Genomic DNA, 72089 nt, shown 5'->3' with positions numbered 1-72089 from the left:
TACGAATATTGGGAACGTTTTAGAAACCTCTTGGACTCATGTCCCCACCACAAGATTGATGAGATGGTGTTGATCAGTTACTTTACACAAGGTATGAAGCCTCAAGATAAAACTACATTAGATGCTGCAAGTAATGGCTCTCTGAAGAAGTACAAGATGGCGACAGAAGCGTGGCAGCTGATCGCTGATCTGGCTGAATCTACCAAGAACACTAGACACAAGACCAACCATCCTAAGACTATTACGAAGGTGTCCTCTAGTGGTGAGACTGCTGCTTTCACTAAAGCTCTGGTAGAGGTGACCAATCTACTGAAGCAGATAAACTTGAATCAATAACAGTCTCAACCTCCCCCACCCCAACATAGTCAACAACTGGTTCCTCAGAGGGTATGCGGGGTATGCGCTAATTATAGTCATTATACTGATGAGTGTCCACAACTTCAACAAGAGGACAACACCTTGGCAGCCACTCACAATTTCTATGACCGCCCAAATCAAAGCTCCTACCAACAAGGCGGCAACTACAACCAAGGTGGGAACTATAACCAGAGTTGGCAAGACAACTCCAACTATAGCTGGAGAGATAATTCCAACCATGGCTGGAGGGACAACTATAACAGAGGAGGCAGAGGCAACTAGGGAAATCAGAGGTGGAATAATAACAACAACAGACAGCAGAACCAGAACCAGCCTTACAGAGCACCTCACCTGAGGCAAGCCCAAGCACCTCAGAAAAACCAACAGCATGTCCCTTAAATCACTTACCCCTCCTCTTCCAATGACGAGTTGCTTCAGTCTATTGCACAAGGACAAAAGAACATGGAAGGTACACTCAACGGTCTAACATATGCTATACAAGCTCTCGTCTCTCAGATGTGATCATCCAGCACTTCTAACACTCAACCTACAAGCTCTAGTGGAATTCCTTCTCAACCCTTACCCAATCCAAAAGTTGGCATCAATGCCATCACCCTAAGGTCCGGAACCACACTGCAAGAGAGGAATCAGGAGGAGCTAAGCCCACAGGAACACACCCCAGATGCAGACAGGGTTGAAGTGGAGGATGTGGAAGAGGAAGATGAAATACAATACATGGTTGAAGAAGAAGCAGTTCAACCAAGGAATGGAGAACCAAAAGAAGCAGAAGTCGTAAGAGACGCTATTCCTATCCCATTTCCACACCTTGCAAGGAAATCCAGGAAATAGATGGAACTTGACCCTAAAATGGTAGAAATCTTCAAAAAGATTGAGGTAATTGTTCCCCCTTTTTTATGTTATTCAGCAAGTACCTAAATATGCAAAATTTCTAAAGGATCTGTGCATACATAAGGATAAGATTAATGAATTAGAAACTATTCCTTTAGGTAGTTCCATATCTGCTTTAATGGGGGATATACCTGAAAAATGTAGTGACCCTGGACCATGCATAGTTAACTTAACCATTAGGGGTGTAATATTTTCTGACTGCATGTGTGATTTAGGCGTGTGTGTTAGTATAATGTCTTTGTCCATATATGATGCTTTGAGGCTCCCTCCTTTAAAAAGGTCGGCAGCTCATTTTGTGTTAGCAGATAAGAGCATTATTACAGTGGTTGGAATTGCTGAGGATGTGCTGGTGGGCATTAAAGGGCTCACATTTCCCATTGACTTTTATATCTTGTAGATGCCCCAAAATGACTAAGGGAAGCCGTCATCAATCCTGCTTGGAAGACCATTCCTGAACACAATGAGGACACCTTGCCATTTTCACCAGCTCCAGAAGACCCAATGCCCGATCAGGAGCAGAAATTGGAATTAAAGCCTCTACCACCCCACCTCAAGTATCCTTATCTTGAGGATGATCAGAAGCTCCCAGTAATCATTGCAAGGGAACTCACTTCCCAACAAGAGGAGCAGTTACTTATTGTGCTGCGGAGACACAAGAAGACAATTGGGTGGAGCTTGGCAGACATAGTAGGCATCAACCCTCAAGTTTGTGAGCACAGAATATTTTTAGAAGAGGGAGCAAGGTCTGTTCGTCAACCCCAGAGAAGACTGAATCCCACTATATCAGAGGTTGTCAAAAAGGAAGTGACCAGACTACTTGAGGTAGATATCATCTACCCCATCTTAGACAGTGAATAGGTAAGCCCAGTATAAGTGGTGCCCAAGAAGTCTGGAGTCACTACAGTGAAGAATGAGCATGGAGAGCTCATAGCAACCAGAGTACAGAATGCCTAGAGGGTCTGCATTGATTACAGGTGCCTCAACCAGGCCACTCGTAAGGATCACTACCCCCTGCCATTCATTGATCAAATCCTGGATCGCCTATCAGGTAAATCACATTATTGCTTTTTAGATGGTTACACAGGCTATTTCCAGATTCATATAGCTCCTGAAGATCAGGAAAAGACTACTTTTACATGTCCTTTTGGGACTTATGCTTATAAGAGAATGCCCTTTGGCTTGTGCAATGCACCAGCAACTTTCCAAAGGTGTATGATGAGTCTTTTCTTTGATCTTATTAAGAACTGTATGGAGGTTTTTATGGATGATTTTAGCGTATATGGTGATTCCTTTAATCTTTGCTTGGATAGTCTATCTAGAGTGTTAGACAGGTGTGTTAGTTCAAACCTTGTTTTAAATTTTTAAAAGTGCCATTTTATGGCCAAACAAGGTATTGTACTAGGACATGTTGTCTCTAACACTGGTATTTCTATAGATCCAGCAAAGGTAAATGTCATTTCTAGTCAGCCTTACCCCTCCTCCGTGAGGGAAGTTCGTTCGTTCCTTGGCCATGCAGGTTTCTACCGGCAGTTCATCAAGGACTTCAGTAAGGTAGCACTGCCCTTATCCAGACTTCTGCAGAAAGATATTGAGTTCGAGTTCAGTGAGGATTGTATAGAGGCGTTCGACAAGATGAAGATCGCCTTAACTCAAGCTCCAATTGTGAGAGGACCAGAATGGAGCCAGCCCTTTGAGATTATGTGGGATGCTTCCAACCATGCTGTGGGAGCAGTGCTAGCCCAGCACGCAGGTAAGGATCCTTTCATAATTGTTTATGCTTCCAAGACATTAGATGCTGCTCAGTCTAATTATAGTACTACTGAGAACGAGCTTTTGGCTATTGTTTTTGCTCTGGATAAATTCTGAGCCTATTTACTTGGTACTAAGGTGGTAGTGTACTCAGACCATGCAGCTCTAAAGTATTTATTAGCCAAAAAATAGTCCAAACCAAGGCTAATACGATGAATATTGCATCTACAAGAATTTGATTTAGAAATTAAGGATAGGAGTGGTTCTCAGAATTTAGTAGCAGACCACTTGAGTCGCCTTGAGCACATTAAGGATGAATTCACTCCTATCAATGATGCTTTTCCTTTTGACAGCTTGCATGCAATATCTGAAGTAGTTCCTTGGTATGCACCTGTAGCTAATTATCTAGTTAGCCATACTTTCCCTCCAAATTTTACTAAGCACGAGAGGGACAAGTTGAAAAGCGAGTCCAAATATTATATATGGGATGACCCCTATCTGTGGAGGTATGGTGCTGACCAGATAATTAGAAGATGTGTGCCTCAATCAGAATTCCAGTCCGTTTTAGAGGCCTGCCACTCATCTGAGAGTGGTGGACATTTTGGTCCTCAAAGGACAGCTAGAAAAATCCTAGACTGTGGATTCTGGTGGCCCACTCTTTTTAAAGATGCTACTATTTTTTGTAAATCTTGTTCCCCATGCCAAAGGTTTGGTAACATATCCACGAGGGATGAGATGCCCCAACAAATTATGTTGTTCTGTGAGATTTTTGATGTTTGGGGTATTGACTTCATGGGACCGTTTCCAAACTCAAGCGGTTTTACATACATATTGTTAGCTGTGGATTATGTTTCTAAATGGGTGGAAGCAATTCTTACCCGTGCCGATGATGCTAACACTGTTGTCTCTTTTGTTAGAAACCATATTATCTGTCGCTTTGGACCACCACGAGCAATCGTGAGCGATCAAGGTACCCATTTCCGTAACAGGAGACTGAGCACCCTATTGAAGAAGCATGTCGTTATTTACAAAGTAGCCACATCATACCACCCGCTGAATAATGGACAAGCGGAAGTGTCAAATAGAGAAATAAAGCATATCCTAGAGAAAATAGTCAAGCATCATAGGAAGGACTGGAGCGCCAGGCTACAAGACGCGCCTTGGGCATATCGGACTGCATACAAGACACCTATAGGAATGAGTCCCTTTCGCTTGGTTTATGGAAAAGCTTGTCACCTCCCAGTAGAGATAGAACACAAAGCATTCTGGGCGGTGAGAGAGATCAACATGGACTATGAGAAAGCCGGAGCTGAACGGAAGTTGCAACTGCAAGAATTAGAGAACCTTCGCTTAGAAGCTTATGAAAACTCCAGGCTGTATAAAGAGAAGGTGAAAACTGTGCATGATAAGAACATCAAGAGAAGAGAGCTTCAACCTGGGGACTTAGTCCTCCTTTACAACTCCAGATTGCGGCTCATGCCAGGCAAGCTGAGATCCAGATGGGACGGTCCCTATCGAGTAGAGAGGGCGGATCCATACGGAGTCTTTCACTTGAGCCATCCTTCAAGTTCCGAACTTATAAAGGTAAATAGACATCGCTTGAAGTTATTTCATGGCGAAAAGATGGCAAAAAACCAGGAGCTAGAGATCTTCCTCTTGGAAGATCCACCCACAGTAGAAGACTGAGCTAGTGGAGCGTCCAACTTAAGGACGTTAAAGCAAAGTGCTGGGTGGGAGACAACCCACCATGGTATGATCATTCCTCCCCCTCTCCTTAATTTACTTTTTCAATAACTCTTCTCAGTACCAGTGCCTATAGTTTGCATCTGCATTTGCATATTGCATAAAAAAAAGAGGGGCACGCGACGCAACAGTGTCGCCGACGCGTCCGCGTCATATGTGCCTCGAGGAAGAAAAGAGATTTCACAGAGAGTCATGCGAGAGCATGGCTGGAGGCGTGCCTTTGGCACAATTTGATCTACCCGACCGCGTCGCCCGTACATCCGCGCCATGTGGGAAAAAAGCCTCCCACGAGTCCGCGTCACACACACAAACGGGTGCCCTAAAATATCGACGTAAAAAGGGTGTATGGCAGAGAATTGAGCTGGAGTTAGGCTGGACTCATGCTAGAAGCACAAGCCCTACCATGCGAACGCGTGCCCCACGCGTCCACATCGCTTTTCTACGTATGGCCACTCGCGCAATCGCGTCAACCACGCCACCGCGTCACCCTAGAATTTGGCAAAATGAGGTTCATACAGAGAGTTGTGCGAACGCGAGGCTGCCCTCGCGCCACCAGCACAATCCATGTCACGCGTCCACGTGACCGACGCTTCCGCATTACTTCACCTAAGCGCTATTCGCGCGCACGCGTGACCCACGCGTCCGCGTCGCATGCGCCGCACAACTCATCTAAATCTGCCAAATATCTTATCTTTTTTCTTCCCCAAATCCTACTTTTTCTTTTTACTTCTTCTTTCTTCCCCCCTTCTTCCTTCTTCCTTCTTTCTCACTATCTCCCTTTTTCTTTTTCACATCCATTATCAAGGTTTATTTCTTCTTCCTTCTTTACTTTTTCATTATTATTTTTCTTTTTCTTTTATTCATGTTTTCTTTTTACTTTCATTATCTATATTTTCTTTTTCTTTCTTTTTCTTTGTTCGTTTAATTGGTGTTGGAAATTTAATTGAGTATCTGTTTTCTTCTACATTTTGCTTCTGAAATATTAAGAAATTGTTTGACAATTAAATATTACTTCTTAAAGGGTTGCTTGCATGTTCAATTTAATATTTTCTATACCTTATTTACGATGCATGCTAAGTGTTTGTGAAAAAGCCCGTATGGCATTGTGCACTATTTTCAGATTTCTTTTAATCTACTACTCTGAATGCTTGCTTTTCACAAAACCCTTTTTCTATTTTATTAATTATATATAATTGTTAATACAAACAGATCGTTAGTTTGGAAGACTTGGTAATCTCCCTCGGACATTGAATGCTTGATGCTACTTATGCCTTTGCCGGCATGCCAATAAACACCTTGCATTTAACTGTCATCCCATGCACTTGCTATTTTCCATTGATGACTTTTCACATGTAGTCATGACCATGTGTTAACGTCATTCTTCTTTGATGTGCATTGATTACCACCTTTCCCGTTCTCTTCCTTGCTCTAACCCTTGACATTTTAACGTACTTTCTCTTTTTTTTTAGGATGGCCACCAAGAAAAGCAAGGAGAAAGCTACTCCCAAATCAACAGCAAGGAGAGGATCAAAAAGAGCATTAGTGCTAGAGCCATCGTCAACTGCAGTTAAGCCCTCAACAAAATGAATTAAGAGGATTATAAAGGTCGATGAAAAAGAGAAATCCTTCCCAGCAAAGGACACTGCGCGATTTACCAACCGCTACTGTGAGCAGATGTTCCCCATCCTGGCCGAAAGGAGTTACAACAACGAATACCTTCTTATCCTCCCAACCCGTATTGCTGAATTTGTTGAGCCGCGAATTGAGCGACAACAATGGGGGCTCCTACAGAGACAGCCACGGCAGATTAATCTTTCCTGGGTAGTCGAGTTCTACTCTAATTTCTACCTGCCAACCCTGCAGTCTGTCTATGTCCGTCAGAAGCAAGTTCCCATTACAGAAGAGGCCATTCAACGAGCTCTAGATCTTCCCCCTGCCCCAGAAGGCTGGACGCATTTCAAGAGGCCGCACTCAAGCGCCAGATGTACAAATTTGACTGGGACGCTGCTCTCAGAGTTATTGCACAACCAGGTAGCAGATGGATTTTTGGATACCATCGTTCCCGCCCTAAGGGAATATCGGCTTCAGCACTTACCTTGGGGGCTCGAGTATGGGCATAGATCATGTCCCATTACGTCTTTCCGAGCACTCATGAGTCCTCCTTCACTGCAAACATGGCCGTTCTACTATGGTGCATCCTCACAGACTAGCCTCTGACTCTACCAAGACACATCCGGAATGCTATAGGACACGTACAGATTGCGGGCAACTTACCTTTCCCGTGTTGGTTTCAGATCTCATCTCAGCAGCTGGAGTCTCCTACAGAGCTGGGGACACCAAAGCCATGCTTCCACGGGATGATCAGTACGTCCCTAACGGGAAATATCTCAGGCCACCAACAGCCACTACCAGCCAGTCCGCAGAACAAGCTGCAGACATTCCTCCTTCAACACCACAAGCACCTTCAACAAGTCAGCTGTTGCATCAAATACTGGAGAGGTTGGACCGGCAAGACTAGAAAGTGAAGCTACGAGAGCGCCGCAACCAGCGCCGATTCAATTACCTCAAGGAGCTACTCACAGGCAACCACAGACCTGACAAAGACCCTGACATTCCGGACTCCACTTCCTTTACTAGCACAAGGAGCCATGATGGTCCCGATTGTGGAGATACTGCTACCAGCCCCCCTTTGTTCCTGACAGATGGCACTGAGGACGGTGCAAAGCCTTAAGTGTGGGAAGGTCGGTCTGTACCTGACTTCCGGAGGTAATTTCTCTTCCTTAACACCAATAAAATAGGATATTTAGTTAGTTTTTCTTTTGTAAAATAGCATAGATTGCATAGTAATAGGTTAATTGCATGCATGTTCTACTTGATTAAAAAAATAAGTTTCTCCTAAGACCCTAATTTTGAAAATTTTCACTAATTTAAATCAAAATTTTTATGTTAAATTTGTTTGAAGTTGTATTTGGAACATAGTTTAAAAAGCTAAGAACACACAACCCGTGAGATTTTGAGCCTAAGTACATGGTTACATTATTTAACCATAAATATTTTTTCTTGTGTGTTTACTTCTCTATGATTGTAATTTAAAACTTGTTTTATCCTATATGTCCAATGTTAATGTGTTATTTGCATGCATATGATTGAGGCCATTATTTGTTTAGCTCACTTATCCCAAATAAGCCTGATAAACCCCAAATTCGTGGTTTATCTTGTGCTTATTTTAGGCGATTTTATTACCTTTTCTCACATTTATTCAAAGAAATAGCATGGTTTTACAATTCTCCCTTGATTTGTGCTTAAATGTGAAAACATGCTTTTTAAGCCCTAAAATTGGTGATTTTAATCCACTTTAATTCCATTCGATGCCTTGATATGTTTTTTGAGTGATTTCAGGTTCATAAGGCAAGTATTGGATGGAAGAAGTGAGGAGAAAAGCATGCAAAGTGGGAGAACTCATGAAGAAATGAAGGAACCGTAAAGCTATCAAGCCTGACCTCTTCGCACTCAAACGACCATAACTTGAGCTACAGAGATCCAAATGAGGCGGTTCCAGTTGCGTTGAAAAGCTAACATCTGGGGCTTCAAAATGATATAAAATTTGCCACATGTTACTTTGCGTTCAGGGGTGCACACGCACCATGTACGTGTGCACGCCGATGCTGTCCGTGGCCCACTAAAGTGAAATCGCCCCCAGCGATTTCTGAAGCACTTTGGGCCCAACCCAACTCATTTCTAATGCTATTTCATGCAAAATTCAAGCTTGGGCAAGGGGGGAGCAATTTTTTTGTAGTGTAGCATCATGTAGTTTAGTTTCTAGAGAGAGAAGCTCCCTCTTCTCTCTAGAATTAGGTTAGGTTAATTCATTTTAGATCTTGGTTTAATTACATGTTATCATCTTGTTTCTTTTATGAATTCTTGCTTCTACTACTCTATTCTTCTTAGTCTTTATGTTAATTTTACTTTTATGTCTCTTTATGTTTATGAATACTCATGTTGGATCTTGTTTACATTTAATGAAATTTAATGTTGATGTTCTTTTAATTGATGATTTGAATTGTTGATTTACTTTCCTTGCAATTTGTAGTTGATAGATTTTACTATTTCTTGTCATTTACCATGCTTTCCTTTTATACCCACTAAGTGTTTGACAAAATGTGATAAAGATTTATGTTGGGCATTAAGGGTTTAATACATTCAAAGTAGTAAAATCCTAATGGAAGGGGGGGACAGAAAAGAATGGGATTAAAAGAGGAATTTATTAGCATAAAGAGACACAGCGGAAATATAAAGGATAGATAAAGGTTTTTCCTACTAGACCTCTAAGATACCTGTTCTTAGCAACCTAGGTCACCGGAAAGGATTCCCTACTAGACCTTCAAAGAACTTGTCCTTAACAACCTAGATCAGAGGGATGAAAATTGAATCACTCAATTTTCTCCATGCAACAAGCGAAGCAAATCACTCACCTCACTTAATCACACTAAAAAAACGTGCATAAAGCACTAAGGAAAATTTATTCATCAAAGTTATCAAAAATTATCTCACCAGAAGGTGTTTAAATAGATCCCAAACAAACTAGCTAAAAGATAAGATAAGATAACTAATTTAAATCAAATTTGATCTTATTGGATTAGATCATATTTGATTTAAATTTTAAAATCCTAAAGATATGATAACTAATTTAAATCAGATTTGATCTTATTAGATTAGATCAGATTTTATTTAAATTTAAAATCCCTAAAAATACTACTAAGCAAATCAAAAGTAAATCAAATCTTCCAACAAACTCTAACAACGAAACAAATCAAAATAAATGCCTAAAAATTTGAAAATTAATAATAAATTATGCCTCCCATTAAATTTGAAAAGCATTATTGGGCTTCTTGCTGTCCTGACTTAGCCCAATGGGCCTTATGAATTGTTGCCCTTTCAGCACCACTATTTTTGAGACGGACTCTTGGTCTTCTAGATGTCCAAGACTGGCATGGCACAATTCTTCTAGAATTCAGATCCTTGAATATGACAAGATTATCATTCCGTCCCTTAGCTCTGAGATGACGAAAATGTCCTCCTGACCACATATCATTCTCTCCCTCTTCAAAAAGATTCGTCCTCGAATCTTGCATGAGATGCTCTTCGTCCCTCCAAGGAATCCAAACCCAATCTCCAGGTTTAAATACCATGGTTTGATGACTCTTCTCTACCCACTGAATTGTGGCTATGTCCTTCATGTGTGCAAGTTCAATCTTTCCAACCATAGTTTCACCATCTTGTTCAAAGTGTGCAATTTGTCTTCCTTTCTTTTCATCCATATTAATGCCTCTATAGTTGATCAGTGAATCTACAAAGCCTGGGAAAGTTGATATAAAAACACTAGGAATTTCATTGTTAGATTTATGAGAAACTAAGGACTCTGTGGATTTCAATGAGACTAATGCACTCTTGTCTAAGCTAGAACTTTCTAGATCTCTCTCACAAGTGTGTTTAATGAACTCAGTTTCTTTTTCACTTATTGACTCCTCTCGCTCACTATTATCATCTTTTCTCTCAAAACTCTCGCTTTCAATCAAACATGGATTTTTTTTACTCAAACACTCATTCTCTTTCTCAATTTCTTTTCTCTCATATTTTTCAAATTGCTCACATCCCAAGGACCCAGTTAAGAAATTCTGCACGGTTGAATCTTCCAAGGACACATCACCCTCTACAGCATACTCAACAAATTCTTCCATCTCTGGCTTTGAAGAAGAATGAAAGATAGGCGTAGAAGAATTCCTCTTGTTATGGCAATCTATCATTTGTTGCACTTGCTCCCAGTTAATGGCCAATTTGACCAAGTCATCCATGGTCGTGTAACGGTAATGTTGGACTGTATCTGCAAGTTCTTTGCATAATCCAAACAAAAATCGGTCCATAAGAACCTCAGGACTCCTTTTGATATTAGCCTTGTCCATCAAATATAAAAACTCCTTGTGGTACTCCATCACTGATTGTGAACCTTGTTGCAACTTACAAAATCTTCCAAAAAATTCATTGTGGTAAGATGATGGTACAACTCGATTCCTCATGTGGTATGATGATGGCACAAACTGTCTCCGCATGATTTTCTTCATCTTCTCCCAGCTGCAAATTGGGCTCTTTCTGTACCGTCTTCTAGATTTTCCCAATTCAGTCCACCATATACGGGCAGCATCAGAAAAATTGGCTTGTACCAGTTGAACCTTCTTTTCCTCTGAAAGGATGCAATTTGCAAAAAACGACTCTAACTTTCTTTCCCATTCGAAATAAGCTTCAGGATTGTTCCTCCCTTTAAATGCAGGGATTTTCAATCGAAAACCCTTTTTCACATATGAGATTCCGTCATCATCACTATCGTATTCAATCATATTTTTATTTATTTTTTTATATTTTTTTCAGACACTGACTTAAAGATAGAATAAGTGCAAAAATAAAATTAAAAAAAAAAGATTTTTTTTTCATTTTTTTTTGTTTGACTCTAACGTGAATTTACAGAAATTAAAGAAAAAAAAAGGACTAAACAAGACCCATGGAATGTGTAGATAAATAAGAATTTAGCTACGACCTGTAACTGATACCAGATGATAAGGAAATAAAAAAAAGATAGATAAAGGGGGTTTTTCCTACTAGACCTCTAAGAAACCTGTTCTTAGCAACCTAGGTCACCGGAAAGGATTCCCTACTAGACCTTCAAAGAACTTGTCCTTTGACAACCTAGATCAGAGGGATGAAAATTAAATCACTCAATTTTCTCCATGCAACAAGCGAAGCAAATCACTCACCTCACTTAATCACACTAAAAAAAACGTGCATAAAGCACTAAGGAAATTTTATTCATCAAAGTTATTCCAAATGGTCTCACCAGAGGTGTTTAAATAGGCTCCTAACAAACTAACTAAAAGATAAGATAACTAATTTAAATCAGATTTGATCTTATTAGATTAAATCAGATTTGATTTAAATTTTAAAATCCTAAAGATATGATAACTAATTTAAATTAGATTTGATCTTATTATATTAGATCAGATTTGATTTAAATTTAAAATCCCTAAAAATACTACTAAGCAAATCAGGAGTAATTCAAATCTTTCAACAAACTCTAACAACAAAACAAACTAACATAAATGCCTAAAATTTGAAAATTAATAATAAATTATGTCTCTAATTGAATTTTAAAAGCATTATTGGGCTTCTTGCTGTCCTGACTTAGCCCAATGGCCCTTATGAGTTGTTGCCCTTTCAGCACCACTATTTTTGAGACAGACTCTTGGTCTTCTAGATGTCCAAGACTGGCATGGCACAATTCTTCTAGAATTCAGATCCTTGAATATGAAAAGATTATCATTCCGTCCTTTAGCTCTAAGATGACGAAAATGTCCTCCTGACCACATATCAAAATGCTTGGTTGGGCTTTAGAGTAGATTTTGAGCATTCTTGTCTTAGAAAGAGTAATTCGGCAATCTTGAGTCATGAAAGCTCAACTTATGTTGGTGATCTAGAGTTGTTAGCTAATATTGTTTCCATTGACGCTAATCTTTTGCTAATTTAATTAGTAAGTTGATTAGGACTTTTGGATTGATATTAACTAGTCTTATTAGACTTTCTCTCATGGAAGATAATATGATACCTTCTTCCAATGTTGGAGATGACGTAATGAGATAAATTCTTGTTTATAATTGTGACATGATTGATTAGTCTTGTTTGACTTTCTCCCTTTGTGTTGGAGTTGACTAGATAAGATGAATTAATCATTGTATGACTAGGATGGAAGGCCTATGATCTCAATTCTTGCCATGAATGTCTCTCCTTATTAATTGCTTTTCTTTATTAATTGCTTTCTTTATTTACTTGCTTGATTTACTCTTCTTGCCATTTGTTTTGTTGCCCCTCTCATCAACCAAAAACCCCCCTTACCCCTTCATAGCCAATATGCATACACTTTATTGCAATTCCTCGTGAGATGACCCGGAGTCTAAATACTCCGGTTAATTCTTATTTGGGGTTTGTACATGTGACAACCTAAATTTTTGTATGTGAGGACTCTTTGTTGGTCTAGAACTATACTTGCAACGAGAATTCATTAGTGGAATTCTAGACCACACAAAAGTGCCGATCATTAAAATGGCGCCGTTGCCGAGGAGTTGCAATGGTGTTATGTTATTCGCTATTGTATATATGTTAATATGCCTCTTTGCTAGTTTTTGCTTGTTTTAGGAGTTAGTTTTTATTAGTTCTTATTAGTATTTGTTTTATTTTCTCTTGCTATTATGAATTCTCACCACTTTGGCTATGAGCTTGGCTCAAATTATGTTCTAGGAAATGGAAACTATAAAGACAATATGCATCAAGGATGGAACAATCAAGGGTGGGAGGAGCCTCAAGGGATTGATCAACCTTCTTGGCAACAACCCCCTCCGATTTCTTATAGGTATAATTCTAATCCTAATGCATATCAATCTAATAGATGTGGTGACCCTTATTGTGATTGTCAACAACCACTACCACATGCCTATGAACCACCCCCTCAACCTAATTTTGAACCACCTTACTCACAAGCCCCCTACTACCAAACACCTCATTATGACCCTAATCCTTATCCACCATACCAACCACCTTATGAACCATATGAACCATACATGGAACCACCACCATTCCAACACAATTACTTTCAAGAACTACCTCAATATACACCACCTCCATACCCTTACCAAGATGAACCAACTTCCAATTATGAAACCTCCTTCCCAAATAATGAACCTTCTTTTTCCACACCACCTCCAATGGATGATTCTCTCCAAGAATGTGTTAGTTTTTACATTCTAAGGCAAGAAGAAAACCAAAAGGAGTTTAAGGAGCTAGAAGCCAAGATGGCTACCCTAGCGGAAGCCGTTAGCAATATGGTCTCCTCCCGCCTAAGCCTATGTGATCAAGGAACTCCCATTGTTGAATGTGGAGAAGCAATCAAGGAGCATAGTGAGGGAGTGAGTTTAGATCTTCAAGGTGTAGAAGAAGGGGTTAAACAAGGATTGCCACAAGGGGAGGAAGGCGAGATAATTGAGCCGGAAGAAGTGGTTGAAGCCTTTGAAGAGGTTGACCAAGAGATGGATTCAACCATTGAAGAATTCTTATGTACAATTGAATCCTCTCCAATTGGGTTTGACATAGAGGGTAAGAAAGAAGATACCTCACCTTCCATACCCTTGGCAAGCAATGAAGAAGAGATTGAATTGGAAGCGAGCCACCAAGAGGAAGAGGTTGAAGTTGAGGAAAGTTGTAAAGAGGTGGAGGTAATCAAGAAAAAGTACAAAGGAGTGGAGCTTGCAAGATCATTGGGACCACCCCTTTCTAAGTCACCATCCTACACAACATTCAAGTGGGTAAAATTCTTATCTCTAATCTTTACTTTCCTACTTGAATATGGTTTGATTGAAAATGATGGTCAACTTAGAGCTCTTTGTGGATTGAGGAGTAAGAAAGAGTCATGTAGTGGTTGGAAACATCATTCTAGGTTCATTATAGTTGCATGTTCAAAGTTTAATTGCAAGGTTTGGTGTGGAGCTAAATTGCATAGGTCTAGGAAGTTATTTGGAGACTTCTTTGAGAATTCCAAGACTAAACCACCCAATTGGAGCTATGATGATCAACTTGAAGATGGGTGTGAGAACAAGGTTTGGGATCCTAGATCGCAACACGAAGACCAATTTTGGGAGCTCATATCTTGGGAAGAACTTCACCTAAGCTTGGTGAAGATGGTTGGAAATTCTGACAACCGTTTGAGGAGCAAGCATTCTTGGAGGTTCAAGGATGAATACAAGCATAAGCCACCATGACAAGGAGCTTCTCATAAGTCCAACTTAAGGACAATAAACAAAAGTGCTAGGTAGGAGACACCCCACGATGGTAAACTCTTTCCACTCTCTTTTAGATTTTGGTTAATAAGTGATTGGAGTTGCCATTATAGGTAGTTCTTCTTATTTTCTATACTCTTGTGCATTTTGCTTTTATTGATAGGTTGTTTGTTGCATTCATGCTTTGATTAGAATAGTTGTTGTTAGATTGCATTTTGCTTGTAGTATAAGTTTTGTTTTTAGTGTATTTGAAAATCTTTCAAAACTAAAAAGATTTGTTGTAAATTTGATTTTTGATTGTTTTAGAATGCTTATAGATTAGGGGAGTGCCCTGTTTTTGAAAAAAAAAAGGCATCCGCGCACAAGCGCACTGTGCGCGCACGCGCCGGTGGTGCATCTCACACTCCTGGTACAAAAAGCAGAGAGTTGTGCCAAAGTTGTGCATATTCTGTGCCCGCGACCTGACGCGCAAGCGTACATGACACGTCCACGTCAGTCGCCATCCTCACATCCACGCGTATGCATGCTATGCGCATACGCGTCGCTTGTCCCGCCTGCCCACCCACGCGCACGCGTGTGTGACGCGTCTGCGTCGCCCTCCGCGCCCTGTTTTTCCCTTGTTCTGCCCTGTTTTCTTTTTTCCCTTCTTCTCTTCTTTTCCTTCTAGTTTCTTCCTCTTTCTTTCTTCTTCTTTCTTCCTTTCTTACTTTCTTTTCAAAATTTTCACTCTTTATTTTTCTTATTTTCATCTTCTTTTATATGTTGCATTTTCATATTATCATTCATTGCATTTTAATTTTGTTTTTATAGCTTGTTCATGTTTTCTTTTCTAAGTTTCTTATTTTAATAATGGTGTTGAATTTTCTTACTCAATTGTTGAGAATTTCTTGGTTAATCTTGGTGCTTCTTGACTTATTTGGTATTGATGGGCAATGAAATTTCTAATTTAATGCTTAATCTTGTTTGATCCTTATATCCTTTGTGCATTGATATGAGCTTACATGTCTTTCATGACCCACTCTTTTTAGTTGAACTTGATGCTTTTGAGTGCTCTTCATGCTTTAACTTTGTTCTTGCATCAAGTATTAGTTAATATGCCTTTACTTGAATTGCTTTTTCAGTCATATGTTGTAGCTACCATGTAGTGAGGACCTTACTCTTATTTGGCACTAGCCCTCGCCTATGTTCTATTTGCTTTGATATCTTTGTTATAGGCTTAATTTCCTTTTTTTTCTCTCTCCTTTTAGGTTGGCCACCAAGAAGGAAAGGAATGAGAAAGCTTCTAAATAGGGCAACAAACAAGTCCTTTCGTACAACCTTTTGGAGGAGCTCATCAATTGTAGCAACCCGTCCACCTTACTCTTCTTTGCATGCACCGAGGACGGTGCAAATTTTTAAGTGTGGGGAGGTCATCCGACCGATCTCCATGGGTAACAATTTTCTTTCAACACCAGTTTTTCAATTTTTGCCTTTGTTAGATTAGTTGTTGCATTGCATGATAGGTTGCATGTTAGTTAGAATTTGTATATATTTCATCATTTCATTTATGTTAGGACTACTTGGTTAGGGTGATGATTTCTTTTCCAAGAAAAAGAAATTGTTTTTAGGGCACCCTACCAATTTGAAAAAAAAAATTTTTTGTGAACTTGCTTGAAGAATGTATTTTGGAATATGCTTTTTGAGCTAAGAACACAAGCATGTGAGTTTTGATCTTAATTGCGTGGTTACATTTTATAACCACTTATTTTCTATTCTTGTGTGCATTGTTCTCTTTCTATGATTGTAAACTTTGATTTGTTTGATTCTTTATGTCCATTATTCCATGTATATATGCATTTATATGATTGAGGCCATCATTTCATTTAGCTCACTTACCCAAATAGCCTACCTTTCATCAACCATTGTTAGCCAATTTTGAGCCTATTTAATCCCTTTTGTTCTTAATTTTAGCACATCACTACCCTTAAGTGAAAAATAATAAATGTCCTTAATTTGGATCTTTGATTAGCTTAGGCTAGTAAGGGTGTGTATCATTTGGGTATGGGAAACTTGAAACATTGGTTGAGGTAAAAGTGTAATTTTTTTTGTTGAAAATATTGGGAATTGGGTACATATTCACGCACTATATGTAAAACCGTATGCATTGATATGTTTGTATATACTTTAGAAAAAAAATGAATGATAAAGAAAAAGAAAAAGAACATATATATATATATATATATATATATATATATATATATATATATATATATATAAGAAAAAAATAGAAAAAGAAAAAAAAAGAGAAAAAGAAATAAAAAGGGGACAAAAATGCTCCAAAGTAAAGTTCAATAAAAATCAATGCATATGGAATGTGAATTAAAAAGAAAGCATGAGTATGTGAAAAAATGGGAATCATGGGTAGCTAGGTTGTGTATTAGAATTGTATAGGTTGTTATATGTGTTTGGTGAGATCTTAGGTTAATCAAAGATTCAAATTTCAAGCTCACTTGACCATATACATCCCTACCTTGACCCTAGCCCCATTACAACCTATGAACAAGTCCTCATGATGAATGTATGCATGCATTGAATAATTGTTGATTGTTAGAAGAAAAAAAAATCTTGGAAAGCATGAGTAGAAGAGAATTGAGTGATCAACCCTATACACTAGAGCGGATACACTTCCGGTGAGGGTTCGATGCTCAATTCCTTGTTCCCGGCTTTCATGAGCTTTCTTCTTGCAAGTCTATTTGAACTTCATTTTGATATTTGAATTGGTAGGATTCATGAATCATCATATGATCTTAGCCTAACTTGTTCATACATGCTCTTGGAGATTGATTTACTTTTGACTAAATAGGTAGAATCATTTTGCATTTAGTTGCATGCATGTAGATAGGTTTACATAGTTTATTTGCATTGAATAAATGTTCATAACTTTTCTTGTCCTTCTTTATTCTTAGCATGAGGACATGCTTGGTTTAAGTGTGGGAAGATTTGATAAATCCCAATTTCGTGGTTTATCTTGTACTTATTTTAGGGGATTTTATCACCTTTTCTCACATTTATTCAATGAAATAGCATGGTTTTGTAATTCTTCCTTGATTTGTGCTTAAATGTGAAAACATGCTTTTTAAGCCTAAATTTGGTGATTTTAATCCACTTTAATTCCATTCGATGCCTTGATATGTTTGTTGAGTAATTTCAGGTTCATAAGGCAAGTATTGGATGGAAAAAGTGAGGAGAAAAGCATGCAAAGTGGGAGAACTCATGAAGAAATGAAGGAACCGTAAAGCTGTCAAGCCTGACCTCTTCACACTCAAACGACCATAACTTGAGCTACAGAGGTCCAAATGAGGCAGTTCCAGTTGCGCTGGAAAGCTAACATCCGGGGCTTCGAAATGATATAAAATTTTCCATATGTTACTTCGTGTTCAGGGGCGCGCACGCACCATGTACGCGTGTGCTCCGATGTTGTCCGTGGCCCACTAAAGTGAAATCGCCCCCAGCGATTTCTTTTAATTGATGATTTGAATTGTTGATTTACTTTCCTTGCATTTTGTAGTTGATAGATTTTACTATTTCTTGTCATTTACCATGCTTTCCTTTTATACCCACCAAGTGTTTGACAAAATCCTTGGTTGGGCTTTAGAGTAGATTTTGAGTATTCTTGGCTTGGAAAGAGTAATTAGGCAATCTTGAGTCATGAAAACCCAATTTATGTTGGTGATCTAGAGTTGTTAGCTAATATTGTTTCCATTGACGCTAATCTTTTGCTAATTTAATTAGTAAGTTGATTAGGACTTTTGGATTGAGATTAGCTAGTCTTATTAGACTTTCTCTCATGGAAGATAATATGATACCTTCTTCCAATGTTGGAGATGACGTAATGAGATAAATTCTTGTTTATAATTGTGACATGATTGATTAGTCTTGTTTGACTTTCTCCCTTTGTGTTGGAGTTGACTAGATAAGATGAATTAATAATTGCATGACTAGGATGGAAGGCCTATAATCTCAATTCTTGCCATGAATGTCTCTCTTTATTAATTGCTTTCTTTATTTACTTGCTTGATTTAATCTTCTTGCCATTTGTTTTGTTGCCCCTCTCATCAACCAAAAACCCCCTTACCCCTTCATAGCCAATATGCATACACTTCATTGCAATTCCTCGTGAGACGACCCGTAGTCTAAATACTCCGGTTAATTCTTATTTGGGGTTTGTACATGTGACAACCTAAATTTTTGTATGTGAGGACTCTTTGTTGGTCTAGAAATATACTTGCAACGAGAATTCAATTGAGAAATTCTATATCCACAAAAGTTCACACATCAAAGCCTACCCTTTTAATTACCTTTGTTACCCACTTTGAGCCGTTTTAACCCCATTTGTTCTACATTTTACCAAATTACTAGCCTTAAGAAGAAAAACAATTAAATACCCCTATTGAATCTTTGGTTTGCTTAAGATAGAAATTGTGTGTTAATTGAGTTTGAGAAGATTGTGGGAACAAAGATTAATAAGGGAATGTATCATGATAATATAATGGGAATTTGGGTACCTACTCATGTGAAACTATAAAAATTAAAAATCCATGTGCATTGATAAGCTATGTTTATTTTCATGTTAAAAAAAAATCAATGCATATGTGATACAAGTAAGAGGAAAAGTTAATACATGAGTATGGAATGTGAAAAGGAAATTCTGGGTAGCTAAGTATGAAATTTAAAATTATATAGAATACACATATATGATTAGGTGAAAGCTTGGGTTAATTAAAGATTCAATTTATAAGCTCACTTAGCCATATATACCTTCACCCTTACCTTAGCCCCATTACAACCCTGAAAAGACATCATGATGTTTGCATTGGTACATTAAATGTTGTTGATTGGTTAGGAGAAGAACAAAAATTAGAAAGCATGATTAGAGAAGGATAGAATGATTACCCTATACACTAGAGAGATTAGAGTACACACACATCATCAGTAAGGGTTCAATGCTTGATTCTATGTCCCCTGCTTTCACGAGCTGTCTTCTTACAAATTTACTTGCTTTTACTGTATGATTTGAATTAGTGGAATCTGTTCTATGCTCTGTCTTAGAGAACTTATTTATTTTTAATCAGATAGACAAAATCATATAGTTGCATTCATATATATAGGTTGCATTGCATTGCATGAGTCTTACATGTCCCTATTCATTCATATTTATCTCCTTCAACTAAGCATGAGGACATGCTAATGTTTAAGTGTGGGGAGGTTGATAAACCACTATTTTATGATTTATATTGTGTTTAATTGTGTGGTTTTATCAAGTCTTCACCCACTTATTCATATGATTTGCATGTATTTACAAATCCTTCCTAAAAATGTTCTATGATTGAAAACTTGCTTCCTAAAGATCTTTTAATTGTATATTTTTTTTAATTTATCCTCCTTTATACCATTCGATGCCTTGATCCGTTTGTTAAGTGTTTCAGGTTTTATAGGGCAGGAATGGCTTAGAGAATGAAAAGGAAGCTTGCAAAGATGGAAGGAATACAAGAAGTTGAGGAGATGACCAGCGAGAAGTGACGCGGGCGTATGGCTCACGCGACCGCGCGAATTGGAGAAAATCACAGTGACGCGCTCGCAAGCCTGACGCGACCGCGTGGATTGGAAGCTGCACAAGTGATGCGAATGCGTGGACAATGCGCACGCGTGGCACGGAAAAATGCCGGATGACGCGAACGCGTGGACGACGCGGTCGCGTGGCGTGCGCGATCTACAGAATTTACAGAAGTCGCTGGCGTGAATTCTGGGCCGCGTTCTAACCCAGTTTTCGGCCCAGAAACGCAGATTAAAGCCAGGGAACATGCAGAGACAAAGGATGACATTCATTCCACATGATTTTAAGTTTTTAGATCTGATTTTCACTCTCCCCCTAGGTTTTTTTTTATATACTCATAATTGAGGAATTGAAGATTTTGGCTTTGGTTATTGAGAAGAGTTTTCCTCTGGACTTGGTCATTCTAGTTTGTTTACTTACTTTTTACTTACTCTTTCATATCCTTAATCTATCCAGAGTTAACATTGGATTGCTTTTAGAGTTCATTAATGCAAGACTATTTTTATTTTAATTGATCTCTTTGATTATTATTTATCATGTCTCTTTTTATTTCCCCTTTTTATTTTGTAAATTCTACATTTTTGATAATGGAGTAGTTTCCCAACTTGATTGGTAGTTGATTAAAAGGAGAACCTTTAGTTGGAATACTCAAGAGTTCAATTATAATTGGTTCGTTGTTGGTTGTCTTGTTAGTCATTAACTCTAATCCTTCCCAAGGGAGAGGATTAGGACTTGTGAATAGAAGTTGACTTTTAACTTGACTTTCCCTCATTCGTTGAGGGTTAACTAAGTGGAAACAACTACTAATTATTGATTGATCTTGAGAAAATTCCAACAAGGATAGAACTTCCGATTAATCTTCTCCCAGTTAAGATTTTATTTAAATTACATAAATTCTCTAATTTAATTTCCTGTTTATCAAACTAAAAAACCATTTTGGAAAACCTCTGATTAGTAAAATAGCACATCCTCCTGCAACTCGTTGGGAGACAACCTGGGACTCATACTCCCAGTATTTTATTTCTAAAATTTGTGACAACTCTTTTCTAAATTGACAGGTGGATTTTTTGCTGGTTAAGAGCTGTACTTGCAACGCCATTTTTCTTAATAATTCTTAATCTGCAAATTTCTGCCGTGTCATGAAGCTCACGCATTCAAACTCTGGTGATCCTACTCAAAATGCCACAGACAAGGTCGGATCTTCTGGATCAGAGAATGAAGTTCTATGGTTCTAGCCTTAACACCACAGAAACCTCAATTACCCAATTAGCCCAGATACATGTTGGAGTCCGTGATGCACTCTCAAGCTGTAGCTCAATACTATCGTGTTAGGGACTCACAAGAACTCATGTAGAATCAGGGGTCATACGTCAGTTCCACCCCAAATTCATAAGGATGAAGAACAAAAATGCATCATAGAATAGAATCAGACATAAATTAAAGTAGAAAGGTAGTTGTATTGATCCGTAGGAATCAGCAGAGCTCCTAACCTTAACCTAGGAGGTTTAGCCACTCATACTGTACAGAAAAGAAAGTTCTGAGTAGCCAAAGATCCAAAGTTCCTTACAAAGGTAATCTTCCTTCTATATATATTAATACTAGACCTAAAAGGATATTAATAATAATTAGAAATTACAAAAATAAAATAAACTAAGCTAAAGGTGCAAAAATCCACATCTGGGCCCACTTTGATGAGTGTTTTGAGCTGAGCTTGGCGTCCAACTTGGAGAATGGGAATTGAACACCCATTAGGGGGGTGTCCATGCTGCCTTGTGCTCCCTTGTTAGCGTTGAACGCCAGGTTTGGGTGTTCAATGCTGGCTTAGGTCCTCTTAGGGCGTTGAACGCCCATTAGAGGGTAAGTTTGGAGTTCAACGCCCAGTTTGGGTAGTCATTTCCAAAGAAAGGTATAAACTATTATATATTACTGGAAAGTTCTAGAAGTTAGCTTTCCAACGCCATTGAGATCGTGTCAATTGGACTTCTATAGCTCCAAAACTGCTCGTTTGAATGCACGGAGGTCAGGATCTGACAGCATCTGCTACCCTTTCTGTACCTCTGAATCAGACTTTGCCAAAACTTGCCAAATTCAACCATAAATTACCTAAAATCATAGAAAAACCACAAAAACTCAAAGTAGCATCCAAAAAGTGATTTTTGCACTAAAACCTACTAAAACATAAACTTAACAAAGTATACTAAAAATGCTAAGAAAATGGTACCAAAAAGTGTATAAAATATCTGCTCATCAAAACACCAAACTTAAACTGTGTCTTGTCCTCAAGCAACCAAAAACAACATAGGACTAAAGAGTGGAGAAAAATATAATAAGTGTCAGAGTTGTCAATGAAGCTCAGTCCCAAATACTGAGTGGGGCTATTAGCTCTTTACTTCTAAACAGTTTTGGCATCTCATTTTCCTTTGAAGCTCAGAGGCATTGGCATCTCTCAGAACTAGAATCTGGATGATATTACTAATTCTCTTCTTTTAGCTCTTCTTGATTCTTGAACACAGCTTTTTTATTTGGTGCATTGTACCTTTTGAACCTAGCCGTGACATTAAGCATTTCGTTTTCCCGTATTACCACCAGATACATAAACGCCACAAGCACATAACTGGGGGAACCCTTTGGATTCAAATTTAGCTTTGCTTAAATTCCCAGACAGTGGTGCTCAAAGTTCTTAAGCATACTCTTTAGCCTTGGGATCATGACTTTAACTACTCAATCTCAAGCTTTTTACTTGAAACCTTCACACCACAAGCATTTAGTTAGTGATAGTAACTAATTTGAGATTTTTAGGCCAATTTTTGACCCTCCTAACCACTGATGCTCAAAGCCTTGGATCCTTGCTCTTTTCTTTTTCTTTTGAGCTTTTTTTTTTCTTTTTCTTTTATTATTTTTTTCTTTTAGCTGTTTTTTCTTACTTCAAGAATCAATATTTTTTTATTTTTCAGAGAATCAATAATATTTCTCTAAATTCACTATCCTTTCAAGAGCTAACATAATTAACTTCAATATCAATTATGCACTATTAATACATACATTCATAAGATAAATGCAAGGCCACCACATCAAAATAATTGAAATAAATTATGATATAACACAAAACTTATGTATCTCACTATTTCTTTTTCAATTAAAATTTTTTAAGCATGGTGGGGGATACAGAGGATATCTTATAACCAAACAAAACAAAAAAATAAAACTAGAAAAGAACAAAATACTAAACGTGATCATAAATTTGGAAGAGAAAACAGACAATAAATTAAAGTACACTGAAAAACAGAAATAAAACAAATAAAGAGACAACGGGACTCAACAACCTTAGTGATGGCTACTGCTTCCCCTGGAGAATCCACTGGAGCGTTTGAGCTCCTCTATGTCCCGCCCCTGTCTCAGCTGTTCCTCCATCAATCTTCTCTGATCTTCTCTTATCTCATGGAGGGTAGTGGCGTGCTCCTGGTACTCCACTCTCAGCTAATCCACACTTGAGCTTAGCTCCCCTATTGAGACATTCAGTTGATCCCAATAGTCTCAGAAAGGAAAATACCTCCCTTGAGGCATCTCAAAGATTTCTGGTAGAGGTGGATGCACAAGTTCTTACTGTGGTTCATGTGCCAGCACTCTCACATCTCCATCTTCCTCTTTTTGATGGGTTTATCCATCTCAATGAGGGTGTCTCCAGCTATGCCAATTCTAGCTGAACTGCATAGGCAATGTGTGAGGTGTGGGAATGCTAACCTCGCTTGGGTGGAGGTCTTTTCGGCCACCCTGTGCAATTCTTGAGGTATGACGAGCGGGTCGATTTACCATTGATCTAGGTTTTCACAAATTAGAATCCCATCATTGAAAGTATAGCCTAGACCAACGATTAATTCCCAAGTCAAATGTTTAATCCAAAGGATATGTCATAATTTAAAACCAATTCAATTCTGGGAGTTTCAATTCCTGGGTCGTCTCCCAAGGACACTTGATACCAATGAGTGTACAATCTTGGTTGTGAGGATCAAGGGATTTTCAATAAAGAGATAAACATATAAAGCAATAAAGGAACATGCAAAATTGAAATAAATGAACTAATAAAGGAATTAATGAAGCAACTATGAAATATAGACAAGTAAAGTGTAGAAGGAATTAATGTAAATGTATATGAAGGAATTGAAGCATAAAAGGTATCTTGGCTTGGAGTGAGCTAAAGGTCCTGTTCCGAGGGTTACCTGAAACTGGAGGTCGATCTCGGACGAGATCTTCTATACTGGTCGGAGCTGACGTGTCCGGCTGGTGAGTGGCGGCCGGAGCTATTGTGTCCGACTTGTTGGACTGGCTGCATTGCTGATCCTTCGTCACCGGAGGATGGGGGTAACTGCAAGGGACTCTGATGCTTAAGTTAGCAAGGGTATTAAGCAGGTTTTTTAGTAGAATCAGAGTATGAGTTATACCTGGGTGCTCCAGTGTATTTATAATGGTGTAGAGTGACCTTTTTAGATAGGATAAGTTAGTTATCTTATCTTATCTTATCTTCGAGTGAGGTCAGCTTATCTTCAAGGGAACCGCCCTTATCCCTTTAGACTTGGGCTGCCTTTGGATTTGGGTCGTGTTCCCCTATTCGGGGCCTTTAGTGGACTTTTCTGGCAATTTGGCCGAGCTCTTTGAGAAGAGGTCGGATAGCCTGACCTGAAGAGGTCGATCGCTTTGTTGCTGAACACCCCGAGTCGGATAACTCGACCCAGGGTGTGAACAGTGCCCCTGCTTGAGCTCGATCTTTCTTTTTGAGGTCGAGTCCTAGTTCTTTTAAGACTTCGATCTTTCTTTGGTGAAGCTGAATTCGAGCATTTGTCGACCTCTTTCTTTGTAGAATTTTCCTTTTTTGATTGTGGAACGTTTTCTCCCAAAAGCGCACGCTTTTATATTAGCGCTCTGTTCTTGGGAACGTGTGAGGGTTTAATACCTTCATTAATGGTTTTAATTGCCCCGTTTCCCTTGGCTTTTTATTTTGAATTTCACGCACAGAAATGGTTTCTCTTCTCCGTCTTGTAACTTCCCTTTTCTTTCTCCCTTTCTGTTTCCTGAAGTTTGCGGTTTTCATCTTTCTTCTCTGCGACGTCATTTGGTGATTTCTTGGTGTTTCTTTTTGCTCGAGAGGAGGTTCTGTCCCTCCTTCTTTGATCTTCTACGAAGCTTCTTCCTTTGTTTAGGTTGGTTCTTCTTTTCATTGTTTTCATCCTTTTTTTCCGATAAGACTTTGATTTTGACTGAATGTTTGTTGGAAAAGCTTGAGCCTTTTCGTAGCTTGTCATTGTGATGTGTTTTCTCTTATTTCTTTTTTGTCTTTTATGCATACTTCTGGTATTTCTGTTGAGGCTTTCTAGGGCTTTTCATGTTTTTCTGCTGCTTCTGGTTGTTCTTTGATTCTGCACTTATTTGCTTCTGCAAAGATTGCCCCATGCCCTATTGATAGCTTTCCTCGCTGTTGAACTTTGTAGGAGATAACGATACTTGTTTCGATTTTCTTTGTTTGTTTGTGGTTTGTCTTTTTCTTCTTTGATACATTTTGTTGCTTGATAGCTTTGCTTGGATGGTGAGTCTGGGAGGTAACTTATTTTGATTGCTATATTTGGTTTGTGGCTTATAGCCTTCAAGGTGTCATTTTAGTTGCAAAACAAAAAGGGTTTATTGTTTTCTTTTTAGGGCATATCGAGATGTAGGCTTGTGGTTCTTTCCTGGATCTTTGTCCTGCTAATTGCCTCCAAAGGATTCCCCTGGATCTTCCTGGTGTGGGTCCTGGGGTTTCCTTTTGTTGCTTGTACTGCGTTGGATTATGTTGGCCGAGTTGTTTTGATTTCGTCCGATATGTTTCTTTTTTTAGTAATCCAATCTTCTTGTCTTGTTTGTAGGACTAGTTGGCCATGTCTTCTCGCAAAAATATTGTAGAGATGTCTTCTAAAGTTCCTGAGGGGATGTCTGATTAGCTGGACTCCCTTGTCTTAATGTGTGTTTTTGTGGTGGATGCTGAGTTTTGTGTAGAGTTGAGAAAACATCATAAGGTTTGTGGTAGCGGTGCCCAGGAGAGGGATTACGAGCTTGTAGCGCCTGACTCTGATGAGAGGGTTTGTTTTCCGACCTCGGTCGAGGGGGAGCGTCCCTTCTTTTATGCCTATGAATATTTCTTCAGTCAGATGGACATTACCTTTCCCTTTACTGCTTTTGAGACTAACTTGTTGTGGTCGTGTAACGTCACCCCGTCCCAGCTTCATCCGAATTCCTGGGGTTTTGTTAAGATCTTTCAGCTGCTTTGTCAGGAGTTAGGTGTTACACCTTCTCAGGCTCTTTTTCTCTATCTTTTTGTTTCGGCCAAGCCCAGGGCTTCTTCCAAAAAGAAAGCTTCTTGGGTTTCCTTTAGATCTGCCCAGGGACATAAAATTTTTGCCATGTACGATGAGTCCTTTAAGGACTTTAAGAACTATTTCTTTAAATTTCGAGCTGTTGAGGGGGCCCGCCCCTTTTTCCTTGATGATAATAATGATCCTACTTTTCCTCTAGAATGGCAAAAGAACGTGACAGTGTCTCGTTATACTTGGAAGATGCTTGACGAGGTTGAGCGGGCTTTTGTTATTGTTCTAGAAGATGTATGGGGGGAACCTCCCCACCTTGATACCAAAAAGTTTCTGGGGGACCCGTCCCTGGTCCGAACTGCGTTGGGTATTGTCTGACTTATTTTTATCCTTGTTTTTAGCTTTGCTTCCTTTTCCTTGTGATTGTAACCCTTTACTGTAGTTGATTCTATTTTTCAGAGATGTCTAAAAATAATGACTCCATGAAGGCCTTCAAGAAGGCAAGGAAGGCTACTGCCACAAAAAACATGTCGGCCAAGGCGGCAGGAGAGGGATCTTCTCAGGTTCAGGTGAAGCCACCTGTGCCGAGTTCACCTGGGCCGAGCAGGGCGATCCCTACTCGCCGGGTTCGTCTGGCTGACCCTCCACAAACTTCAGCTGCTGGCGCTGGCGCTCCTCCTCCGAAAAAGCAAAAAACATCTGAGCCTTTCAACCTTGATGCCCCTGATTTTGATGCCGTCGAGTTTGTCGACCAGCAAATTGCCCCCTATGGAGGTATTCCAATGGATGATGTGTCCATTCTTCATCACCTGGAGTTCATAACTTGAAGCAATGTGAAAATGGCTCATATGGGTGCGGCTCTTTTTCGAACTGCTCAGGGTATCCCGGTTCATGCTACAAAGTCTTTCATGATGGAGGCTAAGTCGGAGTTTGATAGAATAAAAGGTTTGAAGGAGGAGCTGGAGGTAAAGTTGGCGAAGGTGGAGACAGAATTAGAGGGTGAAAAGGCTAGCTCTGTGGCCTTGGCGGCTTCTGTGAGATTGGCTGAAGACACAGCGCTGAGGCACAAGGATAGCTACGTTTCGACCTACAGAGAGGTGGTGCACCTTAGGGCTGGTTTGGAGACTGCCCGGGATGATTATTCCGAGCTCCAGAGTCACCTTGTGGGTAGCGTGACTGCTGCTTATGAGAATTTAAGGGAGCAGGTTCGGGTTCTGGCGCCCGAGCTCGACCTTACTCTCTTTAGTCTTGACAATGTTGTGAGGGATGGTAAGATTGTCCCTGACGACCTTGATGATGATGATGTTGAACCTCTTCCTGCGCCTATTTCCAAGGCTTCTGTTGTGCCGACTTCTTCAGCTCCTTCAGCTGAAATTGAGTCAGAACCTGACTGTCAGATCTTGAACCGAGAGGATAGGACAGTGGATGTTGTGCCCCTCCAGACTCGGCCTCCCTCGCCCCATGTTGATGTAGCTTCTGGGAAACCTCTGGATCCTCTTTAGTTATTCTTGATATATTTTGCGTATGGCCCTATCTGCAGGCTTTTAAACTGTTTATTTTTTGTAAATGGTATTTTGCTGACTGTTGACACTCTCTTGGTTGCTTATTTAGCAACTTTATTTTGAAAAACAAAGTAGTTTCCAAACTTTTGGGACTAATTTTGGTGGCCTCTTGAAGCTTGCTGTTATTGTAACTAGCAGTTTTTATATTATGTCTGTCTGCACTCGTCTTGGCACCTTTCTAGTTTTTTGGGAGTGTTGGAACTTTTCGTTGTCTGACCTCTTTGGGTTGGCTTGGTTCTTTTGCCTGATGTCATTTCCATCAATTCATTTTGTTCCGGTCTTTGTTAGGAATTTTCTTTGTATAACGCTGAGGTCGCCGATTTCATTATGTCAGTTTTGTCCGAGCTGTTGTTGATAATCCTCTTTTTGGACCCCTTTTTAGGTCTCTTTCAGGGATTATTTTTGTAGCTTTATGTTTTGGACCAACTTCTTTGTGTCGGGTCCTTCTAATTCATTTTGTAATCCTCTTTCTTGGACCTTGTTCAGGTCTCTTTCAGGGATTAATTTTATAACTTTTATGTTTTGGGCCGACTTCGTCATGTCGAGCCCTTCTAAGTTATTTTTGTAATCCTCTTTCTTGGACCTTGTTCAGGTCTCTTTCAGGGATTACTTTTATAACTTTTATGTTTTGGGCCGACTTTGTTATGTCGGGCCCTTCTAAGTTATTTTTGTAATCCTCTTTCTTGGACCTTGTTCAGGTCTCTTTCAGGGATTACTTTTATAACTTTTATGTTTTGGGCCGACTTTGTCATGTCAGGCCTTTCTAAGTTATTTTTGTAATCCTCTTTCTTAGACCTTATTCAGGTCTCTTTCAGGGATTACTTTTATAACTTTTATGTTTTGGGCCGACTTCGTCATGTCGAGCCCTTCTAAGTTAAAGTAATCCTCTTTTATAGGGTTGACCAGACCTCTTTCCAGGGTTTACTTATAACTTGGTTTGACTTGGTCCGACTTCTTAACGTCGGCCAGTCTTTAAGTTATTATTTAGCAATCCATTAAGACCTCGTCAGGTCTTTTCTCTGGATCACTTTCGATAACTTCTTGCATTATTCTGTTTTCATCTTTGCCGATTTGTAGGTGAGTTCAATTCTTGTTTAGTCGACCTTGAGATGAATTTGGTTTTCATCTCTGATGGTCTTTATCGTGATCGTGTAGCGAATTTTATTTTCACTTTCTGCCGATCTGTTGCTTTATAATCGTGCAATGAATGTTTTAGATTTAATGCGTCTTGAAAATTTGTAGAACATCTAACATATTTTATTTAAAAGAAAATGCAAATATGTACATGTGGAGTTTTTATCCTTTTAAGTCGGATAATTTATGGATCTCAACTTGGTGCCTCGTTAAAAAACCTTTTCAGGAAAAAGAGTACACCTTATGCTGAGTACCCTTACCATTCCTAGCTATCGTACCTTCTTAGGTTGCAGGCGTGCCATGACCTGGGAAGCTCTCGCCCCTCGAGTTCGGACAGTCTGTAGTAGCCCTTCCCAAGTACTTCTATGACTCGGTAGGGTCCTTTCCAGTTTGCTGTCAGCTTCCCTTCTCCGGATCAAGTTGTTCTGATATCATTTCGTATTAGGATGAGATCGTTCTCAGCGAAACCTCTTGGCACTACCTTTTGATTATATCTGGAAGCCATTCGACGTTTTAGTGCTTCTTCTATGAACCGAGCTCTTTCTTGGATTTTAGAAAGTAGGTCGAGCTCTTCCCTTTGAAGTTGGGAGTTGGCTTCTTCATTGTAATGGACCACTCTAGGCGATCCTTCTTCGATCTCTATTGGGATCATTGCCTCCGTTTTGTATGCTAATCGGAAGGGTGATTCCTTTGTGGTGGAATGTGGCATTGTTCGATATGCCCATAGGACTTGTGGGAGTTCTTCAGCCCAAGCTCCCTTTGCGTCTTGCAGTCTCCGTTTTAGCCCAGCCAATATGACTTTGTTGGCAGCTTCGGCTTGTCCATTGGCTTGGGGATGTTCGACGGAAGTGAACTGGTGCTTTATGTTCAAGTCGGCTACTAATTTTCTGAAGCCTGCATCTGTGAATTGGGTGCCATTGTTTGTGGTGATGGAGTATGAAACCCCGAACCTTGTGACAATGTTCCTATATAGGAATTTTTGACTTCTTTGAGCAGTGGCGTTAGCTAGGAGTTCTGCCTTGATCCACTTTGTGAAATAGTTTACCCCTACTATGAGGAATTTAACTTGTCCCGATCCCTGAGGAAAGGGTCCGAGAAGGTCGAGTCCCCATTTTGCAAATGGCCAAGGTGAGGTTACGTTGATGAGCTCCTCGGGCGGGGCGATGTGAAAGTTGGCATGTTTTTGACAAGGTGGACATGTCTTTACGAACTCTGTGGCCTCCTTTTGTAGAGTTGGCCAATAAAATCCTGCCCAAAGTACTTTTTTGGTGAGCGCTTGTGCTCCGAGATGATTGCCACAAATGCCACTGTGTATTTCTTCTAGAACTTCCTTCGTGTTGGAAGTCGGTACACATTTTACCAATGGTATTGAAATTCCTCTTTTGTATAGAGTATTATTTATAATAGTGTAGTATTATGCCTCCCGTTTTAACCATTTTGCCTCCTTCTTGTCTGTAGGAAGTGTTTCTGTTTTGAGGTAGTTAATTATAGGAGTCATCCATCCTTGATCTAGACCTGTTATGGCTAGGACTTTTTCCTCTTCCGAGATTGATGGGTTCTGTAATATTTCCTGGATGAGGCTTCTATTGTTGCCTCCTGGTTTGGTGCTAGCTAGTTTTGAGAGTGCGTCGGCTCGGGCATTCTGTTCGTGGGGTATGTAGTAGAGCTCATATTCCCGGAATTGTCCGAGCTGTTCCCTGATTTTATCCAGGTACTTTTTCATAGTGGGGTCCTTGGCTTGGTAGCTCCCTGTTATTTGTGAAGTGATCACCTGTGAGTCGCTGAAGATAATGAGTCTTTGAGCTCTGACCTCTTTAGCCAGCTTTAAACCAGCTAGTAGTGCCTCATATTCCGCCTGGTTGTTTGAGGCAGGGAACCCGAATTTGAGAGAAAGTTCGATTTGGGTTCCTTGATTACTTTCAATTATCACACCTGCGCCGCTTCCAGTTTTATTCGAGGAACCGTCCACGTAGAGATTCCATTCTATGGGAGTTTCCGGGGTGTCTGTAAATTCTGCAATGAAGTCGGCTAGGTATTGTGATTTGATGGCTATCCGAGCTTCGTATTGAAGGTCGAACTCGGACAACTCGACTGCCCATTGTAAGATTCTGCACGCTAGATCTGTTTTCTGCAATATCCCTTTTATGGGCTGGTTGGTTCGAACCTTAATGGTGTGAGCTTGGAAGTACGGGAAAAGTCGTCGAGATGTTAGTATGAGAGTATAGGCAAATTTTTCTATTTTTTGGTAGTTTAGCTCGGATCCTAGTGCAGAGGCTACTGCCCGACTCCCTACGGCGAGGTATAATATGAGTGGTTCTCCTTCTCGTGGCCGAGATAGGATTGGTGGCTATCCTAGGAATCTTTTGAAATCTTGGAAGGCTTGTTCGCACTCTGTTGTCCATTCGAACCTCTTTCCTTTCCTTAGAGTAGCATAGAAGGGAAGAGATCTTATCGCTGATCCCGCTAAGAATCTGGACAGGGCTGCCAATCTCCCGTTGAGTTGTTGTACCTCTTTGACACAAGTTGGGCTCTTCATGTTGAGTATGGCCTGGCATTTATCCAGATTTGCCTCAATTCCTCTTTGTGTGAGCATAAAACCTAAGAACTTTCTGGCTTCTACTGCAAAGGTGCATTTTGCAGGATTGAGTCGCATGTCATGCTTCCTTATAGTGTCGAACACTTGGACCAGGTCGGACAATAATGTCTCTTCACTTTGTGTCTTTATCAACATGTCGTCCACATAGACTTCCATGATTTTTTCGATATGATCTGAGAAGACTTTATTCATTAGCCTTTGATAAGTAGCTCCCGCGTTTTTGAGACCAAAAGGCATCACAATGTAGCAGTAGTTTGCTTTTGGTGTTAAAAACGAGGTTTTTTCTTGATCGGGTGGGTACATTGGTATTTGATTGTATCCAAAATATGCATCCATAAACAAAGAGGTATTTATATCCGGAGGAGGCATCTACCAGAGCGTCGATACTTGGGAGTGGATAAGGGTCTTTTGGGCAGGCTTTGTTGAGATCAGTATAGTCGGTGCACATTCGCCACTTCCCATTTGATTTTTTCACCAAGATGACGTTAGCTAGCCATAGTGGGTATTTGACTTCTCTTATGAATCCTGCCTCCAGTAGAGCTTGTACCTGCTCTTTCACAGCTTGGGATCGTTCGGGTCCGAGTTTTCTACACCTCTGTTGTACTTGCCGAGATCCAGGGTAGACTGCTAGCTTATGACACATTAACTTGGGGTCTATGCCTGGCATGTCTGCAGCCTTCCACGTAAAGAGGTCGGCATTTTCCCGTAAGAACTGTACGAGTGATTCTTTTATGTCTCCTTTTAGAATCGTGCCAATATTGGTTGTTTTGTCCGGGACGTCTCCGATCTGGACTTTCTCTACTTCGCCTTCAGGTTGTGGACGGAGCTCTTCTCGCCTCTGAACTCCACCAAGTTCAATTATGTGGAATTTTTCTCCTCTGCCTCTGAGGTTTAGACTTTCGTTATAACAGCGGCACGCCATCTTCTGATCTGCTTTTATCGTAGCTATCCCTTCTGCAGTTGGGAATTTCATGCATAGATGTAGAGTTGAGACTAGTGCGCCGAGTTAATTTAATGTTGTCCGACCTATTAGGGCATTGTAGGCTGAACTCACGTCGACCACGATGTAGTCTATTTTGAGTGTTCTGGATTGGTTTCCTTTTCCAAAGGTTGTGTGTAGTGGGACGTATCCCAGTGGTTGCACTGGAGTGTCTCCCAGTCCGAACAGGCTGTTTGGATATGCTCTAAGTTCTTTATCTTCCAGGCCGAGCTTTGTCGAAGGCAGTTTTGAATAAGATGACGGCGGAGCTCCCTTGGTCTATCAGTGTGCGGTGGAGATTTGCATTTGCCAGTATAATGGTGATGACCATGGGATCGTCGTGTCCTGAGATGATACTGGATGCGTCTTCTTTGGTAAATGTAATTGCAGGGATGTCGGGTGCTTCCTCCTTTCCTTCGACATGATATACTTCTTTGAGATATTTTTTACGAGATGATTTGGAGATTCCTCCTCCTGCAAACCCTCCGTGTATCATATGAACATGTCTTTCTGGTGTACGAGGTGATCGCTCGGTTCATTCAACCTCCTCATCCCTTCTCCTTTTTCTTTGCTCATCGTCCCAGGTGGCCAGATACCGATCTAGTTTTCCTTCTCTCACTAATTTTTCTATGAAATTTTTTAAGTCAAAGTATTCATTGGTGGAGTGCCCACGGACTCGATGGTATTCACAATATTCATTCCGGTTTCCTCCTCCCCTTTTGCCTTTGAGTGGTCGAGCTGGGGGTATTTTTTCTGTGTGGTAGACTTCTTTGAAAACATCCACAAGGGACACCCGAAGAGGGGTGTAGTTATGATATTTTTTAATTTTTTCTCCTTGTCGATCTTCCTTATTTTTGGACTCTTTATCTTTGTCTCGGTAGGTGAATCCGGATTTTGAGGTTTCTCCTAGTCGAGAATTTTCTTCCATGTTGATGTATTTCTCCGCTCGTTCTTGCACTTCATCCAGAGATGTGGGATACTTCTTTGATATAGATTGGCTAAAAGGTCCCTTTCGTAGGCCATTGATGAGGCCCATGATGGCGCCCTCTGTCAGTAGGCTTTGTATGTCTAGGCATATTTTGTTGAATCTTTCCATGTAGTGGCGAAGACTTTCCCGATCTCCTTGCTTGATTCCTAATAGACTGGGGGCATGCTTAGCCTTATCTTTTTGGATGGAAAATCTGGCCAGAAACTTTTTGGCTAAGTCGTCAAAGCTTGAGATGGACTTCGGAGGTAGGTTGTCGAACCATCTAATTGTTGTCTTTGTGAGAGTTGTTGGGAAAACTTTATAGCGAACTGCATCTGAGGCGTCAGTGAGGTACATTCTACTTCTGAAATTGCTGAGGTGATGGTTGGGATCTGTAGTGCCATCGTACAAAGCCATATCCAGAAGTTTGAAGTCTTTAGGGATTTTAGGCCTCATGATCTCCCTAGTGAATGGATCTTGATCCTTGCGAGAGTTGTCCTCAGGAGTGGATCGAGTAGCTTTGGCTTTGAGATCGGTTTCGAGTTTTAGAAGTTTGTCTTCTAATTCTCGGCGTCGCCTTACCTCCTTTTGTAGATCTTTTCCAACTTCACGTTGATGCTGGCTTTCTTTTTCAAGTTGCTTTAAACGATCTTGAAGCGCTTCTATCACTCCCGAATTTGATGAGTTTTTGTCCCCGTTAGATTCTGGGGTATCTTTCAGTGTATTACCCGTGTTTTTGTGCGGTGTTCTATCCTCTAGATCTAAATTGTGGTTGTTGTCATGGTCGTCCGCCATGGTGATGGGATGACTTCCAAGGTCCCTGGCAATGGCGCCAATGTTTCGAAGGTTACCTGAAACTGGAGGTCGATCTCGGACGAGATCTTCTGTACTTGTTGTAGCTGACGTGTCCGGCTGGTGAGTGGCGGTCGGAGCTGTTGTGTCTGACTTGTTGGACTGGCTGCACTGCTGATCCTTCGTCACTGGAGAGTGGGGGTACCTGCAAGGGACTCCGATGCTTAAGTTAGCAAGGGTATTAAGCAAGTTTTTTAGTAGAATCAGAGTATGAGTTATACCTGGGTGCTCCAGTGTATTTATAATGGTGTAGAGTGACCTTTTTAGATAGGATAAGTTAGTTATCTTATCTTATCTTATCTTCGGGTGAGGTCAGCTTATCTTCAAGGGAACTGCCCTTATCCCTTTAAGCTTGGGCTGCCTTTGGATTTGGGTCGTGTTCCCCTATTCGAGCCCTTTAATGGGCTTTCCTGGCAATTTGGCCGAGCTCTTTGAGAAGAGGTCGGATAGCCTGACTTGAAGAGTTCGGTCACTTTGTTGCTGAACACCCCGGGTCGGATAACTCAACCCAGGGTGTGAACAGGTCCTTTCCTTGTTGGAACCACAACTATGACAACTAGAATGTATCAATCTCACTTGATCAACCCTCACATCGGAGAGTAAGTTAAATGAGCATAAGTGTTCTTATCCCACAAATCTTAAATTGCTTGCTAATTACCTTAGCAACAACATAGCGTTAGTGGGAACAAGAACAATTAACAATCCAAAATTGACACTAAATGTTGCACATTCCAACTCTAGGAATCCAATTGCTCACTTTTCCCAAGCCAAGAGATAGAAAACTAGCCCAAAATCATAATTAACATTTTGTCAAACACTTGGTGGGTAAGAACTCTAAACATGGGAAAAATGAGAAAAAGCTTGAAACCAAAAACAACAAATGATCTCAATCAACAATAAAGACTCAAGAAAGCATGTAACAATCATCAATCACAAAATTCATCAACAAGAAATAGGAATTGCAAAAGAGAAGTAAAATTGAACTATAACTTAAATTATAAGAAAGAGTAAGAACAATGTAACTATAAAGAGTAGTAACAAAGAGATACTTACAATGGGAATTAGCAAATTCCAAGATCAAAATGGAAATGGCACTTGAATGTAAAAACCCTAGTATAAACCCTAGTAGAGATGATGAAAAACTTAAAGAAAAACTATACTAAAGCTATCTACTACTACTCCTAAGCTACACTAATGTTAAGCTATGGTTTGGTCTTTATTTTCCCTTCCTTATGAGCTAAATGGTTTCAAAAATGGGCCTCCTGATTTAAGAAAATTGTCGTGGGTATAGAATTTCACAATTGGTTGTCACATGTAACAAACCCCAATGAAAATTAACCGGAGTATTAAGACTCCGGGTCGTCTCACAAGGAATTGCAATGAAGTGCTTAATTATTGGCTATGAAAAGGCAAGGGGGGTTTGATTTGATATTTGGCAAGGAAATGTAAAGGCAAGAAGGTAAATGATACGAAAAGTAAATCAAACAAGCAATTAAAGGAAGCAATTAAAGAAGAGACATTCATGGCAATGGAGTGAGATCGTAGGCTTTCTATCCTAGTCATGCATGATTAGTTCATCTTATTTAGTTAACTCACACATAGGGAGAATGTCAAACAAGATTAACCAATCATGTCACAATAATAAACAAGAATTTATCTCATTACGTCAACTCCAACAAATAGAGAGAAAGTCTAATGAGACTAGCTAATCTCAATCCAAAAGTCCTAATCGACTTACTAATTAAACTAGCAAAAGATTAGCGTCAATGGAAAAAATCTTCCATAAGTCCTAATCAACTCACTAATTAAATTAGCAAAAGATTAGCGTCAATGGAAACAATACTAGCTAACAACTCTAGATCACCAACATAAGTTGGGTTTTCATGACTCAAGATTGCCCAATCACTCTTTCCAAGCCAAGAATGCTCAAAAGCTATTCTAACATCCTACCAAGTATTTTATCAAACACTTGGTAGGCATAAAAGCAAATCAAAGTAAATTGATGACAAGAGTAAAATCTAACAACAATTGAATGTAAGAAATCAACAACAACAATTAAAGGAAACAAGATCTAAATGAATTACTTCAAATCACACTAAAAGAAAATAGGATGAACAAAAGTAGATCTACAAACAAAGTAGAAGAAAGTAATAACAACAATGGAAGAATGATAAATGTAACAACAAGAAATTAAGAAGAAGGAGTAGAAGGAAACATGAATTAAAACTTAGATCTAAGAACTAAACCTAATCCTAATCCTAATTCTAGAGAGAAGTGAGAGCCTCTCTCTCTAGAAACTAAGCTAAAGCATAATGAAAACTAAACTATGACTAAGTGTGTTGACTCTCCTTCAATCCTTGGCTCAAATAGCATCAGAAATGAGTTGGATTGGGCCCAAAATGAGCTGCAAAATCGCTGGGGGCGATTTCATTAAAGTGGGCCACGGACAGCATCGGTGCGTGCGCGCAAAGTGCGCGTGCGCGCCCCTGAAAGCGAAGCAACATGTAGCAAAATTTATATCATTTCGAAGCGCCAGATGTTAGCTTTCCAACGCAACTGGAACTGCCTCATTTGGACCTCTGTAGCTCAAGTTATGGTCATTTGAGTGCGAAGAGGTCAGGCTTGACAGCTTTACGGTTCCTTCATTTCTTCATGAGTTCTCCCACTTTGCATGCTTTTCTCCTCATTTCTTCCATCCGATACTTGCCTTATGAACCTGAAATTACTCAACAAACACATCAAGGCATCGAATGGAATTAAAGTGAATTAAAATCACCAATTTTTTTCGCCTAAAAAGCATGTTTTCACATTTAAGCACAAATCAAGGGAGAATTACAAAACCATGCTATTTCATTGAATAAATGTGGGAAAAGGTGATAAAATCCCCCAAAATAAGCACAAAATAAACCACGCAATCGGGGTTTATCACCTCCAAACCACCAAAATAGCAAGTCACGTGAGATTTTAATGAAGGCATCTGCGTCCACCTGTGCGGACGCACAGACGTGTGCATCCGCACACTCTGCCGAAAATCTCTACCGTGCGTACACACAGAAGGTTATGCGCACGCACACTAGGCGATGCTTGATTAAACGCGCGACGCACAGGGTGCGACTCACGCGCACGCGTGGCTCCGATCTGATGGCTGTGCGTACGCACGCAGGTCTGTGTGCACACACATTAGGCTGATCTCTTCTCCTTTGATTCTTCATGCTTCCTCCACTTTGAATGCTCTTCTTCCATTCTCTCCAAGCCATTCCTGCCTTATACCTCTGAAATCCCTCACAAATAACATCAAGGCATCGAATAGAAGGTAAATGGAATAAAATTAATCAAATTAGACACAAAAGGGCATGTTTTCATAATCAAGCACACAAATTAGGAGGAAAGTTCAAATGCATGCTATTTAGTGGAATAAGTGCAAGTTTATATGACGAAATCCATTCAATTTCAACCAAAAATCATCATCAAATATGGATTCATCAAGGTATCACCTCGTGTACCTTCACCTTATTCCCGAGCATAATGCAATGAATCATTATTGCTTGGTCAATGGTAACCTCAGATCGGTTACTTGTGGGGATGATGGAGCGTTGGATAAACTCCAACCATCCTCGGTCTACAGGCTTGAGGTCAAACCTACCCAATTGGTAGGGCTTGTCTTGTGAGTCTCTTCTCCACTGTGCTCCTTCCACACAGATGTCTGCAAGGACTTGATCTAATCTTTGGTCAAACTTGACCCTTCTAGTATAAGAGTGTGGATCTCCTAACATGTGTGGCAATTATAGCGTCACTCTCACACTTTCCGGGCTAAAGTGTAAGAGTTGCTCTCTCACCATGGTGTGCCAGTTCTTGGGCTTTGGGTTCATACTTGTATCATGATTTTTGGTTACCCAAGCATTCGCAAAGTATTCTTGCACCGTTAGTGCTTTGACCTCTGAAACAGGATTGGTCAGAATTTCTCAATCCCTTCTCCAGATTTCCTGTTGGATCTCTAGATACTCCCCCCTTTTTTAGCTTGAAGGAGATCTTGGAAATCACCTTTTTATGCCTTACCACGTTATAGAAGTGATCGTGGTATACCTTGGTGAGGAATCTCTTTGAATTCCAAGGTTCGAAAGTAGAAGCAGGAGCCTTTTCCTTTTTCTTCCTTGAAAATTCACCGGCCTTTGGTGCCACAGAAGAGGGGTAGAAGTTTAAGGGCAAAGATTTTGCAACACCAAACTTAAGATGGTTGCTCGTCCTTGAGCAACTATGAACAAAAGAAAACGAAATTGGTAGAAGAAGAAAAAAATTATAAAGGAGAGGGAGATGAAGGTTTCGGCCAAGTGGGTCAAGGGAGGAAGGAGAAGAGTATGTAAAGTGTATAAGGTAAGAGGGAGAGAGTGTTTAACTGTAAGGATAATGAGATGAATGAAGGGGTATTTATAGGGGTGGGAGGGCTAGGGTTTGGTTTTGGGATGGGAAATTTGGTGGAAAGATTTGAATTTGAAGTGGGTGGTATTGGTGGGAATTGAATGATAGATTTATGATAGTTTTGTTAAGAGTGTGTATGGGGAAGAGGGAAAGTAGGGTGTGGGTTTCAAGGTTTAGAAAGTAGGAGAGAGAAGGAAAGGTGGGGTAGGTAGGGTAGGTAGAGATTCAGTGGGACCCACTGGCTTAAGAAACCTTGAGAGCTTGAGCTGCCTGCCCCCTACCTGGCATTCAACGCCAAGAATGGGCACTGAACTCCCAATGGGGGCCACAAGGATGGCCCTGGCTGCTCCTTCAAGGGCGTTGAATGCCCATGGTTCTCCTATACTAGCGTTAGTAGTTGCTAGGAAGGGCCTTCCAATGATGATGGAGTCATTTTTGCCCTCTACAGTGTCTTGGATCACAAAATCTGCAGGAAGGTAAAGGTCTTCAACCTTCACAATGACATCTTCCACTATGCCATATGCGCTTTTTAGGGACTTGTCTGCCATTTCCAATGAGATCTTAGCAGGCTGCACCTCTTGAATTCTCAGCCTCTTCATCATAGAGAGAGGCATAAGGTTGATGCTTGAACCAAGGTCATATAGTGCCTTCTCAAAGGTGATGGTCCCTATAGTGCAGGAAATCAGGAAGCTTCTGGGATAAGGCAATCTCTGAGGGAGCTTCTTTTGGACTAAGGCTCTGCACTCCTTGGTCAGTACCACAGTCTCATCTCCCTTTGAGGCCTTCAGGCACACCATGGAAGCGTGTTCTTTCTCCAATTCCTCTATTTGAGAGGAATTAGCCTTCAGCTTCCTGAGGATTGCCAGGAACCAAGCAATTTGCTCCTCCTTAGACTCCTCTTGCTCGTCTGAAGAAGGGTATTCTTTAGGCTCCTCTCTCTGCAAAGGGGCGTGTAAGGTGACATTCCCATGCCCCTCATGAGCCTTGATTTCCTTGAGCTCCTCAATAGCAGACTCCTCCTTGGGATTGGTCACAACCTCTATAGTGAGGGCCTTGCACTCTTCCTTTAGATTCATTTCCAGGTTGCTTGGAAGAGTGCTGGATGGGATCTCTGGGATCCTCTTGCTCAGCTGGCTAACTTGTATCTCCAGATTCCGTATAGAAGGCCTAGTTTCTGCCATGAAACTGTGCGTGGTCTTAGATAAGTTGGAAACAATGGTGGTCAGATCAGAGAGGCTCTGTGTGGGCATCTCTATCTACTGCTGAGAGGGTTGGAATGGTCTGTTGTTGAACCAGTTCTGGTTCATTCCTCTCTGATTGTTACTGAAGCCTTGATGAGGCTTCTATTGATCTCTCCACCCAAAATTAGGGTGGTTCCTCCATCCTTGATTGAAAGTATTCGAATAGGGATTGTTGTTGGAGGTTCTGGAAGATTTTCCCATGTAGTTCACCTCCTCCATTATGGTCCAGGCATTATCACTAGCGTCTATTTCATACACTATTTCTGGACAATAAGCATCTAAGCTCTGTGTCCCACTCAAGTGTTGAGAGATCATGTTGATCTGTTGAGACATGAGCTTGTTCTGAGCCAAGATGGCATCTAGGGTGTCTACTTCCAACACACCACTCTTCTGAGTAGCCCCATTGTTCACAGGGTTCCTATCAGAAGTGTACATATATTGGTTGTTGGCAACCATGTCAATAAGCTCCTGTGCCTCTTTAGGCATCTTCTTAAAGTGGAGGGATCCACCCGCAGAGTGGTCCAATGACATCTTGGATGCCTCAGATAGACCATCATAGAAGATGTCTAGTATGGTCCAATCTAAAATCATGTCAAGCGGACATCTTCTGATCAGTTGCTTGTATCTTTCCCAAGCTTCATAGAGGGATTCACCTTCTTTCTGTCTGAAGGTTTGTACTTCCACCCTGAGCTTGCTCAACTTTTGAGGTGGGAAGAACTTGGTCAAGAATCTATTGACCACCTTCTCCCAGGTATCTAGGCTTTTTTTAGGCTGAGAATCCAGCCATAACCTTGCTCTGTCTCTTACAGCAAAGGGGAAGAGTATGAGCTTGTAGACTTCTGGATTTACTCCATTAGTCTTAACAGTGTCACATATCTGTAGGAAGTCAAATATGAATTTATTGGGATCTTGTGGAAGTCCATGAAACTGGTAGTTCTGTTGTACTAGAGTGACCAATTGAGGCTTCAACTCAAATTTGTTTGTCCCAATGGCAGGTATGGAGATGCTGCACCCATAGAAGTCAGAATTGGATGCAGTGTAAGATCCTATGACCTTTCTTGTGTCTCCTTCAGCTTCTGGATTAGCTGCCATTGTTGTATCCTCAGCTTCTTGTTCTAGAGCTCCTGTGAGATTCTTTACAGCTCTGCTAGCTTGAGCTTATTGCAGACGCCGTCTTAGAGTCCTTTTAGGTTTAAGATCCAGATCAAAGAGAGGTTCTTTATCCCTATTCCTGCTCATAAACAAGAAAAATGAAACTAAGAAAAGAAAAGAAAAGAGTCTGTATGTTTGAGTAAAGAGGACTCCTAGTGAGAGAGTTAGATGAAGAGAAAAGAAAAGAAAGATGTCTTTTAATTGAAAAAGGATTTTCGAAAATAAAGAGAGAAAGAAAAAGAGGATTTTCGGAAAAGAGGGGAGAGAAAAGAGTTAGAAATTTTCGAAAATAGAAGAGAGAGAAAGAAGAATTAAGGAGACACCAAACTTTTAAAATTTAAAATAAAACAAACAATTAACTAACTAACAAGATTTGAAAATAAAATAAAATATTTGATTTTTGAAAAATTTTGAAATTTAAAAAGAAGGAGTCAATCAAAGATTTTAAATTTTAAATTTGGAAAGAAAAAGTCAAATAAGATAAGATTTTGAAAATTTAAAATTGAAGATTTAATTTTGAAAAAAAAAATTGAAATTAGAAAGAGAAAGTCAAAGAAAGATTTTAAAATTCAAAATTAAAAGAAGTAAAAACAAACAAAACTTTAAAATTTGAAATTAGAAAGAAAGATAAGATAACAGAATTTTGAAAATCAAAGAAAAAGATAAAATAAAGATAGAAAACATAAACAAGAAAAACAAGAATACAAATCAAGACACCAAACTTAAAATTTTGGTAGCGTTGAACGCCAGGTTTGGGCATTCAACACTGGCTTAGGTCCTCTTGGGGCGTTGAACGCCCATTAGGGGGTAAGTTTGGCGTTCAACGCCTAGTTTGGGCAGTCATTTCCAAAAAAAGGTATAGATTATTCTATATTGCTGGAAAGCTCTGGAAGTTAGCTTTCCAACCCCATTGAGAGCGCGTCATTTTGACCTCTATAGCTCCAAAAATTCTCGTTTGAATGTATAGAGGTCAGGATCTGATAGCATCTTCTACCCTTTCTATGCCTCTGAATAAGAATTTGCCAAAACTTGCCAAATTCATCCAAAAATCACCTAAAATCATATAAAAACCACAAAAACTCAAAGTAGTATACAAAAAGTAATTTTTGCACTAAAACCTACTAAAATATAATAAAACTTAACAAAATATACTAAAAACGCAAAAAAAATGGTACCAAAAAGTGTATAAAATATCCGCTCATTAGGGCATTTTTGTCTTTTCGCCCATTGGTCCCACCTTGGGTCAGAATCTTTAAGATAAGTGTTTTCAGTGTTTATTCTAAATATTTTTCTAGATATTTTTACACTTTTATTTTTCTCATACACAATAATGGATAGACTTAAGTCTATGCAGTTAATTATAACGCCAGTACGTGTTTTTTATAATTAATTATATTTTCGCACTCTAATTAATTTTCTAAGTTAAAATTTTATGGGTAAATTCCGAAATTATAAATTTTAAATTTTAAATTTCTAAACTAGTCCAAGCGGTTTTAAAACCCTCTTAATCAGTTAATTAATTATCTAATTAATATCTTTATGGGTCTTACACTTGTGTCTCTTCTGGTAATAACTTTGATGTCTCCTTCATGGAAGTGACTACACAGCAAGGAGGACTTACATTTATGTTGTCTCCAATTTAATTCCCTTTGTGTGGTTGTGATGAGGGAAAAACGATTCCACACAAACTCACCGGCAAGTGTACTGGGTCGCATCAAGTAGTAATAACTCACAAGAGTGAGGTCGATCCCATAGGATTGATGGATCAAGCAACTTTAGTGAGGTGATTAGTTTAGTTAAGCTAACAGTCGTGAATTGGGTGAAATTGTATTGACAGAATGTAAATTACAGAAGGTAAATTGGCAGAAACTTAAAGAGCAAGAAATGTAAATTACAGCAAATGTAAAGGGAATTGGGTGCTGGAAAATTAAATGAAGCAGTAAATCAGAACTCAGAACAATTGCAGAAGATTTAAATTGCATGAAAGTAAATTGAAAGCAATGGGAACAGAAAGCAATGGGAACAAAAGATTAAAATCAGGCTAAATGTAAACTGCATTGTAAAATTACAAAAAGGAAAGTTTGCAGAAGAGGATTATCAGAAACTGAAATTGCATAAGCCAAATTGAATTTCAAGAGAGCATTTTATTCTACTCCTTTTTGCGTTTTGGGCCTTCCACGCGTACGCGTCCATCACGCTTTCGCGTGCTTTGGTAATCTGGCACATCGACGCGTGCGCGTCCCTTGCAGCATTCCCCTTGAGAATGTAGCGTTCGCGCAATAAACGCTACCCCACGCGTGTGCGTCTTGTGCGCTTGCGCGTAGGTGGGAAAATGTTAATTCCATGCTTCAGCACCACCCTCGCGTTCGCGTGCTTCCTTCCAGATTCTCCATCGAGTGCTCTCCTTATTTCAATCATGGGCCACGCTTTTAAAAGCGTGGCCTAAGGCTCCAAGCGTGCTCAAACTTCAAAAATATGTCCAAAATTCTTCCTTTGAGCTTATTTTGTGATTTCTGCTTCTTTTCCTTCATCTTTTCACCTATCATCAACCAAACAGATACATCAAAGCCTTGGCATAATCATCAAATCTTGTATCATTCATATTATCAACTAAATCTTGCAAGAAATCTAATGAAAATGCATAAAATTACCAATGTTTGATTGAATCAAGACAAGCATGAAATTCTCACTCAAACAATTACTTATTGACTAAAAATGCATGAAAACCAAGTAAAAATTAATCAAAAAGGCTTGTGAAACTAGCCTAAGATGACCTGTCATCACAACACCAAACTTAAATCTTGCTTGTCCCCAAGCAAGCAGTAAGACAGAACAAGAATGAATAAAGACAGAGAAGAGTATAAGTCTTTATTTGAAAAACATTCAATACTGGTTAATGGAGTTTTCATGCATGGTCTCTTAGAGATTTTTATTCTGTGGCTGAGACATCAACACCCCTTTGGATCCTTACTTGAATTACACAAAAAATGAGATTTGTTATTGCTTGGTCCTTAGTTTTTCTTGCCTTTTTTCTTTTGATTGAGATTTATTGCTTAGCTGAGGCTTAATGCTATGTGATAAGGCATCTTTTTAGAGTAAACTTTCAGCCAGCATTCCCCCCCCCAGTTGGTTCAAGATGCTAGGTGTTGAAACACCCCTATGGGCTTACTTGCTCAAGCCTCTCCTTAGCACACACACATCACAGGCATTTAGCTTGTTTTGTTCTTTGAAAATTGATGCCCAGCACCTCTTTGGGTCACTAAATGCTTTGTCTCAAAGTAGCTCTTGATAGTGGACTTTCGGTTGGCAATCCTGGGTTAGTTAACCCAAGTTTTCGGGTGATGAAGCACCCCTTAGAACCTAGTTATCCAAGCTTATCTTTGTACAAGAACATCACAGGCATATATCCAAATCTCAAGCCATTAGTGCCTAGCCCTGTTTATGTCTCTTTTGTTTCTTCTTTTTTTTCTTGTATTTTCTTTCTTTTATTATGGACCTCTTTCATTTGTCAAGTCTCATGAAATGTAACTCAAGTTCATATCACAAAGTCATGCCAACCTCTAACCTTCTTCATAAATCAACTCATAAGCCAGCACATACCACCACATAACCTTATTTTGTATCACATTAAACCAGACTTTTACTCTTTCTCTATTTCACAGTTATTTTTCTTTTATTCAAGCATGAGGAATAAAGCATATAATTCAAGTAAGATGAAAGTGAATCAAGCACTTAGACTAGCAAGCCACAACAGCATGAAAACAAACAGACAGTAAATAAATCTAATAGGACACTAATCAATAGGGGATATTTACACTTTCAATTAGCATATTTAAGCTAAAGTCAGTCAGAGAACAATACAACCTCTTGGAGTCCATTTGTTTCCTCTGTGTCATCATCATTGTTGGGTTCCATGTCCTTCCTTTGTCCATTCACCTAATGATGTATCTTTTCCTCCAAGAGATTAAATGATTTCCTACAAGAGATATTGAAAGTTGCTTGTTCCCCAAGCACTTGAGAAACAGTTAGCATGCATGTATGCTTGTGATTCTCTGATCCTAAGTTGGTGTGGAAACACCAAACTTAGTTCCTTGCCAACTTCTATATGCAGTAGAATAAATACATGCATGAAACATCAAGTACTTTTTATTAAGAAAGTAGACTATGAACTAGAAAACAAATATAACTAGAAAATAAACTCTGAACTAGGAACTAAACAATAGTTAAGTAAATTCTCTGATTGTTTGGAGCTGATAACTAGTCATGATGAGGGTGCAATGTGTTTTTAATAAAATTTTTGGTGGAACACCAAACTTAGCATCCAACATTCACCCCTTAATTACTTTGGTGTGTAACACCAAACTTAGCTCTTTACAATACAGAGAAACCTACTCAACTCCTTTATTGAAATAACTAAGAAAGGAAAACTACTGACATGTAGCTGATGACTTTCTTCCTCTTCTTCCAGTTTGTCAAGAGGAATGACCTCAAGGGTAAAGAGGAGCTAGTCAGTTTCCCCTTTCTTGGCCTCTTCCCAGCAAGCTTCTTTTTGTAAATGGCTTGATTAAGCTTGCTTGCTGGTGGTTCAGGGGTTGGATTGTTTGTGGTTGACCTCTTCCTTTTTCTTGATATGATCAATTGTAGCTTGGTCACAATCCTCTCTTTGATGTTCTTGTTGGTTGTCTTCACTACTTGGATATTAAGACATGGTTGCTGTGTGATTGTTGGAGCTTTATCTTCATCAAAAGCCTTTTGAATTGATGGTTCAATGAGCCATTCATCTATGTAATTCTTTGCTTCACTTGAGTGTGGACTTCCCTAATTGGATTCCTCCCTTTCTTTTATATGTTCTTCTATTAAGTTTTTTGGGAGTGAAGTTTCATGTTCCTCTGTCACCTCACTTAGCTTCTGTGGATATGAAGTTATGGGTTCAAATACCTCCACCACCTCCTTCCTTGCACTCAACATCTAGTTTAACAGCACTTCTATGGAAGAGGTTTGTTGATCTTCCCAAGATTTCTTCATTTTCTCTTCATATCTTTCAATCACAGACTCAAGCTCTTGTGTGGGTTGTGGGTTTTCATCTTCCTTTGTCACCTCAAGTAGCCTTTGTAGATATGAGATTCCTGGCTCATATACCTCCACCACCTCATTCTCCGTTGAAGTTTCACTTGATACAGGGGCCTCTTCATCTTGCTTCTCCACTTCCTCCTTTAGATCCACCAATTGGTCTTCATCTTCCTTGATTAGCAATTCTTTGTTTTTCCTTGCTTGCTCTAAATATCCATCCATCTTATTGCAGTGGGTTTCTTATTCTTTCCAAGAGTCTATGGATGTTTGTAAATATTGTTCAAATGCTAGCTCAAGCGATGAAGGGTGAGAATGAGTTTCTGGATATGTGGGTATTGTGGTAAAGTTGTTTTGAGTGGTATAGAATGAATCTTGTGATTTATGAAATGAGTTTTGTGACTGTTGAGATGAGTTTTCTGTGTAGTAGAATGAATTTTGTGGTTGGTGAAATGAGTCGTATGGATCTTGGGGGAAATTTTGTGTTGAGACAAAATCAAGTGATGAAGAATTTTCAAGTGAAGAACTGGGAGGTGAGGTTGGACAATTTAGCATAAATGAGTTGAAGGATTGCTCAAGCGATAATGGCTCTTAATTAATAGAGTATGACACATTGAGTGCTCTCTGATTTTGATCTTCCCAATCACAACTTGAAGAATTGTGGAATTCATCACAGTATGGATCATCTTGTGGCATTAGGGGGCCAATCTTGCATGAATTTATTGAAAGCACACACCAGTGATAATGTCTCTTGATGAACAAAATATGGATCATTAAGATCTCTTTGGTTTTGACCCTCCCAGTCACAATATGAGTAGTTGTCATAGCAATATGAGTCATCTTGTGGCTCTGAGAGGTGTTCATACTTTATCATTTCTTGTTGATATTCCCATCCACCATTAGCATCATGACATGAATCATTTTTTGGTGTTGGACAATATCTCATGAAATTATCTTGCTCATCTTATGGCTCTGAAGCATATCCCCATTGATTGGATTGCTCAGAATCTGTGAATTCTTGGTGATATTCCCAGCCACCATTAGGATAATGACTTGAATCATATTGTGAAGGTGGGAAATATCCCATGAAATTTGTTTGATCATTCTCTAGATCACCTCCCCACTGGGTGGATTGCTCATAATCTGCTAATTCTTGGTGATATTCCCAGCCACCATTAGGATAATGACTTGAATCATTTTGTGGTGGTGGGTAATATCCCATGAAATTTGTTTGATCAAAAGATGAGGTGAACTCCACTTACATTTTGTAAAACACAATCACCAATGAAAATTAAAATTTCTCATGTTACAGATGAGAATTTCTTAGTGAGGCAAAAACACAAACACCTTAGTATCAGCAGAAAATAGAAAATTAAAATAACAAAAACAAAGAAAATGCTTAATCTAGACTTATCACCCACTTAATCATTGTCGATCTATATCAATCCCCGGCAATGGCGCCAAAAACTTGATGAGGGAAACACGATTCCACACAAACTCATCGACAAGTGTACCGGGTCGCATCAAGTAGTAATAACTCACAAGAGTGAGGTCAATCTCACAAGAATTGATGGATCAAGCAACTTTAGTGAGGTGATTAGTTTAGTAACAGTGGTGAATTGGGTGAAATTGTATTGATAGAATGTAAATTGCAGAAGGTATAAAGTGCAAAAGGTAAATTGCCAGAAAAACTTAAAGAGCAAGAAACGTAAATTGCAGCAAATGTAAAGGGAATTGGGTGCTGGAAAATTAAATGAAGCAGTAAATCAGAACTCAGAACAATTGCAGAAGATTTAAAATGCATGAAAGTAAATTGAAAGCAATGGGAATAGAAGATTAAAATCAAGCTAAATGTAAACTGAATTGTAAAATTGCAGAAAGGAAAGTTTGCAGAAGAGGATTATCAGAAATTGAAATTGCATAAGCCAAATTGAATTCAATACTGAAATATAAAAGTGTAGAAAAATAAAAGTGTTTCAAGAGAGCCTTCTATTCTACTCCTACTCCTACTCCTACTCCTACTACTGCCTACTACTACTGCAGCTTACTCCAGCGCCCCTTTCTAACAGAACTAACCGAGCCTTTTTATAGGCATTCCTAAATTACAAATGAAATTGAAATTCAAAACAAATTATAGTTAAATGAAAATGCTATTCTAACTGTTTCTTGTTACTTTGAGTGATGTCAATGGGCTCTGCTTGCTTTGGAGTTTCAATTGGGCTTGGAATCAGATTTAATTGAGCATAAATTCACTTCCATGAGAACGGAGCATTTTCAAATTGAGCGCAACGTTCATTCACCCACGCGTACGCGTCCTGCACGCATGCGCGTCCTTTTTGCATTTTGGGCCTTCCACGCGTACGCGTCCCTCACGCTTTCGTGTGCTTTGGCAATCTGGCACATCGATGCGTGCGCGTCCCTTGCAGTGTTCCCCTTCGGAACGTAGCGTTCACGCAATGAACGCTACCCCACACATGCACGTCTTGTGTGCTTGTGCATGGGTGGGAAAATGTTAATTCCATGCTTCAACGCCACCCACGTGTTCGCGTGCTTCCTTCCAGATTCTCCATCAATGCGTGCGCGTCATGTACGCGTGCGCGTTGGTTGCAAAACTCCAGTTCCAATTTTGAATTTTCCCGAAAACGCTCACTAAGCCAATGATGAGCTGATTTTTGCTAGGAAAGAATTCAAAATAAATCCTTGTTGCAAGTATAGTTTCTAAACCAACAAGAATCCTTTCATACAAAAGTTTTGTTTGTCACTTAAGTAAACCCAATAAAAATAATAACCGGAGTATTCAAACCTCGGGTCGTCTCTCAAGGAATTGTAGGGAGGTGTACTTATTATTGGTTATGGAAAAGTGTCTTTTTGGGGTTTTGAATAAGGAACAAGAAAATAAAAGGCAAGAAAGTAAATTAATGACTAGAAAAGCTCTTGGCAAGGTATGAGAACTAAACATCCTTTCCTAGTTATCCTTATCAATTGTGATGAGAATTGCTTATTGCTCCCACTTAGTTAACCCTTACCGAATAAAGGAAAGTCAAGTAGTGGACAAATCAATTTGATTCCTCAAGTCCTAGTCAACTCCTAAGGAAAGACTAGCTTTAGAGGGATCCAAATCAATTAGCAAATTCCAATTATCACTCAACAAAAGAGTTTGATAACTCAAGTGTCACCAATTACTCAACCAAAGCTAAAAGGATAAAAATCTAACTTAAATTGAAAGCATCAATAACATAAATTGAAGAAAGCAATCATAAATCTAAAATACCTCAAATTGCATTAAATAGAAAATCAAATTAAACATGAGAATTCAGAAACCAAATAGCTACATAAAGTAATCAAACAAAGGGAATAAGTAAACTAGAAAGCTAGAACAAATAAAAATAGAAGAGAAACTAATTAAACTAAGATAGAATCTGAAATTTAGAAAAGCTAAACCTAAAATCCTAAAACCTAAGAGAGAGGAGAGAGCCTCTCTCTCTAGAAACTACATCTAAAACCTCAAATTATGAATAATGGAAAGCGTATGAATGTATCTTGAGTTCCTGCTTGTCCCCTGGCTTTAGTCTGCGTTTCTGGGCCGAAAACTGGGTCCAAACTCAGCCCGAAATCGCCCCAGTGTTTTCTGCGATTTTTGCAGGTAGCGCATGTAATGCGTACACGTCAGTCACACGTACACATCGATGGTCATCTTCGCGGGTCACGCATACGCGTCAGGTACACGCACGCGTCGCTCCGCTTTTTCGCCTTTCACGCATATGCGTTAGGTACGCGCACGCGTCACCATGGAAAGCTCCAAATCACGCGTACGCGTCAGGGACGCGCACGCATCGCTCCTCGCTGGTCATCTCCTTGGTTTCTTGTGTTCCTTTTATTTTCACAAGCTTCCTTTCCATCCTTTAAGCCATTCCTGCCCTATAAAGCCTGAAAACACATAATGCACGGATCACGGTATCGAATGGTATAAAAGGACATTAACATACACAATTTAAAGGCTCAAGAAGCAAGTTTCCAATCATGGAACAAAATTGGGAAGGAATTGTAAAATCATGCAAATCCTATGAATAAGTGTGAGTTCAGTGGATAAAATTCACTCAATTAAGTACAAAATGTACCACGAAATAGTGGTGCATCAAATCTCCCCACACTTAAACATTATCATGTCCTCATGCTAAGCTCAAGGAAACAAAAAGAATGAATAGGGGAAGTAAGACTCATGAGATGCAACCCATGTATGAATGCAACTATATGCTAAGATGGTTCTATCTACTTGGTTAAAAGTAAACAAGTTCTCCAAGACAAACATAAATCAAATTTCACCAATTCAAATCATGCAATAAAAGACAAGTAAACTTGTAGGAAGACAGCTCATGAAAGCAGGGGACATAGAATCAAGCATTGAACCCTCACTGGTGGTGTATATGCACTCTAATCTCTCAAGTGTTTAGGGCTGATCACTCGACTCTTCTCTAGTCATTCTTTCTAAAACTTTGTTCTTCATCTAACCAATCAACAATTATTTAATGTACTAATGCAAACATCATGAGGTCTTTTCATGGTTGTAATGGGGCTAAGGTAAGGGTGAAGATATATGTATGGCCAAATGAGCTATAATATGAATCTTTGACTAACCTAAGCTTTTACCTAACATACACATATTCCCTGTGCTTCTAAAATCATGCCTAACTACCCATAGTCTCACTTTTGTGCTTTTCACCTACTCATGTATTTAAATGTTCTTCTATTTTATCTCACATGCATTGATCTTTTTATTGAACTTAATATTGGGGTGCTTTCATTCCCCTAAATTTGGATTTTTTTTTAAAGCATTACAACATCAATGCATTTGGTTTTCATAATTTCACATGAGTAGTATTCAAATTCTCAATATTCATCAATTAAGCAACACACATTCTTATTCACCAGAGTTCCCATAGTTTTCCACACTTAATGTGACACACAATCCCTATCTTAAGCTAGCCAAAGATTCAATTGGGGTAGTTCATTATTTTTCCGCTTAAGGCTAGTGATGTAGTAACATAAAGAACAAAAAGGAATAGAGAAGGCTCAAAGTGGCGAACAAAGGTAATTAGAATGGTAGGCCATTTGGCATAGTGAGCTAATAACAAATGATGGCCTCAATCATACATATGCATGAATACATTAAACAATGGACATATAGAATAGAACAAAGCAAAGATTACAATTATAAAGAAGAAAACATACAAGAATAAAAATTTATGGTTAAATAATGTAACCATATAATTAAGCTCAAAATATCACGGGTTGTGTGTTCTTAGCTATAAACCATGTTCCAAATTACAATCTTCAAACAAGTTTAACAAAAAAAAAGTTTTAATTTAAATTAGTGAAATTCTATAAAAAGGGTCTTGAAAAAGAACTTATCACTCCAACCAAGTAGTTGTAGAAGAACATGCAGAAAATCAAGGAAACATGCAATCAAACGTGTAAATCCAACAATGAACTACAAAGAAAATTAAACATTGGTGTTGAAAAGAAGGTAACTAACCCATAGAAGTCGGTATCGACCTCTCCACACTTAAAGGATGCACCGTCCTTGGTGCATGCTAAGATATGCAAGTGGATGGGTGGCTACAACTGATGCTTTTCTACAACTGTTGCCACATGTAAAAGTTTTCCTTTCCCTTCTCGGTGGCCATCCTGAAAGAAGAGGAAAAGGAAGAAAAGTAACCCAAAAATAAAGATGGAAAACAAATAAAATATGGTTGGGTTAATGCCAAATAATGAGGTTCTCAATTACATGGTAGCTACAACATGCAAGTGAGAAAACAGCAAAAGACAATGGCATATCAATAGTGAAAAAATTGTAACAATGGAGAAGAGATAGTAGGTAATGAAAGATAATATAAATTCATGTCAATGCAAAAGGAATACAGGTATCATAAAAGATTGGCATTGACATATAAATAATATTACCCAATAAGGTAACACAAGTCACTAAGCACCCAAAATAATGCAAGAAAAGATGTAATAGTTGAATACGAGCATTTAACACCAATAGAAAAATAGTAAATTTAGAAAAAAAAAATAAAAACATGCACAAAATTAAAATGCTGAATGAAAGTATTGAAATGTAATAAAGAAAATAGAATAAAAGAGAATAAGGATCAGAAGTTAAAGAGATGAAGAAGAAGAAAGTGAAAAAGGAGGAAGAAAGAAGGAGAAAAGAGAGAAGAAAGGAGAAAGGAATGAAAAACGGGACGTGACGCGCGCGCAGGTCACGCGTGCGCGTGAAAACTGTATTCGCCATGCGACGCGTACGTGTAGCCCATGCGTACGCATGGGTGGTCTGAAAGCGAGAGGACGCGCAAGCGTCGGTCACGCGTGCGCGTGAGAATTCGCGAGGCTCCAGCACCATGGCATCATAACTCTCTGTTCAAGTACCTTTTTACGCCGATTTGCACTCCCACGCGTGCGCGTCAAGGACGCCTACGTGTGGATTGGCAAAACGCAGGGGACACATATGCGTGTAGAACGCGTACGCGTGGGTTGGCTTGTGCACAGGCACACCTCCCGCGTCGTTCCAGCAGAACTCTCGGCCTATTTGCGCATACACATACGACGTGCGCGTGTCGTGGACACTTGCACATTGATCCCAATTTTTTTTATGCAGAATGCAGGTAGTGATGCAGAAATTACGAATGAATACTATGAAAAATAAAATAAAATAAAACTAGGAATGAAAAGGGACGATTATACCATGTTGGGTTGTCTCCCACCTAGCACTTTTAGTTAAAGTTCTTAAGTTGGACATTTGGTGAGCTCCTTGTCATGGTGGCTTGTGCTTGAACTCGTCTTGAAACTTCCACCAATGCTTGGACTTCCAATAAGCTCTATCAATACCAGGTAAATTCCTCAAGCTTTGATGGAGTTCTTCACAAGCTTTGAGCTCCCAAAATTGATCCTCATATATTCCCGGATCCCAAATCTTAATTTTACACCCGTCTTCTTGTTGATCATCATTTTTCCACTTGGGTGGTGAGCAATTGGAATTCTCACTGAGACATCCAAACAGCTTCCTAAACCCATTCATTCAAGCTCTACACCAATCCTTGTACTTCAACTTTGAGTATGTAACCGTATTGAACATTGCATGACAACTCGTACCACTAACCATCTCCCTCTTACTCTTATAGCCACAAAGAGCTCTAAGTTGCCCATCCGTCTCAAGCAAAGCATATTCAAGTGGGCTAATTAAGCTTAGAGATGAAAGATTTACCCACTTGAGTGAAGGAATGAATGGTGATGGCTTTGGGGGAGAGGTCTCTAACAACTTTGGCAAGGTGATTTCCAGCTTCATTCCCTTGAGCTCTTCCTTGACAACTTCCACCTCTTTGCAAGCTTCTTCAATTTCAACCTCTTTCTCTTAGTAGCTTTCTTCCAATTCAATCTCTTCTTCATTACTTACCAAGGGCATGGGAGGTTGTGCTTCTTCTTCCTTAATCTCCATCTCTTGATCAACCTCTTCAAAGTCTTCAACCATGATATGCCTTGGAGGTTGTGCACCCTCCTCAATATCAACATCAAACAACTTGAAGGAGGCTCTATGACTGGACTTTCCCATGGAGGTTCCGCATCTCCTAAGTCTTCAACCACTTCCTCTTCTTTGATAATTTCAGCTCTTTTCACTTGCTCTAATACAAAATCAAACTCCTCCTTGATGTTGTCCTTCACTAATTCTTCAACTACTCCTTCATCTTCAAGGGTCTCTGCTACCTCTACCTTTAGGGTCTTCTCTAACTTCTTATAAAGTATGAATTTGCGAAGACGATCCCTTCACTACAAGAAAAAAGGCCTATGGCCACGCTTTTTTTTTGCCACGCATTAAAAGCGTGGCCAAAAGTGGTTAATGGCCACGCTTTTGTGAGGGTGGCAATTGAATAGAGATTTGGCCACGTTTTTTCTTGCCACGCTTCAAAGACGTGGCGAAAAGGGTCAACGGCCACGCTTTTTGAAGGGTGGCAGTTGATTAGAGAAACGGCCATGTTTTTTCTGCCACGCTTCAAAAGCGTGGCCATAGAGAGAAAGAGGGACGTTTTAAAAGCGTGGCGACAGGGTTTCATTACGGCCACGCTTCAAAAGCGTGGCCATATCCTGGTACTCTTTTGGCACGCTTTAAAAGCGTGGCCAAAAGGTTTTTAAAAGAAAACCCTAATAACCCGACCCCCAACCCAATAACTCCTGAATCCTCCTAATCACCTTCAAACTTGGCCAAAAGCTTCGATCGGGACTCTCCCACTCTCAACTCTCACCGTCACTCCCATCAATGTCAACCCTGGAAGAGCTCAGATCTCCGCCGTCACCAGCACCGCCCTCGCTGCTCTATTAGCCTCCCCTCCGCCTTGTCTCTTGTCGCCTCTGCCCTAGCATCCAACAGCGTCAGCGTCATTAGCCTCTCACTGTCTCCTCGTCGTTTACGCGCCAGCGTCGTCGTTTCGCCGCTCTCCTGCCATCTTCTTGCTCTGGCCACCATTGCCTTCCTTGTCATTCGTGTTTGGACAGAATGAAAACGGTAATGGAAGAAAGCGAAGAGAAGGACGGTGCTTCAGTGTGTGTGTGGCGGTAGCTCCTCACTCTTCAACCATGTTTCTCTTTTCAATTTCTCTCAGGTAACGCTTCTTCTTCCTCTTCACCGCGTTTTCATGTGAATTCTCATCTTTAATTGTAACTGCAATCACTCACAGTCCCTCATATCATACTTGCAATAGCTTAGCTGGTTTCCGCATCTTTCTAGGGTTTTCAGAAACGATTCCCGATCTGAATGTTTTCCGTTATTAATATTAAAAAAGGACAATTTTATGTGCTCTCTCAGCAATGGTAGCTGCAAGTAAGTGTCTTTACTTATGAGCTTCGAGATTGAACCTTTTATCTAAATTTATCGGTTGAAAAGTTCTTTAAAGGTTTATCTCAATTTTGCATTTCATAGTTGCAGTTACTGTCACTTTCAATAATCTCACAATCAGAATTCCGATACCTTATATCAATTTACCATACTATTTTGATGGTTTCTTGTTCTAGTTTCCTTGGAGTAGGGGAATGCTTGACAATAGCCATAGTTGCTTCTTAAGCATGATTAGCTTATATTTCACTTTTACTTAACTGAGAAATCAAATATAAGTCGACGTAGTTCTATGTGCTCATGCAAATTGTTTGAGCTGTATGGTAATGAAACAAAAATGAAGTTGTTGGCTAAAGAACTGGCCTCTCTGTAGAATGTCGGTTCTCAAAACTGCATTACTTTTAGTGTTGATGGATCTAAATTTGCCACCGGTGGTTCAGTAAGTATCGCTTTGAAATCCATTGGATTCAATTGTGTTTCTTTGTTGTGTGGCATTTCTAGCGTTCGTTTCTAGAGTTTGATCTTGCATGTTTGAATTCTGTCTAGAACAAGTACAGGACGGGCATATCAGAATTATGGAGTGGCCTAGCATGAACAACATTTTGGATGAACCAAGAGCACACAAATCTGTGCGGGATATGGATTTCAGGTAGATATACTCAACGAGTCAAATGGATGCGTTAACCCTTGCAACCAGTAGAATAGCAATTAAAACTTAATTCGTAGCTAGTGAAATCCTATTTGGAGTTCATCCCATGTGGTTCATTTTTTGTGTATGTTCATCCTTACCATTGATAATTTGATTATGTAGAGATATTTTTTTAACAAGTCTTATATAGTTTCATAATAAATATCTTATTCCCAATACTGATAGTAAAGCCAATTACTGACACTAATTACAAGATATATTTCCCAGTTTAATTTGCACTTTAATACATTACTTTCAGCATTGGAAAAATGTTTTGAGATTTACGAAACTATTATTCATTTGTGCGTGGAATATTCGTAGATGAGTCCAATATTTACACTCTCATTTGGATGACTCTGCCATGTGGTTGAGAAAAGTTCTGACCAATTATTTGGTTCATATGTATATATGTTCATTCGGCGAAGGAACAAGACTCATAAAACAAAGAGTGGACTTGACTTCAAGGGCCATTTCCATGGCTAACCCAACCAGTAAGCAACCCCCAACAATGAACAGATGCAAGTTTCAAACTTTTGGAAAACATGGTTGCTCCTAAATTGTCATTCTGTTTGTTCAATGTGTTTTTCTTCCTCATTTGTTCTTTTTTCTTTTTTTCCTTCTGTTATTGTCCTTCTTAAATGGCTTTTGGTAGCTTATACTATGAGCATATTTTTCTGATTGATTCTACCTTTTTCACTGTTGGAATTGGATTATTTTGACAATGATTTCTTCATATTACGGCTTTTGTTTACGTTGATCTGATGATTCCTCTTCGTAGAGCTCTTTTTCTATTGCGGCAGAAGGCCTTTACACCGCAAAGTTTATTGGGTATTTGATTTTTTAATTGTTATTTTTTTTAATTGAGCAATGATCCTTGACCATTTAGTTTATGAATGGATCATTGGACCTACCAACTTTGTTCAACTCTGGGAATTCTGAGTGTTGACTCAATGATTAAATATTTGGTTATTCTGTGATGATAGATACAACTTTTGTTCTTGGTTTAGGGAATGATTCTGGAATTATTAGGGATCTATCTTATCAGGTTTCACTTTCTCATGAAAATTGAGTCTTCTTTTATTACTCATCATCTCATTATCATAATCATCATGTTCTTCACCTCTTCCAACAATAACCCTTTCTCTTTCACCATCATAATGGTAGTTCTTCTCCCTTTATTGTTTCAACTTCTTCTTCTTTGGTGGCTACTTCTTCCACAGAAGAGAAAATGGACCGTCTTCCGGCAGAGTTGAACGTCACTGAAACATAAGAACCCAATTCCAGAGTATTCACTCTTCTTCTTCATCCTTTTTTTTCTGTCAATGCTTTGATTTGAATAGCTCATTTACATAATTATATCGATGCTCAAAGTTTGGTTTGCTTAGATTCTAGCTCAATAGAGTAGCTTCTGCAATCTATGTTAGTAAGGTGTTTGCACAATTAGGACTATTTTTATTTCAACATATTATTTGATTTCATTGCAGTTAGACTTCAAGTGGAGGTGCCACCAGTTGTCTGTGAGGATTGTTACGAAAGGGTCATATCTGAGTTTACAAAACAAGCAAAGGTACTATCACCACTTAATTTATGGTTTATACATGCAATTATTATCTATAATGCCTGCAGTTTATGATTCTTTTGTATCTACATTGATGAGTATAACATCCCTACCTTGTTTTTCTTATAAAATATTTTAGCTGACTAATTTTTACAGTCTGAGGTTACTACTTCACCATATATCTCAAAGAAGTTTTCTCAAGATTCATGTATCCAAAATTTTTGAAATAGTATGCCACTTTTATGTGCTAATTTACCATTTCACATCAAGTCCCCAGATTCTGCCCCAGAAAGCCGGTTCCAGAAAGTATTCTTGTCAGTTATGTCGGGCGCAAAAATGTTCAGAAGGCCATAATTGAATCTATATTGAGAACACTTTTTTATTCACATCAAAGTATACCCATCACCACTGTTACTCGCTTTTGTGCCTCAAGAGCTTCACTTGAGTCCTTGAGCTTTGGTAACACTAATGCTAATCAAAATCATAGGTAAGAAGCAGTTTTGTTCCATCGATTTAGCTACAAGTATTATAATATTATCTGATTGCCTATGTCCCTGACTCTGCAAGTTGTGTTCTGCAGAATAAACGAATTTGAGACAGCGTTGAGGGAAAAAGAGATGATGCTCTTGACCTACTTAACGCAAATTCTGAAGTGGTCAAAGATCGGATGAATGCCGGCTCAAAAGGCATTCAAGAAGCTGCAATTCTGGATGTCTTAGCGCTGGGTTATGTGGCTGTTGGACACCTAAAAACTGTTGCTTCTCTGTTGAATGTGGTATGTTTTCTTTTTTATCCAATTTTCCCATTTCTAAGTATTTGTTTTTACTTTCGATTTTGTCAAATTTATCATGGTTTTAGTCAATGAATCTTTCTCTAAGTGTTGTTTATGTATGTTCAACTTTAATTTGTGGGAATTGGGAATTGTTTCTTTCATTAACTGTTCTGTTTCTTTGTTTATGAGTGCCTTGTATTAACTCCATCTTGTGAAGGTAGAGAAAGCTAGAAGATACATTCCAAGAGAATTCAGATTGGCTGAAGCTTTTGGGTAGGTCCAATATTGTAATTTCTCTCTTTAGATTATAAATGCAGCAATTCTTTTATGGGTTTGAGTCTTCAGGCAATTTGTAAATATTGAATCCAAGAAATGTCGTCAGTTTAGAAGACTAACTGTTGCTGACGTGAACTCAGGGATATTTTTGCTTGGTTAATTTTCAAGACTGGTAAAATCATTCTAAAATCTTTTGAATTTTGATAGGACTTGTAAATTATGTTAAACTTTGAAATTAAACAGAGGCTGCATTAATTATTACTTGATACAGAAACATTTTGGGTGGCTTCTTTCTAGCTAGCTATGAGGACAGTCCCACCGGTGTCTTTGATGAGGTACGGTTCTGTTTTCATTCTTGCTCTTTTATCTTTTTATTTAAACGAAAATGTTAGAAAACCAATATTTTTTAATAAAAAAAATTGAAAATTTGGTTTATAGTGACTCAACCAGTGAATGTTCCAACTAGTTTTAAGCAGAGGGCAATGCTGGTGGATGAGATTTGGCATGCTGCAGGTGACAATGCTTCTGATATTGATTGGTTAGATTCCTTTCTCCCTTTTGCATGGTAATTCAATGGTTCCTTTTGCCTTATTTTTGTTTCTTTTTTGCAAAAGAAAAAAAAGCACTGAGCTTGCTTGCCAATGGGGTTATTCCTTATTTCTTCATTTTTATGTCTTTGGTCGGTGATTGTCAGCATTTTCATTATTATGTTCTGTGAAAAGGAAATGAAATTATTTTGTTGATGTTGGTGTTATTTTTTCAGCTCCACCAAACATTGCTGGGAATCATTCTGATAGGGGGATATTGAGCTCGGTTATGTACTTGTTGAGCACAAGGTTGTAAGAAAAATATAAAATACAGAAAATGAGGGACCCTGACGTGATCTTGAGACCCCAGACCTGCTATTAATTTTCCATTGCTTTTGTAATTATACATGCATTTTGCTTAGTTAGTGAATTTCGGATGGATAGGAGGTTGAAGGGTTTTTTGTTACTGAAAAAACCTGGAAAGTTTTGTATAAGGATTAATGATTAAAACAATTATACCAAAAATTGTCACTAATTACTGTTTAATTTATCTTGTAATAAAAATTGCATACTATATTTATAGGTTTGGTAATACAAAAGGATTGAAAATAAAAAAAAAATATTTTTTTTAAACTTGACAAGGCTATCGCCACGCTTTTAAAGCGTGGCCGTATCTCTCGCTATTGCCAGACTTTAAAAGCGTGGCCATATCTCCCGCTATCGCCACGCTTTAAAAACGTGGCCGTATCTCTTGCTATCGTCACGCTTTAAAAGCGTGGCTGTATCTCTCTATGGCCACGCTTTAAAAGCGTGGCCGTATCTCTCGCATATGGCCACGCTTTTTAAGCGGGGCAATCTGCAAAAGCGTGGCAAAAAATAAAGCGTGGCGATAGGTCACTAAAAGCGTGGCGATAGAGCAACCGCCACCCTTTGATAGGCCACCTTTTCAAAAGCGTGGCAGTAGCTCAAAAAGCGTGGCGAAAAGCTATCGCCACGCTTTTTTCAGCTTTTCGCCACTCTTTAAAAGCGTGGTAATAGAGCTGTTTTCTTGTAGTGCTTCTCTCTTGTTCCATGTCAATGGCATAATTGGGGTCATCTTGCTCTTGGATTGATGGATATGGGTATTCTTGCACGGAGGGTGGTGGTGCAAAAGCTTGTGGGTTGAATATTGGAAGTAGAGGGTTGGTCCCTGCAGGATATAAGATATTGGAGTTTAGAGGTGAGATTGATGAGATTAGAGATATGTGTGTTGTTATCCAATGGAGGTTGGGGTGGATAGGAGGGTTCATTTGTTGGGAGAAATGGCTCATAATACGGAGGTCGTTCTTCTTGATAAGGATATGGAGATGGCATATATTGAGGTGGTAGTTCTTGGGAGTAGTTGTGTTGGGATTGGGGTGGTTCTAAGTATGGCTCATAAGGTTCTTGGTATGGTGTGTAAGGATTAGGGTCATATGGGGGTGTTTGGTGGTAAGGTGCTCGTGAGTATGGTGGTTCAGAGTTATGTTGAGGAGGTGGTTCATAAGCATATGGTGGGGATTGTTGGTAACTACAAGGGGGTCCACCATATTCATCATCTTGGTACGCACCCTGGAATGGCTCTTGACCATAGTAAATTGGTGGAGGTTGATTGTCACGAAAGGGTCCACCATAACTATTGTCTTGGTATGCATCATAGAATGGTTGTTGGTTATAGCGCATTGGAGGGGGTTGTTGCCAAGAGGGTTGATCAAATCCTTGTGGTTCCTCCCATCTTTGATTGTTCCAACCTTGGTGCATGTTCTCATTATAGCTTCCATTCCCTACAACATAATTGGAACCAAACCCATAGCAACAGGGGTGAGAATTCATAGTATCTAATAAAAATAAAAAACAAAAAACAAATAAACAAGCAAAAGCAAATATTTACAATAACCAATAATAAGACACACGTTTGTAATTCTCCGGCAACGGTGCCATTTTGATGAGAGGATTTTTGCTAGTAAAGAATTCACAATAAATCCTCGTTGCAAGTATAGTTTCTAAACCAACAAGAATCCTTTCATACAAAAGTTTTGTTTGTCACTTAAGCAAAACTAATAAAAATAATAACCGAAGTATTCAAACCTCGGGTCGTCTCTCAAGGAATTGCAGGGAGGTGTACTTATTATTGGTTATGGAAAAGTGTCTTTTTGGGGTTTTGAATAAGGAACAAGAAAATAAAAAGGCAAGAAAGTAAATTAATGACTAGAAAAGCTCTTGGCAATGTATGAGAACTAGACGTCCTATCCTAGTCATGCTTACCAATTGTGATGAGAATTGCTTATTGCTCCCACTTAGTTAACCATTACCGATTAAAGGAAAGTCAAGTGGACGAATCAATTTGATTCCTCAAGTCCTAGTCAACTCCTAAGGAAAGACTAGCTTTAGAGGGAGCCAAATCAATTAGCAAATTTCAATTATCACTCAACAAAAGAGTTTGATAACTCAAGTGTCACCAATTACTCAACCAAAGCCAAAAGGATAAAAATCTAACTTAAATTGAAAGCATCAATAACATAAATTGAAGAAAGCAATCATAAATCTGAAATACCTCAAATTGCATTAAATAAAAAATCGAATTAAACATGAGAATTCATAAACCAAATAGCAACATAAAGTAACCAAACAAAGGGAATAAGTAAACTAGAAAGCTAGAACAAATAAAAGTAGAAGAGAAACTAACTAAACTAAGATAGAATCTGAAATTTAGAAAAGCTAAACCTAAAATCCTAAAACCTAAGAGAGAGGAGTGATAAACCCCAATTTTGTGGTTTATCTTGTGCTTAATTTGAGGGATTTTATCAACTTTTCTCACATTTATTCAATGAAATAGCATGGTTTTGCAATTCTCCCTGAATTTGTACTTAAGTGTGAAAACATGCTTTTTAGGCCTTAAAATAGCTAAATTTAATTCACTTTAATTCCATTCGATGCCTTGATATATTTTTTTGAGTGATTTCAGGTTCATAAGGCAAGTATTGGATGGAAGAAGTGAGCATGCAAAGTGGGAGAACTCATGAAGAAATGAAGGAACCGCAAAGCTGTCAAGCCTGACCTCTTCTCACTCAATTGACCATAACTTGAGCTACAGAGGTCCAAATGAGACGGTTTCAGTTGCGTTGGAATTCAAAATGATATAAAATTTGCCATAGTTGCTTCGCGTTTAGAGACGCGTACGCGCACTATACACATACGCACTAATGCTGCACGTGGCCCACTAAAGGTGAAATTGCTGGGGGCGATTTCTGAAGCATTTTGGGCCCAATCCAACTCATTTCTGATGCTATTTCATGCAGAATTCAAGCTTGGGCAAAGGGGATGCAATTGTTTGTAGTATAGCATCATGTAGGTTAGTTTTTAGAGAGAGAAGCTCCCTCTTCTCTCTAGAATTAGGGTTCTTAGGCTCAATTCCATCTTAGATCTAGGTTTTGATTATTGTTATCATCTTATTTTTTTACAATTTCATGCTTCTACACTTGATTCTCTTAGTTTTCTTGTTAATTTCCCTTTTATGCTCTCTTTTGTGATGATGAACTCTTGATGGATTTGGATCTCTTTTATGAAATTTATGTTTGATGTTCTTTGAATTGTTAATTTGAGTTGTGAATTTACTTTTCTTGCAATTGGTAGTTGGTAGATTCATTATTCTTGCACTTTTACTATGCTTTCCATTTGTACCCACCAAGTGTTTGACAAAATACTTGGTTGGGCTTTAGAGTAGATTTTGAGCATTCTTGGCTTGGGAAGAGTAATTAGGCAATCTTGAGTCATTAATACCCAATTTAGATTGGTGATCTAGAGTTGTTAGTTAATATCATTTTCAATGACTCTAATCTCTTGCTAATTCAATTAGTGAGTTGATTAGTATTTTTGACTTGAGATTAACTAGTCTTGTTTGACTTTCTCTAATGTAAGATAACTTACACCTTCTTCCAACATTGGGGATGACGAAATAAGATAAATTCTTGTTAAGTATTGTTATGATTAATGACTAGGATAGAAAACCTATGATCTCAAACCTTGCCATGAATGTCTCTCTTTATTAATTGCTTTCTTTGATGGCTCTCTTTACTTTTCTTGTCATTTATTTTATTGCCCCTTTTATCAACCAAACCCCTTGTTCTTCATAGCCAATAATTGACGATTTCATTACAATTTCTTGTGAGACGACCCGGAATTTACATACTTCAGTAAATTTTCATTGGGGTTTGTACTTGTGACAACCAAATTTTTTATTGGAAGGATTGTTTGTTGGTGTAGAACTATACTTGCAATGAGAATTATTCATTTGAGGAAATCCTACACCATCAAAGAATTCGCTCATTAAGGAGAGAGCCTCTCTCTCTAGAAACTACATCTAAAACCTCAAATTATGAATAATGGAAAGCGTATGAATGTATCTTGAGTCCCTGCTTGTCCCCTGGCTTTAGTCTGCGTTTCTGGGCCGAAAACAGGGTCCAAACTCAGCCCGAAATCGCCTCCAACATTTTCTACGATTTTTGCAGGTAGCGCATGTCACGCGTACGCGTCAGGTACGCAAACGCGTCACTGCGCTTTTTCGCCTTTCACGCGTACGCGTGAGGTACGCGCACGCGTCACCTTGGAAAGCTCCAAATCACGTGCACGCATCAGGTACGCGCGCGCGTCGCTCCTTGCTGGTCAGCTCCTTGGTTTCTTGTGTTCCTTCTATTTTTGCAAGCTTCCTTTCCATCCTTTAAGCCATTCCTGCCCTATAAAGCCTGAAAACACTTAACGCACGGATCACGGCATCGAATGGTATAAAAGGACATTAAAATACACAATTTAAAGGCTCAGGAAGCAAGTTTCCAATGATGGAACAAAATTGGGAAGGAATTGTAATATCATGCCAATCCTATGAATAAGTGTGAGTTCAGTGGATAAAATCCACTCAGTTAGGTACAAAATGTACCACGAAATAGTGGTGCATCAGCCAACGTGTAACGTATGCGAAAGCGTGGGTCTTCAAAAATCCTTGCCCGACGTGTCAGCATCTTGTATGCGTGCGCGGCGTAGCGTTTTCACGCCAAGAGTGCTCTCCTTGTTTCAATCATGGGCCACGCTTTTAAAAGCATGGCCTAAGGCTCCATGCGTGCTCAAACTTCAAAAATATGTCCAAAGTTCTTCCATTGAGCTTATTTTGTGCTTTCTGCTTCTTTTCCTTCATCTTTTCACCTATCATCAACCAAACAGATACATCAAAGCCTTGGCATAATCATCAAATATTGCATCATTCATATTATCAACTAAATCTTGCCAGAAATCTAATGAAAATGCATAAAATTACCAATGTTTGATTGAATCAAGACAAGCATGAAATTTTCACTCAAACACTTACTTATTGCCTAAAAATGCATGAAAACCAAGTAAAAACTAATGAAAAAGGCTTGTGAAACTAGCCTAAGATGACTTGTCATCAGGTTGTGAGATTGCATTTTCTGCACCAGCAACTCCGTCAAACAAAGTCCTTTTTCAAGACCTTTTTGGTAGATTCTGGCGTTAAGTTTTTAATCAAACTAGTTGTTTCTTCTGCTAGAGTAGTAGGACTCTTATTTACTCATTTTTTTCTTACATATTTTCTCTTGTCAGTTGAGTTTTCTTCTAGTTGAACATTCTTTTTGTTAGTTGGATTTCGAGGTGGGTTTGGTTTACTTTCTACAATGACCTTGGGACAATGCTTTCTTCTCCTTTGTTTTCCTGGAAGACTCCACCTTCAATGGAGTGCAAACAGCATCAAATTCTACAACATGACCATTTTCTTCTTGATTGGGTTGCATTTAAATTGGCTAATGCTACATTCTCTTGCATGAACATAAGTTAGAAAAAAAGGTTTCATTATTTCACTAACAATGTTTTCCATTCTTCCTACAGTTAATGACCCGATACGGGACATTCTTCCTATATACATCTAGTTTTGGATTTAATTTGGGTTCCAATTACCATATTATTCCCAATTTTAAGTGAAATTACTAAAATGCCCATAACTCTAATTTTTGAAAATGAAACCCTAACCCTAAAAACCCTAACCCGTTACCGTTTCCTATCAGAAGCTGCAGCAGCAGCCGCAAGCCCCTTTCTCCCCCCAAAAATGAAAAGTGCACACACAAAACAAGGGAGGAGAACTTCTGAAAGAGCTGAGGGAAAGAGAGGGGGCTTCACCCACGCCGCCATCGTCCTCACTGCAACTCACCATGAGTTGCCGATCGCGCTCCAGTTCAGCCCGCCACCGCCACACCATCGGCGCCGTCGAGCTCGCGAGCGTGGAGAAGGCACAGCGCCGCTGGTTTCGTCAGGTTTCCACCGTCGAACTCGTCCCTACCACCGCTGCTGACCACACGCATAGAGAGAGAGGGTGCGCAAAAAAAGAGCCACCGCGGGGTTACTGTTGCCGCCGCGAGGCTGGGCTCGCCGCTGTGGAGGGTCGCCGCCTTCCTCCACCATCGCCGAAGATCCATCACCGGAGCTGTTGGGCTCACCGTATGCTACTGTTATGTCGCCGAAACTATCCTGGGGTTTTGCCACTCATTCAGATTCTACTCTGTTTTAGGTTAGTGCTGTTGCTATTGTTTTGGCCGCCGGAAAACCTCGTTGCCGCCACCTCTGCTGCCGGAAACAGCCGCTGAGTCTTCTATGATGGTAAGCTCTAATCCTGCTTCAGCTTCTTTACCTGTTAATTTCTCCATGGGCCATGAGAGTTGTTGCTAAGGCTGGTTGTGTCAGGAGTTTACCGCGCGTTGCCGTCGTTCTGGTCACTGGCTGTGAAGTTGGTGTTGCCGACCACTGGTGCAGCCGCTACTTGGTTCCCTCGAGTTCGGTAAGCGTTTTGTTTGGAAGAGTCCTTTAATCGCTGTTTTGTTATCATACACTGACCTTTTGCTGCATTAATTGCTATACGATTGAGTTTCGGTTGTTGTATGTTGCGATTAGAGTTGTTGAGACTGTTGCCAAGTGGCATGGAACCGAGGTTTTGGTTGTCGGGATTTCGATTGTTGATTTTGGGTTGAGGCGGAAAGGACTCTGTGACGCGTTTGGGCCATGGTTTTGCGTTGAGGTAAGGGCACTTTCCGAAAACTATAGTTTATTGTTGGAATTATTACATATGGATACTGATGTGAGATATTGTGTATTTGGTGATTGTAATTGCCTTATGTATTATTTGATTGACTCGGATGATTATGGATGTTGGTTTGGCTGAATTGTTGTGCGGCTTTGTGAAATGTAATGTTTTGAAGTTGATTCTTTAAAAGATTTGAAATCTGAGTTTAATCCGTTGAGGATTGGTTTGAATTGAGTCAATTATTTTGATGATGTGAAAAGTCGAATACACTTTTGAATTCAGCCTGGATTACTTTAATTGACTTGGTTTTGGGACAAATGCTTTGTTACTGAGCCGTTTCTTTAAAGCTTTGGAAATGAGTTAAATCGGTTGATGTTGATTTGATTTTGAAACGGTTTCCTTGAGATATGTCAATGAGACGGCTGTTGGATTTAGCTTGAATTGGAATTGATTTTTTGGATTTTTGGACTGTTGAAAGGGATTGAGGAACGGTTTAGTTGGGACCCGAACCGGGTGGCAAAGTCCAAGTTTTAGGGGAGATGCTGCCGAAATTTCTATAGAATCCGAGTCCTTATTTAAAATGTTATTTGGAGAATTTTGAGTTTAATTCCTTTCCTATTTATTTCGAGGATTGTGAAATTATGGCTTCTTTTATTACCTTTACTTAGAACAATTAAGAAAGCAACGAAGTTACACTTTGAAAGAATTGTTGAAAAGAGAATCATGATTTCTCCTTATTTTCCAAGAAGAACACTATGTCTTTGGGTACAAGTCATTCGGAAGAGAATTTTGCTTTGAGGCTGTTTTAAAAAGGTAAAACGGGTTTATGTTTTTCTTTATTAAACATAAAGATTGTCCCTTGGAAGAGTTTTCGTGATTTTGAAAGGAATTGGATTTCGATTGATGAGCCTCATTATTTTGACGTTTTAAATAAGATTCAAAGTATCTTTTAAACTCTAGTTTAACACAATAAAAATGATTCTCTTGGTAGTTTGAAATGCTTTAGATTTAGTCGTGGAATTGAAGCCGGTTTTATTAAGTAAAGGAAATGGCTTTGAAAGAAGTAATTGATTTCATGACTCGGTTTGGCTTAGATCCTATTTTATTACTCAAAGCGGAAAGCCATGGTTTTAATGATTTTTTAAGTTAATTTGGCAAAATGAGCTATGATATTCTCCCCTAAAGACTTGGGACACTGCCGAGAAACTTTTGTTATGAAATCCCATTGATGGATGGGTGATTTTGAATACTTTGAAATAAATCCTTAACTTGCCATGGTTTTGGAAGTTTTGGAAAGGGAATGCCGAGAGTGGCTTTGTTTTAAACAAGGAACTCACTTTGAGTAAATTTGGCTTATGAGCCTGAGATGATTTGAGAAATGAGATCTTTAAAGCCAAGGCTGAAAAGAGTTGAAATTTGATTTCAAAGTGAAATGGCTTGAGAAAAGTGATTTGTGGCTTAAATGCCGGTTTTATGAATTTGATGATGTTGAATGGTTGAAGTGCTGTTTTGTTATGGGCCGGAATGGCTGTGTATGATTATGAATATTGGCTGGTTCTGAATTGAACCGTGAGCCGGAATGGCTGTGTAGATATTGATTTATGGCTAATTGCCGAATGAGTTATGGGCCGGATGGCTGACTATGAATTATGAATTTAAGCCGGATGGCTGAGATGGATGTTGATCCATCGCTGGGACTGAATGAATATATGCTTGAGATACCTGGGTAGTAGCAAGAGTTGTGGTTCGTCCCACTTGCTCCAGGTCAGAGACTGTGACGCATGGGTAGTAGCGGTAGTAGTGGTGATTCCACTCGCTCCAGGTTGAGCTTTTAAACACCCGCTTGGGTAGTAGCCGCAGTAGTGGTTATTCCACTGGCTCTGGGTTGAGCGGGTAGTAGCAATGGGGTTGTAGCTCAAACCTACTTGCTCCGCGATGGGTGTTTCTGTCCATGGTTAGCTACTAGGACGTGTCGGGTTGGCTATATAACCGACAGATGATATCATCAGCCACTAGGGACAGGCATGCATCATATGCATCTATGTGACATTGTTTGGGTGTGCATATTGTACTTGGATTGCCTATGTGATTAACTGCTAATTGTTCTACTTGCTGTAATTGTTTGTTTGTGCTTGAACTTCCTATCTGTGTTTGCAACTGGGACTCTGTTGGACTGTGGTGATTGGTTGATGGTTGGATTGTTTGGGCCTAGGGCCATGGTTGGAATGAGATAAATCGATGGTTGATTTCGGTTTTGTGTTTCTGGTTTGGAATAAAATATGAAAGGATATTTTGTTTCAGCATAGATAAACCGTTTTGAAAGGCTTTTGAGTTTTTGAGAATTGAATGGTTCCTCTTTCAGAAAAGATTTCCGACTTTACTTTTATTGTAAACCGTTATTTTTGAAAAGAGGCATAAGACGGTTATTAATCACTGGTATGGTTTATCTTCACGTATCCTATTACAGTAATTCCTAAAAAAAAACCCTCTACTGAGAACCCTTTCGAGGATGATGTTCTCACCCCCTACATTTTTCCCCTTTCAGGATATGGCGCAGAAGTCACGAAGAGTTTATTTAGTTGTTGTTGAAATGCTCTGTATTGCTTTAGATTATTACTTGTTGTACCCTCGCCTTTATCTTGATATATTCTGTAAGAGGGATAGGAATTGTATTGGTTAATGCTTGTAATGTTATTTATATATATATATATATATATATATATATATATATATATATATATATATATATATGGATGTATTCTTTATGAGTTTTTGTAAGTTGTATGGTATCTATGGATGAACTTTGTCGAACGAAAGTATTTTTAGGAGCAATTTTGTGGTTTAAAGATTTAAATAGGCTCATATTTTAGTATTAAATAGTATAAGTGTCGTCGTAATGTCCGAGCTATCAGAGTCGCGTAGCCGGAAGCGTGAGCTTTGGTAGTTAGGGTGTTACATTATGGTATCAGAGCGGTCTTTCCTGTAGAGCCTGAGGAATGGACCGACTATGCTTCTGTTGCATGCTCTGAGCGTTTGTCATGTATTAGGTCTTTGTCGAATGACGAGAATTAGAGCTTTATGCACATGACGATCTATTGATTAACGCTGTTAGTCTTGCATTGCATAATTCTTGGTATTAAGTTTGGCCGGCTTGATTCTAGTGAATTATGTATATGAAAGCACTGATGGGTTATCATAGATGATATACGAGTTTCGGGTAAAGCGAATCGCGGGTTTTGGTAACGTTGGAAACTATTTCTCGAGGCTATTCAGTTGTGTGTCTTGAATTCTATTCGAGTCGACCTGTTCCTTCATGTTCTAACTTGAAGTTCTTGTTTGCTAATCATCTTGAAAAGTAGTTTGATTTTTTCAACTCTATTCTTCTATTCATATGCCTTCTTGATTGATCTTAAGTGCATATGCTTGTTTGAAATCCTTGTTGCATCTATCTTCCTCTGTTTGAGTTCTTTTGATTCAAGTATTCTTTGATATAGCCTTGAACTTGTCTTAATGTGCTGTGACTTTTAACTCCGGGTTCCGAGTTCATTCTTAGAGAACTTGTTGATTCAGTTTTCCTCTTATTTGACAGTGATTACAGCCAATTTTGAGATTTTTATAAAAATTGCTGTTGACTAGATATACACTTATCTATATGTGGAACTTTGAAGATTTCTTATACATTTTAACAACTATTTATTTCTAATACCTCACCTGTACTTTTACTGGTTTGCGGAACTACATTTACTTTAAATACAATTTGACTTTCTAGTAGTTTTACTATAGTTCCAATGCACATCTTCATTTGATTATGCATTTGGGTATTTTTCAAATTTTGAAAAGAAAGGATTTTTTTACTTTTATCCCGGTTGAGTTTCGTTTGGTAAGCTTTACTCAACTTATTTTGAATTGAGTTTGATTTAGCATGCTTTATGATTCATGCCATTGTTGTTCTTTTGAAAGTGTTGGACTCGCAGCTTTCTTCTTATGAACGGACTCATTCTCTCTTAAGCTTTCCATCTCCATGAATGTCATGTTTGACTTTGTTTTTAACTAATCTTTTACATCTTGTGAACATTACCATTGATCTTGGTTTTTTCCCTCTTGTGAATCTCACTCTTATGTGAGTCAACTTGATTTGTTTCAATTTCGTGCATCGTCTATCCTCTCATTATCTCTACAAGAGTTTCTAGTCAAAGATTTATCCTTGAGAAATTACTAATGGTTGAGTTGTCTTTTTCTATGACTTTTGTATTCTTTTGAATCAATTGAAAGCTTGTTTGATGTCTCACGCCTAGTGGATCTTGTTTTAACTATTTTGATTTAAGATTCTTTCTTTTATGGCTTGACTCCTTTTAAGTACATTCTAATCTCCTTGAATATCCTTCTGAGATGGTGATTTCAAGAACACTTGTGAGTCTTGTTTTTGAACTTTTAAGGAAGTTTTGAATTCTCTTTGAAAAAATTCTAAACAGAATTTATTTTTTCTGTTGCTTGATTGAGATTGAAACCATTGTTCGATTTTGACGAAGTTAATTTTTAAGTTGGCATGCGTTATTTTAAATGAAGTTTTTGAAAAGCTTCCTTGTTTAGTGGAAAACCGGTTCGTTTGTAATGCACCACTTGTTTCCTTTACCAATTTACACGCAAACTTTTACCTCGGATTTTCTCTTCCAAGTAGAGTTTAACTTTCTCTTTTGTCCTTGCTAAGACTTTCATACACGCTTGTTTAAATATGGACTTTGGGAGTTTCCAAACAAGCATTTGAATTCTCTCCTGAGTTTTGTGAATTACTTTTGGTTAAGATTGTGCACTTAACTAACTTTCTAAAATATTTGATGAAAATATTTTAGCTCTTAGCCAAGCCGGTGTGCATCTTGTTTTTAAAACTCTACATAATCTACTTCGATGTGAAATTGAACTAGAGCAAAGCCACGTTTATGCTTTTGTTACTCTCTTGAAGGATATTTGTTGCTTAACTTTTCTTTTAGACTGCGAGGTGATTTTCCTGCAAGTTTTCGATTCTTTTATGAACAATGTATTCGGAAGTGTTTTTAATCGTGCTCTTGGAGTTCTGTGAGCTTTGTCTTGGGTTTGAGAGATTCTTCTCTATAAACTTCATACTTCTTCGACTCAGCTTGAATTTGTTTCAAACTAATGTGCTGATCCTTCTCCTTGTTGATCCTATTGGATTTCTTTGATTCAAGGGTTATCTTTGAGGTTGTTAATTGAATTGTGTCTAGCAAACTTCATTGCTTGAGTATCCTTGGTTATCTGGGATTGGATATATTCTCTCAAATCTATTATTGCTATCCTTGACATTTGACTCCCCTTTCTAAATCTTGTATCCTTCCGAGTAGACTCGAGAATTGTTTTGATATCACGTGCGACCTGTAGACGTATACGTAACGCGATGCGTTAGTTCTTTAAGACGTGATATGTGTATATGGAAGGTGAAGCGGTAGGTGTGTAACGTTATGATGAGTTGTGGGTGTTTTGTCCCTTGCAAACGAGCTTGCGGGTGTTAGGCTTATGATTGGCTATGAGGTTGAAAAGTGCTTGACGGAGTTGGAAAGTTGAAGCCTTGAGGTTGATATGAGATTAGTGTGCGGATGTTAAGCACGTCGTTATAACCCCATCATGTTTTATAGCCTTCGATGCCTTGCTTTACTATCACATGTTTGAACCATGTCATCTTTGCTTTGTGAACGCCTATCTTGATTTGCACCCTATTTTGGCACCTCAAATTTTTGTGAGGCATTGAGATCAT

The 72089-nt window shown here is 39.1% G+C and overlaps 1 non-coding gene and 1 pseudogene across 1 annotated transcript; both read left to right on the top strand.

The window, feature by feature from the left end:
- Window positions 1-40886: 40886 nt before the first annotated feature.
- Window positions 40887-40995, top strand: LOC148571280 (small nucleolar RNA R71). The gene has a single exon (XR_015908346.1). It is a non-coding gene; the product is annotated as a small nucleolar RNA R71 (small nucleolar RNA).
- Window positions 40996-65239: 24244 nt separating this feature from the next.
- Window positions 65240-65899, top strand: LOC148571279 (uncharacterized; annotated as a pseudogene).
- The last annotated feature ends 6190 nt before the right edge of the window (window positions 65900-72089 follow it).

This window comes from Arachis ipaensis, chromosome B3, assembly GCF_059453495.1.
Source record: "Arachis ipaensis isolate K30076 ecotype BB chromosome B3, ASM5945349v1, whole genome shotgun sequence".
In the NCBI taxonomy this organism is placed as follows: domain Eukaryota; kingdom Viridiplantae; phylum Streptophyta; class Magnoliopsida; order Fabales; family Fabaceae; genus Arachis; species Arachis ipaensis.
Note: the sequence above shows the minus strand (reverse complement) of the source record. Positions and strands in the feature narration are given on the sequence as shown.